General features: G+C 52.3%; 3 protein-coding genes and 1 non-coding gene across 5 annotated transcripts; 3 read left to right on the forward strand and 1 right to left on the reverse strand.

The window, feature by feature from the left end:
- The first annotated feature begins 5601 nt into the window (after positions 1 to 5601).
- On the forward strand, positions 5602 to 25889 carry GNA15 (G protein subunit alpha 15). Its single transcript, XM_040241907.1, has 7 exons — positions 5602 to 5877; positions 14013 to 14197; positions 16078 to 16232; positions 16967 to 17095; positions 19794 to 19923; positions 21491 to 21644; positions 24247 to 25889. Exons 1-7 carry the CDS (start codon positions 5733 to 5735, stop codon positions 24471 to 24473), a joined length of 1125 nt encoding a protein of 374 aa, XP_040097841.1. The 5' UTR covers positions 5602 to 5732; the 3' UTR covers positions 24474 to 25889.
- TRNAV-CAC lies at positions 11162 to 11234 on the reverse strand. Its single transcript has one exon. It is a non-coding gene; the product is annotated as a tRNA-Val (tRNA).
- An 8921-nt stretch (positions 25890 to 34810) lies between the features above and the next one.
- On the forward strand, positions 34811 to 39649 carry S1PR4 (sphingosine-1-phosphate receptor 4). Its single transcript, XM_040241909.1, has one exon. The coding sequence runs from the start codon at positions 37031 to 37033 to the stop codon at positions 38186 to 38188; it is 1158 nt and encodes a 385-aa protein (XP_040097843.1). The 5' UTR covers positions 34811 to 37030; the 3' UTR covers positions 38189 to 39649.
- Positions 39650 to 44779: 5130 nt separating this feature from the next.
- On the forward strand, positions 44780 to 58742 carry NCLN (nicalin). Of its 2 annotated transcripts, none has more exons than XM_040241910.1 (15): positions 44780 to 45087; positions 50394 to 50584; positions 50676 to 50820; positions 51668 to 51762; positions 52582 to 52662; positions 52959 to 53062; positions 53939 to 54027; positions 54112 to 54251; positions 54479 to 54657; positions 55578 to 55665; positions 55756 to 55794; positions 55881 to 56044; positions 56919 to 56972; positions 57064 to 57142; positions 57236 to 57384. In XM_040241910.1, the coding sequence occupies exons 1-15, from the start codon at positions 44904 to 44906 to the stop codon at positions 57290 to 57292; spliced, it is 1689 nt and encodes a 562-aa protein (XP_040097844.1). In that variant the 5' UTR covers positions 44780 to 44903; the 3' UTR covers positions 57293 to 57384. The 2 variants fall into 2 exon arrangements, with proteins under 2 accessions (XP_040097844.1, XP_040097845.1); XM_040241911.1 differs by having other exon boundaries at positions 44800 to 45087; positions 55884 to 56044; positions 57236 to 58742.
- Positions 58743 to 68780: the final 10038 nt, after the last annotated feature.

Consider the following 68780-nt stretch of genomic DNA (forward strand, 5'->3'; position numbering starts at 1 on the left):
TACAGCCCCAAATGCCCCAAATGCTCGTCGACACTAGAATAGATGACTAGCCCAGCATGGTGATGACAGTTAATAATGCTCTATTGGGACTCCCCTGGGGGTCCAGTGGTTAAGACTCTGAGCTCCCAAAGCAGGGAGCATGTGTTCGATCCCTAGCCTGGGAACTAGATCCCACGTGCCACACGGCAGGGTGGACAAAAACCCACACAAAACTGTAGTACTTTGAAAGTGTCTGAGAGAGTCGGTCTTAAAGGTTCTCATCACAAGAAAAATAACCACTCCATGTGCCAATGGATGCTAAGTACAGTTACTGTGGTGACCATTTCACAATATATACAAATGCAGAATAATTATGTTGTACAGCTGAAGCGCATATGTTATATATCAATTATAGCTCACTTTAAAATATATATATAGAAAATGCTGACTAAAAGGATATATACATGGATGATGGGATGTTCACTCAACGGTATAGTCTATAGAAGTGAGAATTAATGAATTTCAACCACAGGTAATCATATGATTTATGACACAAACAAAATGGTGAATGAGAGATAATTTGCAGAATGTTCAAAGATGACAGAAAAAGAACACAATTTTTAGAGTCACTTAATACGATTGTAAATAAAGAAAGCAAAGAAGTATAGAGGGACATTACAAAAGGGAATCACAAGACAATCAGCTCAGCAAGAGGACATAGTAATCCTAAATGTGTCTGCATGAAATAGATGAAGCAAAATATGATATGGCTGAAAGGAAAAGCAGAGAAAGTCGCAATTACACTTCAAAACTTCTACAGTCATCTCTTGGTGATCGGCAAAATAAGCAAGACAGGATATTAGCAAGAATAGAGATCTAAACAATACCGTCAACCAGACAGACACAAAAAATATGGTGAAATGATTTGGGGCAAAGATACAAGGGCAGTTCAACAGAGAAAGGACTGTCTTTTCAGCAAATGGTGCTGGAAAAACAGGATATCCTATGCAGAAACAAACAAAACAAATAAACAAAAAAAAACCCCTCTACCTAAACAAAAAGGAACACAAGATGGATCATAGGTCTAAATGTGAAATGTAAAACAATAAAACTCTTAGAAGAAAACAGAGAACTTCTTGGGACTCCCCTGGTGGTCCACTGGCTAAGACTGCGCTCCCAATGCAGGGTGCCCAGGTTCAAGCCCTAGTCAGGGAATTTGATTCCACATGCTACAACTAAGAGTTCACATACCACAACTAAAAACAGATTCAGTGTGTGCAACTAAGGCCCACCACAGCCGAATACATACATAAATAAATAATAGGGGTCCCAAGTTTCGGACACAACTGAGTGACTGAACACACACACACGAGAGAACTTCTTTGTGGCCTTGGGTCTGGCAAAGGGTTCTTCATGACAACAGTGAAAGCATGACCTATGAAGGGGGGAAAAGCTGATAAATTGAGCATCATCAAAATGAAGCCCCAAGGACACAGCTAAGCGAATGAAAAGCCAAACCGCAAGCTGAAAAAAAAATTTCAAACCCCAGACCCCATAAAATGACTTGTATCCAGAATATATAAAGAATTCTCAAGACATAATAATAGGAAAACAAGCCCACTAAAAGAAATGGCAAAATATTTGAACAGATGCTTCACCAAAAAAGATTCATGGATGGCACATAAATACATGCAAAGATGTTCAACATTGTTAGCTGATCGGGGAGACAGATTAAAATCCACAATGAGGTACCATTACATGCATCTTTGCTGTTGTTCAGTAGCTCAGTCGTGTCCGACTGTGACCCTATGGACTTCAGCATGCCAGGCTTCCCTGTTCTTCACTGTCTCCCGGAGCTTCCTCAAACTCATGTCCATTGAGTTGGTGATGCCATTCAACCATCTCATCCTCTGTCGTCCCCTTCTCCTCCTGCCTTCAATTTTTCCCAGCATCAAGGTCTTTTCTAATGAGTCGGCTCTTTGCATCAGGTGGCCAAAATATTGGAGCTTCAGTTTCAGCATCAATACTTCTAATGAATATTCAGGATTGATTTCCTTTAGGATTGACTGGTTTGATCTCCTTGCAGTCCAAGGGACTCTCAAGAGTCTTTTCCAACACCACACACAGCTCAAAAGCATAAATTCTTCGGTATTCAGCCTTCTTTATGGTCCAACTCTCACATCCATATGTGACTAGTGGAAAAACCATAGCTTTGACTATATGGACCTTTGTTGGCAAAGTAATGTCTCTGCTTTTTAATATGCTGTTGAGGTTGATCATAGCTTTTCTTCCAAGGAGCAAGGGTCTTTTAATTCTGTGGCTGCAGTCACTATCTGCAGTGATTTTGGAGTCTAAGAAAATAAAGCATCTTAGAATGCCTAAAATAAAAAATAAAAAAATAGGACAATACCCAGTGCTGATGAAGATGTGGAAAAATAAGAATTCTCAGGTATTGGCGGTGGGGATGAAAAACAGCACAGCCACATTGGAAAACCAGCCATTTCTTACAAAGTTACACCTACAATTACCCTATAACTCAAGCAGCCTGCTTCTAAGAATTTATCCTAGAGAAATGAACACTGGTGATATTTATATAATATGTTTATAGCAGCACTGTTCATGATCGCCCTAAACTGGGAGCAACTCAGATGGCCCTCTACAGGTGAATGGATAAAGGGTGATGAGCCCACACAAAGGGAAAATACTGGACAGTCCAAAGGAAAGGGCTCCTGACACACCCAACTGCATGGACAGGTCTCAGATGCTAAGTGAGAGAAGCCAATCTCAAAAGCTACACAATGTATGCTTCTGTTTATATGACGTTCTCAAAAAGATTTTTACAAAAATGGGGACTTCCCTGGTGGTCCAGTGGCTAAGACGCGCTCCCAATGCAGGGGACCTGGGTTTGATCCCTGGTCAGGGAAATAGATCCCACATTCTGCAACTATGACCCTGGTACAGCCAAATAAATAAAAATAAATAAAAAGGTTCAAAAAACCATAGCAACAAAAAAAGCAGATCCACGGTGTCCAGGGTTGAGGGCTTGGGTGAGGTTCTGCCTACAAAGCAGTATCTGGAGGAGGTTCTTCAGGTAGAAGAACCATGTTCTATCAACTGTACATTTGTTAAAACTTAGAACCCTGCACCAAAGAAAGTGCCTACCAAGCCACATAAATTTAAAAAATGAAAAACAAAATAAATCTTGTAACCAAAATGTACTCCCCAAACACATAGAAGTACCATAGAAATCGCTGTAGTGCTGATTACCTGGCCAGAGGAGGGGGTGGGAGGTTGTTCATGTTTGAAAGAGCATGTGGGGGCCCTCAGGGGGCTGATGACACCCTGAATCTTGGCCAGGGTGGGGATCACGTGCGTGTTGGTTTCACAGGAAATAATTAGATTAATATTTGTCGATGTTTTCTGTGTTTTCCATGTGTGTTTGCATTTAAAGAATTATTATTATTTATATTAGTATTATTTGGCAGCCCCGTGGTATCTTAGTTCCCTAACCAGGGACCAAAACCCACTGTCCTCTGCTTTGGAAATGTGAAGTCTTAACCACTGAACCACCAGGGAAGTCCATGTTTGTGTGTATGCACAGAGCTCACCCTGTTTTTCCTTCATCAACTAATAGGTGACAGGCGTCCCGCCTGGAAGGGAGGAAGCAACACTTTCCTGTCTGGGGAACTGAGAAGATGTTCTGTGAGGCTAGAGAAATTCACAGAGTCTGGGCCCTGGAGCAAAAGGAACCAAGGCACTGCTTGTTTTTTCTCAGGAGGCCAGCAGGAGCCAAGGAAAGTATTAGACCAGCACCTATCTCCCTGGCCCCATGTCACGTGCTGAAGGCCTGGTATCCTTTGGGAAATAGTCAGCAGGGTGGCCCCAGGGATTCCCCGCCTCACCCCACCATCTGCTTTTCATCCTGTGACTCAGCCTGGCTTCTCAATTTTGCCAAGCTGGTCATCTCTGTTCTCTCTGCCCAGCTCTGCACGGCCCAGACTTATTTCTGTTTTTCTTCACCTGCCTGGGAGCGGGAAGTTACCCAGACCTCGAGGCCGCAGGGAGCATCCCCTCCCCACAGCCATCCGGTCAGGGGGCGGGGACGGGGGTGGGCAGGGCAGCGCCTGCCGGGCCCCAGTGACCCAAGGGGGCCCCTATCGAACTTCCCATCTGCCAGTCGTTATGAATCAACAGCAAGAAAACCACACCGGTCGTGGCTAGGGCGTGGTGGAGGGAGACGGTTGCGGCTGAGTGTCCCAAGTGCAACACGTACCCTATCTGGGTCTCACCAGCACCTTTGGGAGGGGCCCGGAGGCTGCAGGATTCTGTGTATCTCTGGGGAGAGGGGTGTTTGGGAACTTTCTAGAAGTTTCTAGAACCTCTCCAAGAGCGTTCTGCTCCCAAACACAGCAAAGTTCTTACCGGATTGGAGGCAGTCAGTGGGGGACCAGCCACAATTCACCCTCTGGTCCCCCTCTACTTCTGGAGACCTGGCATGGTGACTTCTTGGCATTTTTGGGAGCAGCTTCCACTCCCGAGATTCTCATTATGGCCAGGCTCCCTGTCCAGCTTCTCGTCCTGGTCCCAAAGGTCCTCTCGTCAGAGTGACCTTCTTTGGCTCCCCCTACCCCACGTTTCAAGACACAAATGAGCCCCGCTACGTCTCCCATCCTCTCCTTGGGCTTTATTTTCCTCTCACACACACTTTATCACCATCTGATAGGCTTGGATATACATATATTTAAGGTATTTCTTTGTCTGTCAAGGGTATCACACAGGGAGGTAGGGGGGCGTTTGATGTTTCAGTCCCATCTTTGTGTAGACTGCCTGCCACATAGGAGGCGCCACATACAAGTTTGTGGGGAGAATGAATGGCCCTGGCTCTAAAGCTGCCTGCTCTGCATTGAAACCCTGGGGCCCCACGGGTGGGAGAGCCTCCCCCGGGAGTCAGGCCTGGTTGTGCCTCCATGTGCCCATCTGTGCAGGGGGCTGAAATGAACTTGGGGCGCTGTCTGCGTGAAACCCACTTCCCCTAATACACAAAAGTGTTTAAAGCAATATGTGCCCCTGGGCCTTGGATGTTCTTTTAAAAAAATATCAGGATGGGGGACTTCCCTTGGTGGTCCAGTGGTTAAGATGCCAGGCTTCCAATGCAGGGGGCGCTGGTTTGGTCCTTGGTGGGGGAACTAAAATTCCACATGTTTCTCAGGATGGCCAAAAAGTTATTAAAAAAAAAATTAATAAAGACGGTGATAGGTATTCTGAGGATTGCGTCTAATTGGCCTAGAGGAAGGGAAGAGGGGGCGTGGGCCAGGGCGGGCTTCAGAGGCTCAGGGATGACGGAGAACCGGGTCCACCCCTTCTCCAGAATGAGGAAGGAGGCCCAGCGTGCACCCAGACGTTTGGCCTTTCCTCCCCGGCCCGCCCTTCCCCGAGGCGCCCACCTCATCTCTGAGCTCTTCTGCCGTCAACCTGTCAGGCCGGGCCAGGCAGGTCTGGGGATGGGCGGGGAGCCCTGAGCCAGCATCTTTTCTCCTCCTCCACCCCGGAGCTGGCTGGCACACAGGCCTAGAGAAGCTGGGCCAGCTGGTAACCCAGGCCGGGAAGCCAGGGGGTCCCTGGGGGGGCGACCCCCACGACAAGGGAGGCCCTTCCTGCCCGCTGCCTGGAGCCCTCCCCAGAGTGGCCGGGCTGGGGTTCCTCCCTGGGCGAGGGCGGGGGCAATGCCGCCTCGTGGCCGCTGAGGCTCTGCCATGGCTCGCTCACTCACCTGGCACTGCTGCCCCTGGTGTCTGACGGAGGACGAGAAGTCGGCAGCCCGGATTGACCAGGAAATCAACAAGATCCTCCTGGAGCAGAAGAAGCGCGACCGAGGGGAGCTGAAACTGCTGCTTCTGGGTGAGTCGGAGGCCACCCAGGGCGGGGCAGCCTGGGAGCCCACTTTCAGGATGAATTGACTGAGGCTCGGTTCTTCCTCCCAGGGAGTGAGCTGTGGGCCCGTTCCCTTGGCCCAGCCACCTCCTGGGAATCTGCAGGGGTGGAGGTGGCTCAGTTGGGTGGCCCAACTCTGGCCAGGCTGGCCCAGCCCACCCTACGGGCTCCCGAGTCATGAGAAGGGAATGAGCTGCCCAGTGCTGGGACCTCCAGCCTAGCCCTGCGACCGTGGAGAGTCCAGGACCCTTCCGTCCCTCTGAGGGCTGGACCTGGGTTTGTTCTGGTGGTTTATCAGGACAAGTCCCATGGGGAAAGCGTGGCCAAGCACCTTTGATGGATTGATTAATTGATGGATCGGTTCATTCATTCAAGATGTACTGCATAATTCCTGGAGGGGGGTTACAATAGCAGAGGAGATGGAGTGTTGTGTGTCCCTGACTTTAGGGACCTCAGCTTCTGGTGATGGAGCCAGACACCATTAGCCTGTAAACTAACAAGTAGATAAAATAATTTCCGGCAGCAAGAAGAGGAGGTAAACAAAACCGTGTGAGGGAGCTGGGGTGACTCGGGTGTGACGGATTGGAAGGCTCTGAAGTTGTGACCTCTGAGACCTCACGTCTTATGGTCCACATGCGTCCACTCCGGAGAAGGCAATGGCACCCCACTCCAGTACTCTTGCCTGGAAAATCCCATGGATGGAGGAGCCTGGTAGGCTGCAGTCCGTGGGGTCGCTAAGAGTCAGACACAAGTGAGCGACTTCACTTTCACTTTTCACTTTTCACTTTTATGCATTGGAGAAGGAAATGGCAACCCATTCCAGTGTTCTTGCCTGGAGAATCCCAGGGACAGGGGAGCCTGGTGGGCTGCCGTCTATGGGGTCGCAGAGAGTCAGACACAACTGAAGTGACTTAGCAGCAGCAGCAGCAGCAGCATCCACTCCCCCAGCCACTTTGCCCTGTGTGTGGCCCCACAGGCCTAAACCCAGGGACCCCAACCTTGGAGGGTCTCCTGGGAATGCCTGAGCCCTGGACGAGGGCTGGGGAAGGCCCTGAGGTCCCCAAATCCCACCTGCCTGCCCTGGGACAAAGGGCAGGGCTTGGTCATCTGGATAGCCGCCCTGTCTCTTCTCTTGCTCAGTGGGAAGGGGCAGCCCTCAGGGGTGGAAAGAGAGGAGAAAGTGGGGCACAGCACCCCAGTGAAGCCGTCTGAGCCTGGAAGAGGTTTTTATTTTGTTTTGGTTTTTTGACCTCGCCATATATGGCATGTGGGCTCTTAGTTCTCTGGCCAGGGATCGAACCCATGGTCCCTTGCTGTGAATCTTCCTTTGGAAGTCACAGGAAAGTGTTAATTAAGACTTTAATAACTATCTCTATTCACTTTCTAAAATAACTAGGCTTTTATATATGATATGGTATTTACTATTTTTTAATAAACAGAGCTACGTAGGCTATTCTTTTGTGAGCTCTGGTTATTGGTAGCTTCCAAAGAATTTGTCTGTTTCCTTGAAGTTTTCAAGTATAGAGGTGTACAATTGTTTCTAACATTCCCTTGTCATCCTTTCGTGTCTGTAGGATTTGTAGTGATGTCTCTTTTTTCATTCTTTGTCTTCTCTTCCTTTTGGGGAAGCTAGGAGTTCAGTTGGGCTAGGGGTTTGTCAGTGTTAGCGATCCTTCCTTGCACATCTCAGGTTTCTCTAACCATACCTCAGGACCTCTGCACTTGCCGTTCTCCCTGCCGAGGGTTCTTAGCACCCCCACAAGCCTTTGCCTGGCTGGTGGGTCTCAGCTCAAGTGCTGCCTCCTCAGAGACGTCTTCCCTGATTTCCCTGGCTTCAAAATCAGACCCATCCTTCTTCCTCTGCCCAATTTTTCTTCATAGCACTCACTTCGTGACACTCTGTCTGGTATTTTCCTGTTTCCTTGTTCATCGTCTGTCTCTCCAGTTACACAACAAGCAACACAGAGGTAGAGACCATGTCCATCTTATTCACTCCTGTGTCCTCAGCATTTTTCAGGAGTACAGTGGCCTGGTCATGAAGGCATGCTTTATAAATGAGTGAATGAATGAATGAATCCAGTTTCTGGAGTGATTTTCCCCAGAGTTATACTGTATCTTCCTAGAGCTGGTAGAGTCCTTTGCTCCACTGACTCCTGGACAGCCAGCCCCAAATCAGGAAGCCACTTCTGCTTGTGGCGGGGGGAGGGGAGAAGGGAGGTTGTTCACATGTCCAAGCACTGATGTGGCCCTGTGGACAGCCTGCTGGACTGTGGTTTCAACCACCCCCATCCAAGCCCCAAGGGTTGCCTCCACACCTGCCCTCCTTCTTAAAAACAGGAATTGAATTTAAAAGTGTTTTTTTTTTTTTTTTTTTTCTGGGAGGTGGTTGATCCTTTTGAGGAAGAAGCCCAAGGGACCAGAGGTCTGTCCCTGGCAGGTAGTAGTCACCATGTTGAGAAGGGGGAACAGTCTGAAGCAAACAATTAAAGGAGCCATCTCTGGGACTTCCCTGGTGGTCCAGTGGTTAAGACTCCAAGCTTCCATGGCAGGGGGTGCAGGTTTGATCCCTTTTTGTGGAACTAAGATCTTGCATGCCATGCAGTGTGCCCCCCTCCAATAATAATAATAATAATAAAGAAGCCAGCTCTGTCTGTCCTATGTGAGGTGGGAACCATTTCTATCCCCAGGTGGGGAAACCAAGGCCCAGAGAGGTGAAGCAACTTGCCCAAAGTCACAGAGCCAGGACTGGAGCCTAGAATTCCGGTTCCAAAGTCCACACTGTTGACTGCCCTGCAAATGTGCCCCCACAGAACCCCAGTGACAGATGGGGAAACTGAGGCCCAGGGAGGTGGCAGGATTGGGCCTGGGGTCCGCAGCTGGTTTGGAGGCAGAGCTGGGCATGGAAGCTGGTCTGTGTGGTCTCCAGCTGCCCAGGCCTGACCCCCTTGGCCCCAGGAGCCCCGTTTTCCAGGAGTGGACGGTGGGGTGGGGACTGTGGTTCCCCATGGAAGGAGCCGCCTGGTGTCTTGTGATGCCTGGGACTTGGCGCAGCTCCTGGCCTCTGCATTTCCACTTCCTCTCCCGTGCCCAGGAGGAAGCGGCCACTTCCTGTCTGGGCTGCGAGGCTGTGCCAGGTGGAGACAGCTCTCCTACATCTTTCAGCGTCATTTGGGGAGCTTCCTGAACCATACCACGAGAGGCTCCTGAATCCTCAGTGGTTCTAGGAGTCACGGCTGCAAAGGTGAAGTGTTTCAGACTTCAGGTTGGGACTCACACGTGAGTCATGAAACCCAAATTGTGGGTGGCAACCAGGCTTTTTTTTTTTTCTTTAATGAAACAGTGCATCCCAACAAAATTAACTGTTGCTTGGTGAGATCTCTGTTTGTGCTTCCAAAGAAGCAGCTCACAGGAAGGTCAAAGAATGCAGTCCCCTGCCGTAGGTCTCACTGCCATTTTGGCAGCACCCAGAGGAGCCAATGAGCTTCCAAGTGTGTGGAGAAAAATCCTATTAACTGATATTTTGATGATGCCTGACTCAGCCTACCGGCCACATCCTATTTGTTGGTGAAGGATCCACAAGGGTTTGTTTTTACTCCTCTGCTTCTCCATTAGCTGTGTGACCTTGGGAAAGTCACTGCACCTCTCTGAGCCCCCACGTCTTCACTGTGAATGGGAACACAGCGGGAATGTTTGTGAGGATCCACCAAGGTCAGTCAGAGAGGACTTGGGCTCAGGGTCTGGCAGATACTAAGACTTAAATCATTGTCGCTGGGAAGACACGGATGATGACAATGATTCAAGCAGCACCTGGGGAACTTCCCAGAATGATCATGAAAGAGCCCAAGAACTCTGGACTCAAAACTGGGTTTTAGACCCAATCTGGCCACTCACCAACTGCAGGACCCAACCAATCTGGGGCTCAGTTTTTCCACCTGAAAAGTGGAGCCAAGGGCCATTCCTCTTGTGGACTTGGGGGAGCTGGTGCATGGACCCCCCACCGCACTGGGAGGGGGCGGTCAGGGGGGCAGAACTCACAGCCATCTCTACCATCTCCAAATCGCAGAAGCATCAGAGACCAGCCTATCTCAGACTTTCCAGGAAGTATAGTGGTTAGGGCTCCTCACTTCCATTGCAGGAGATGTAGGGTCAATCCCTGGTTGGAGAACTAAGGTCCCACATGCCACGTGATATGCCAAATAAATAAATAAATAGAGCTGTTAAAAAGCAGAGACCAGTCCATCTCCCTAGGTTTCCCAGTGGGAGGTGAGGTTGTGGGTTTATCTCACTGACTGTGATAGTCAGATGTCCCACTGCAGGAATATTTAGTGAGTTTGATGTATCTCTGTCCTGAAACCCAAGGAATTTCAGAATCTAAGACAGGTGGCTCCATATGGATGGTGTCTGTTTGTTATTAATTTGTTTATGGTAAACATTTTATTTATTTAATTGTTGGCCATGCTGCATGGCATGCAGGATCTTAGTTCTTCATCCAGGGATCAAACCCATGCTGCCTGCATTGGAAGCATGGAATCTTAACCACTGGACCACCAGGAAAGTCCTGGAAACTTTTTATTTTGGAATCACTTTCAATGGACAAAAACATGGCAAAGACTGCACAAAGAATTCCCAACTTCTGAACAGCTTCCTCTATGATGACTTCTTACATAAGTGCTATGGGCTGTCATAGCTGAGATATTAACGTGGGAACTGTGCCCTTAAGTTTCTGTGAACTCATATCCAAAGTTTAGATTTCACTGGTTTTTCCACAAATACCCTTTTCTCATTTCAGCCTCCAACGCAGTATCTCATCTGGCATTTGAGGGGTTTTCCCCCCTCCACTTTTTTTTTTTTTTTTAATTTTGGGCCCAGGGAGTTCAGGTCTCCACCTGCGAGAGGCCATCACCATGCCTTAACAGCAGAACTCACCCCCCAACTTTCTTAACTTTACATTTTGAAATGCTTTCAGAGTTCTAGAAAAGTTATACTTGATTCTTCTGAAAATGTTAATATTTTATCTCATGCCCTTTATTCCCTCTCCATACGCATACACATATACACTATATATATCTGTGTGTATATATTTGTAATTTACATAATGTATGTCTATAGCTTACTTGCTATATATTTATTTTTAAAAATGTAGTTGCATTTAAAAATATTTATTTATTTGGTTTGCTCTGGGTCTTAGTTTCAGCATACATAATCTTCAGTTGCAGCATCAGATCATTTAGTTTTGGCATGTGGGATCTAGTTCCCTGACCAGGGATTGAACCCAGGACCCCTGCATTGTGAGTGCAGAGTCTTAGCCACTGGACCACCAGAGAAGTCCCACTTTGCTATACATTTATATATTTAGTGGCAATGGCAACCCACTCCAGTACTCTTGCCTGGAAAATCCCATGGACGGAGGAACCTGGGTGGCTGCAGTCCACGGGGTCGCACAGAGGTGGACACGACTGAAGCGACTTAGCAGCAGCAGTATATATATATTTAAATTTTATTTATTTTTAATTGGAGGATAATTACTTTTCACCTTTTTATCCCCCAAATAATTCTGTGGGTTTGGGTCCCACTAAAAAGGAAAGACCCCCAGGACGATGATGAGCGGCTGATGCACGTGCTGCAGTCTTGTCTCCGTCAAGTCCCACCAGTGTTTCCAGTTTCCCCATCAATGTCCTTTCAGGTAACAGAAAAGTGATTCTTTTTCTTGGATCTCAAGTGCAGTAGTGCCGCCAGCCTACCGCTCACTGCCCTCAAATGTGCTGGGAGTAGGGAGGGCCTGGAGCCCCGCCATGAGTGATAGGAGAGAGCACTCTCTCTTCTGCCACTTTGCGCACTCCCTGCCTCCTCCCTACTATGTTCCCATTGCTCCCGGTTCCTCTTTCTGGCTCCAGCCAGGGTACCCCTTCCCTTTCTGTGGCTGGTCTCAGTTCCTCCTGCATGAGTGTCCCCCGCCCTTGGAGGGACCCCACGCCAGGGTCCCCCAGGGACTGGCAGGGTGATGGAGGTGTGGGAAGAGGCCTCCTGGCCATGTACCTCTCACCTGGCTGTCAAGCCCATTTCACAGATGGGAAAACAGAGGCTCCAAGAGGGAGATATCGGGGCTCAGACAGCAGCAAGCCAGGCCTCTCTCTTTGAGCTCCTGGTCCTGGGCTCTGGAAGGTTCTAGTGTTAATATCACAGACCCACTCCTGGCTTTTGGGCCATGCAACCCTGCACTCAGAAGGGCCCTGAAGGTTCATCCTGCACTTGGCCCTGGAAATTCTGTAGGTGAGCCTGCAAGGAGCCTCATCCCACTCTGTTCCACTGTGAGGTTGTGTGGGTTCTGTCTCACTCCATTTGGCCACCTGGGTCAGCCTGAACCATCTGGCTAGTGGGAAGTCCTCCCTGCAGTAACCAGAGGGCACCTGTGAGTACCTGAGTCAGGTCCTGCCCCTCCTCTGCCCAAGCTTCCACCTCCCTGAGGGTAAAAGCCCAAGTTCTCCTGTAGCCCACAAGCCTCTGCATGACCAGCCCCATCCCCTCCCTGCCCTTCCCTCCTCCCTCCCCCTTGCTCACTCTGCTCTAGTCACACGGGTCTCCCATCTGTTTATCAAACACATCAGGTACAGTCCTGCCCCAGGGTCTTTGCACATGCTGTGTCCGCTGCCTGGTGCTCCCTTTCCCCACACCTTGACACGGGAGCAACCTTCTCAGCCTTCAGATCTCAACCCCAATGTCACCTCCACTGAGAAGTGTTCCATGCACTTAGCAGTAGTCACTTAATCACTCTATTTGTCCTATTGTATTTCCTTCATAAAACTTCATCTACCTGAAATAATTATAGCAAATAATGATAACAGTAATTATAATTACAGTAAAGACTACTACTGCTAATGGTAGTGAACACGAATGTAACTCTTACTATATCAAAGCACATTCTAAGCCAGGGGTCCACAGACTTTTTCTGTAAAGGGCCAGATATAAAATCGTTTCGAGCTTCCCAGGTGGCTCAGTGGTAAAGAATCTTCCTGCCATGTGGGAGACTTGGGGTCAATCCCTGGGTCGGGAGGATCCTCTAGAGAAGGAAATGGCAACCGACTCCAGTATTCTTGCCGGGAGAATCCCATGGACGGAGGAGCCTGGTGGGCCGCAGTCCATGGGGTCTCTAAAGAGACAAGACTTAGCGACTAAACAGCACGCACAGTAAATCTTCTCAGCTTTGCAAGCTGGCAGGTCTCTGACTGCTCAACTGTGCTGCTATCCCCAGAAACCAGCTCTAGATAATTTCTATACAACCAGGTGTGGCCGTGTGCCAATTAAAACTTTATTTGCTGTGCTGTGCTTACTCATGTCCAACTCTTTGAGACCCCATGGATCGTAACGTAATTTTCAGGTGTCATCAAACAGCGTCTAGATTCCTCTCAGCCATGTAAAAAATGCAAAAACTAACCATTTAAAAACTGTAAAAATTGTAATCGTGAAAATAATTAGAAATGTAAAAACCATGCACACTGTAAAAATTTGCTGGCATGCAAAAACAGGTGGCTGTCAGGAATTCCTTGGAGGTCCAGCGGTTAGGACTCCACACTTTGACTGCTGATGGCCTGGTTCAATCCTTGGTTGCGGAACTGAGATCCCACAAGCCATGCGGCTCAGCCAAAAACAAAATGCAAACAAAACAAAAAACAGGGACTTCCCCAGGGGAGTCTAGTGGGTAAGACATCAAGCTCCCAATGTGGGGGACCTGGGTTTGACTCCTGGTTGGGGAAATAGATCCGTCATGCTGCCAAGAAGACCCAGCGTAGCCAAATAAGTAGTAATGATGAAACAGAAAATCAAATCAAACAAACAAAAATGAAACAAAAACAGGCACTGACAAGCTTTGTCCGAGGGCCAGTGGTTTGTCGACCCTCCAGGACTACGTTTTCATGAACCAGTTTAACCCTCACGCCCTCCAGCAAACCATGTTTTACAGGTGGAGACATAAAGGCTCAGAGCAGTGAAGGCGCTCGCCCAGGATCACGGAGCCAGGATTGGAGCCCCATTGCCCGGGGAGTGGCGGGTGCCAGGTGGCGGGAGCTCCCCGAGGGCTGAGCTGACCATGGCGGCCGTCTCTCCAGGTCCCGGCGAGAGTGGAAAGAGCACGTTTATCAAGCAAATGCGTATCATCCATGGGGCGGGCTACTCGGAGGAGGACCGCAAGAACTTCCGGCCCCTAGTCTACCAGAACATCTTCATATCCATGAGGTCCATGATCGAAGCTATGGAACGACTACAGATCCCCTTCAGCTGGCCCGAGAGCAAGGTGAGCCCCGTGGGGAGGGGGCTCCCTTAGGGCTTCCAGGTGGGACTGCATTTCCTCAGATCGCCTCAGTTCTTAAGAACCGCCCCCTCCAAGGTTTCTTGGGATCCTGGTGTGCACCTAGGGCAGCTTAGCACCAGCTGGTGGCTCAGTAGGTAAAGAATCCGCCTGCAATGCGGGAGACCTGGGTTCGATCCCTTGGTCATGAAGATTCCCTCAGAGAAGGGCATGGCAACCCATTCCAGTATTCTTGCCTGGGAAATCCCACAGACAGAGGAGCCTGGTGAGTTAACAGTCCATGGGGTCGCAAAGAGCTGGACAGGGCTGAGAGACTAAACAGTTTCACTTTCAGCACCAGCATGTACCCCCACCTCAAGGGTTCCCCCGTGGACCCCCAAGGCTCAGTCATCTCTCCCTTGGACCTTATGATGCCTGGTAGGAGTCCTGAGTGGGCAAGTGTTTTGTTCTAGAAGTATTATTATGGTGGACTGGTTCCCGAACCCTGCCCCACTCTGCTGAGGGAACAGTGCTATGCAGACCATGCGTCACCTCACCCTTCTTTTTATATTTCTTTATTTTATTTTTGGCTGCACCAGACTACATGTGGGATCCTAGTTCCCTGACCAGGGATCAAACTTGCACCTCCTCCATTGGAAGCAGGGAGTCTTAACCACTGGAGCACCAGGGAAGTCTCCACCCTTCTTTTTAAATATTTTATTGTATGAAGAACATTCCACACGAAATCTACTCTCTTAGCAAATTTTAAGTGCACAATACAGTATCAGTAACTGCAGATACAATGTCATAAAGAAAGAATTCTAGAAGGTGTTCCCCTTGACTAAGGGAAACTTTATTCATATCAACCCCAACCCGTTCCGTCAGCCCATTCTATTCCCTGTGTCCTTGCACTTGCTGCTTCCAGTTTCTTTGTGTAAGTAGAATCATGCAGGATCTGTCCTATGACTGGCTTATCTCACTTAAAATGATGTACTCAAGGTTTATCTGCCTTGTCCCCTTTTGCAGAATTTATTTCTTTTTAAAGGCTGCATAGTGGTCCCTATATCTACATCCTTATTCATTCATCCACCGATGGACCTTTAGGTTCTTTTCACATCTCGGCTACTGTAAATAACGCTGGGATAAACCTGAAAGTGCAGATATCTTTTTGAGATCCTGATTTCATACTCAGGAGTGGAATTGCTAGATCATATGGTAGCTCTATGTTTAAAAAACAAATTATTTGCTTATTTATTTTTTTGGCTGTTGCACACAGCCTGTGAGATCTTAGTTCCCTGACCAGAAATTGAGTCTGGACCCTCGGCAGTAAAAGTGTGGAATACTAACCACTGGGCTGCCCGGGAATTCCTGGTGGCTCTATTTTTAATTTGGGGGGAACTTCCAAACTGTTTTCCACAGTGGCTGTACCAGTTTACATTCTACCCAGCAGTGTATACGGGTCCTGACCCCTAAGACCTCGGGGCTGGTTCACTATGAGTCTTCTCTCCTTAGCCTGCAGACGGCTGTCCTCTCTGTATCCTCACACGGCCATCCTTCCGTTACGTTTGTGCCCCAATCTCTTCTTTTAGGGAACTCTGGACTAGGGCCACCTTCATGACCTCATGGTAGCTTAATTACTTCTATAAAAAGATAATTCAAACATAAACAAGAGCGCCTGCTTCCGGTGCAAAGCAAAGCGGACAGATAGAGCAGAGGTTGCTGCCCTGCGCAGGGTCACCCGAATTGGTGCTCCTTGCGTGCGCGCCACTGCTGCCCCTGCGGCCTGCAGACCCGCGCGCCAAGGGGGCGGAGACGGCAGGAGGGCAGCCCCGCCCCCCGCCCGCCCTGTCCTGCTGCTCTGACCCACCCCGTCCGTCCCTTCCCAGCACCACGCCAGCGTGATCATGAGCCAGGACCCCTACAAGGTGACCAAATTCGAGAAGCGCCACGCCGTGGCCATGAAGTGGCTGTGGGAGGACAACGGCATCCGCGCCTGCTATGAGCGCCGGCGAGAGTTCCACCTGCTTGACTCGGCTGTATAGTGAGTCTGGGGTCCGCGGGCCCGGTAAGGGACCGGTGTCTGGGGCGGGAGGCCGTGCCTGGACACAGTCCAAAGAGACCCATTCCCAGGGATCCAAGCAGGCAGAGGGGCCCCAAGGCTGGTCAGCTTCCACTGCGGGGGAGCTGTGGGTGGTCTTGACTCCCAGATGAGGGTGTTTCTGGGGTGACATTGCTCACAGGTGACTCAGTTCGTGGGGTGCACTGTTACCAGGGTTTCACAGCTCCTGGGGTGACAGAGCTCCTGGGGTGACGCTGTTTCTGGGATGTCATAGCTCTTGGGGTGATGTTTCTGGGGTGACACAGCTCCTGGGGTGACGCCGTTTCTGGAGTGATGGCACCTCGAAGGTGACTGTTCTAGGATGACATTGCCCTGGGGTGACACCGTTTCTGGTGTGAGACCATTTCTGGGGCGATGGTGTCCTGGGCTCAATGCTGGCTTCTAGTTCTCAAGGGTATCACTGCTCCTGCGGCAGTGACACCCCTGGGGTGACACCTTCCCAGAGAGACTCACTGCCCTGAGGATGAAGCTGCTTCTCCCTGAGGCTCCCGTGGCCTCAGGCTGTGCTCCTCAGCCACATGGGACCCACAGAAATGCCGGCCCCTCTCTGGGGGCTCTCCTCCCCCAGCAGGGTCCTCATGGGGCCCTGGGTCAGGGGAAATCTGAGAAGCAAAGGGAAGTTGCAAGGCCAGCGCTCAGGGCTTCCGGCTCCACAGCTACTTGTCGAATCTGGACCGTATCACGGAAGAGGGCTACATCCCTACCGCACAGGACGTGCTCCGCAGCCGCATGCCCACCACCGGGATCAACGAGTACTGCTTCTCCGTGCAGAAAACCAACCTGAGGTGAGCACAGAGCTTGGAAGCTCTTGTAGGAGGGGCAAAGGAGCTGCAGCACTTAGGGCTGAGTAGGAGTTGTCTGTTCCAGCCCACAAAAGGCCTGTCAGGCTGGAGGAGGCAAAGCTGTGTATAGACAACTCCATCCCCCCATGGAGTCAGGACTGGGACCTGGAAGGGCCCACCCATAGCCCCCAGAGTTCTGGGAGGGGAAGTCTTTCTGGAGAAGGAGGCATTGGTCTTAGGGCATTGAAGAATGATTAGGAGTTCACTAGAGCTATGGGCTGATGGGAAGGAGGAGGCAGAGACTGTGGGGTCAGGGCTAGATCAGAAGGATTGATTTGGGTCTGGGAAAGCTTAGAGGGTGATCCCTCTAGTGATCAATGAGGGATTCAGGCTGGGTGTCAGGAGACCCAGGAGGAGGCAGGAGCCATGATTCAGGGAGACAGGGTTGGGAAGAGTCTGGGCAGTGGCCTTGAGGATGGAAATGATGGAATGGTGCAAGAAATGTTTCTGATGTAGAATGGGAGAGTGTGGGAATTAGAGCAGGCAGTCAAAAATGACTCGCTGTGAGTTTCCCATCAAGATGATGGTGTAGATGGTAAAAACCACTGTGGTGGTGGTAGAGAGGGAGGTGTTAGAAAAGCCGATGGAGTTATTTGGGGGCAGGTTGGGTCTGAGGAGTCTGAGACATCTGGGAGATGGCTGGGTGCAAACAGGCCTGAGCTGGAAGACAGAGAGGTGTGGGGGTCCAGTGCAGCCAAGAATGGTCCATGCAGAGCCATGGCCAGTGTCAAAGACCGAGGAAAGGTCAGAGAGACAAGCAGCTTCTGGGATTGGCCTTTAAAGAATCTTCAATGGCAAGATGGTGGCAGAGAGCTGTGCAGGTGTGCCTGAAAACCTCGTGTTCAACCCACTCATGTTGATCTCTTGTTTCCTTGAGTGGCCCTCCCTCTTGGCTCCATGCTTTTGAAACAAGACGGTTCATAATTTACTGTTTGCATTTGGGTCTCCTCCACTAGATGGAGGGCCCCTTGAAGTTACAGCTTGAGACCGACTCTACTGCTTCTCTGAATGATATATTTATTATGTGACATTGAGTAAGCGTGTGTGATCAGTCACGTCAGTTGTGTCCAGCTCTTTGCGACTCCCTGAACTGTAGCCCGCCAGGCTCATCTGTCCATGGGATTTTTCTGGCAAGAATACAGGAGTGTGTTGCCATGCCCTCCTCTAGGTGATCTTTCCAATCCAGGGATTCAATCCACGTCTTCTTCGTCTCCTGCGTTGCAGGTGTATTCTTGACTATTGAGCCATCGGGGAAGCCACTGCTTCTCTAGTGATAATCAACTGAATGTCAGAGTGGAAGTTTGTAAATATGAGTGTATGGATGAGAAGATAGAAGACTGGACGGATGGATGGATGGGTAGATAGATGGGTGGGTAGACGGATGGAAGGCTGGATGGATGAAGGGATGAGTGAATGGATGAGTGGACTGTTGGGCAGATGGATGGAGAGATGGATAGGTAGGTGGATAGATGGATCAATGGGTGGCTGTATGAATGGAGAGATGGATAGGTAGGTGGATAAATGGATCAATGGGTGGCTGTATGAATGGATAGATGGATAGGTAGGTGGATGACTGCATGAATGGTTGGGTGAATATGTGGACAGGTGGGTGACTAGATGGGTGGGTGGAAAGATGGATAAATGAGTGGGTGGGTGGATGGATGAACAGGTGGATGGGTGAGTTGGTGAAAGTTTAGGAGTAGAAGTAGTGGTTGGGGAAGTTCAGAGGAAAGACTGGGTGGAGGAGGGGAATTTTCAGAAGGGGAAACTTGAGTCCATTCTCAAGGGAAAGGTGAGGGCTAAGAGGAAAGGGAGACTCTGAGCTGGGAGGCTGGAGAGTAAGTGAACCCCACAGCTGTCTCAGCCTCTGGAGCCCCACTCTAAGCCACTGCCTCCCCCATATGACTCTGGACACAGGGTCTGAGGGAATCTTGGGATCACCAGAAAGGCCGGTTTGGGTACTCAGGAGCCTCAGGCACCAGCCTGGATTTTCCTCCTGTACATCAGGTCAAGTCTTTTCTTGCTCTGAGGCTTCTGGCATTTCCTGCCTGCTGCCTGAGTAATGGTCGCATCCCCGGGTAAATGACGCAGGGTTTGTTATCAGCGACCCATATTTCTTAGAAGAGACTACAGGAAGGCGGGAGGGCTCAGGTTTTTGTTGCGGTGTGTCTGGGGGTGGAGGCGAACACTTGTCCTGGGACGCAAACAAAGGGGATGGCTCTTGCCCATCTGTGTGGCTGCTGGATGCTCCAGTGGTCACCCAGAGCACAGCCAATGGAAAACTGATTTCTGGAGACATTTTGCTACTTCCCCTGAGTCATCAATCAAAACAGGGCAAGCTGAGTGAGGATGTGTCCAATCAGCTGTCCTCTACTGTGGGGCAGAAGGCAGCCCAGTGCAACAGAAGTTCAGGATAGTCCCCTCTCCTCTCTGTACTTACAGTTTTCTCATCTGTAAAATGGGTATAATAGTGATGCCTACCCCATGGGGTGAAAGGCAGTCACACACAGGTGGCTAGCATCTATTCTTGCTGCTATTAATGTTGATTGTGGCATGTCCCAGCCATGACTGGGGACTGGGGTGCCGTGTCTCAGGGCCCCTGGTTGGGCCTGAGCTCTGACAGGAGATGGTTTCCCCACAGGATCGTGGACGTCGGGGGTCAAAAGTCAGAACGGAAGAAGTGGATCCACTGCTTTGAGAACGTGATTGCCCTCATCTACCTGGCCTCGCTGAGTGAATATGACCAGTGTTTGGAGGAAAACAACCAAGAGGTGAGGTGCCACTGGGGATGTGGGGGTGCCGTCTCCCCTGCCCTTCTTACTCCTTGGCCCTCCACTGAGCAGGAAAGCCTACTGCCACTCTTGAGGGAGTCTTTGTGTGTCTGGCGTGGCTTTGAGCTTCACTGTCCACTCTTTTGTGGCCAGACCATTGAACCCCAAGGCACAGATCCACAAGTATTTGTGAGACAAGGACCCTGGGGACACACACACACAGTTGGATACTCAAGCTTCAAGGCGCACCACCCTATTCCCATACCCTGAAGCATAGTGTGTGCTGTCCTGGGAGTACGGCTCATGCTGTGGGAATGGGGCTGTGTCCTGTTTGTATTCAGGATTCTTCTCCTTTTCATGAATTCTTCTCCTAATTCAGCTTCCCTAGTGGCTCAGTGGCAAAGAATCCACCTGCAAGGCAGGAGACGCAGGAGATGTGGGTTGAATTCCTGGGTGAGGAAGATCCCCTGGGGGAGGAAATGGCAACCCACTCCAGTATCCTTGCCTGGGAGATCCCATGGACAGAGGAGCCTGGCGGGCTACAGTCCATCGGGTCGCAAAGAGTCAGACACGACCAAAGCACAGTGGAGGTTGGGCACACTATTATCTCTGACATGTGCACTTTTCAGGGTTAAAGTTTCTCATAGACAGTTTCAGGATCCAAGGGTCAGGTGTTATAATTTGTACTTTTGGGCTGAGTCAGATAGAATCAAACTGAGTCAGATAGAATCAATTTGAGGTCATTCTGACACAGATCTTGCTTGAATCGAGCCACACACAACGTCCCACTTTGCTTGGGCTGCAGTGATGAAGTCCCACAAACTGGGAGGTAGGGCTGGTCGTGGGGAGTGGGTGGTGGAGCTGAAACCACAGAAATTTATTGTCTCCTGGTCCTGGAGGCCAGAAATTCGAGGTCAAGGTGTCAGTGGGGCTGTTTCTTTCTGACCCTGTGAAAGAGTCTGTCCCAGGCTCTCCCAGCTTCTGGTGTGCTGACACTCTTTGGGGCCCCTTGACTGGAGAAGACACCACACCATTCATGCCTCGGTCTTCACATGGTCATCTCCCTGTGTCCTATTTTAAAAAATAATTTAAAACCTTTTTTGGCCATGCTGCGTGGCATGTGAGATCTTAGTTCCCCAACCAGGGATGGAACCCTTGCCCCCTGCATTGTAAACACAGAGTCTTAACCACTGGGCCAACAAGGAAGTCCTTTGATTTCCCCTTTTTATAAGGACACTGGAGTCAGAGCCCACCCTACTCCAGTGTGACTGATTCTTAACTAATTACATTTTCAAAGACCCTATTTCCAAATCAGGTCTCATTCTGAATTTCCAGGTGGACATGAATTTTGGGGTGGGGTACACTAGCCCAACCAGTTCAGGCACAAAACAATCTTGGGCACACACAGGCAGCCGGCCCCACTGCCCTGAGTCCCAGCCTGGCGGGAACTGGGGAGCCTCAGGCTGCTGGATGGTGGGCTGCCACCCCATCTCCGCCTGTGGGGAGGGCTCCTGTTCAGGCCAAGCATCCATCTGGATCCATGACCAGCCTGTGCCTCCCAACCCAGAACCGAATGAAGGAGAGTCTGGCCCTGTTTGGGACCATCCTGGAACTGCCCTGGTTCAAAAGCACTTCCGTCATCCTCTTCCTCAACAAAACCGACATCCTGGAGGAGAAGATCCCCACCTCCCACCTGGCTACCTATTTCCCCAGTTTCCGGGGTGAGTGGTTCTAGAACTTTCTATATCCTTCACTTCCCAAAAGCAGCTCCCAAGAGAGACGCTGGTTCAGGCCACACCTCAGCCTGGAGTCACTGGGGTTCCAAGTGCAGTCGGACAGACCTGAGTTCCAGACCCATCTCTGATCTCTGCTAGAGACCTCTGAGTCTCAGCTTCCCCCTCGGTCGAATGGGGAGAAAGTAAAGAAGCCTTAATACTGGGTGCTGAAAGCAGCAGAAATTTCCTTTAGGAGGCCAGAAGTCTGAAGCAGGCCTCCCTCCTAATTTCTGGAGGCCACCTGTAATCCCTAGCATTCCTTGGCTTGTAGTTGCGTGTCTGCAGTCTCTACCTCTGTTACCACATGACTCTGTCTGCCTCTGGTTGTCTCTTCTCTTCTTTCTTTCTCTGTTTTTGGCTATGCTGGGTCTTGTTGCTGCATGTGGGCTTTCTCTAGTTGTGGGGAGTGGGGGATATTCTTCGTTGTGGAGCACAGGCTTCTTATTGCGGTGGCTTCTCTTGTTGTGGAGCACAGGCCAGAGGTGCATGGGCTTCAGTAATTATGGCTCACGGGCCCTAGAGCTCAGGCTTAGATGCCCTGTGGCACGTGGAATCTTCCCAGACCAGGGGTGGAACCCGTGTCCCTCTGCACTGGCAGGCGGATTCTTATCCACTGTGCCACCAGGGAAGTCCCACTTCTCTTCTTACAAGGACACCAGTCACTGGGTTTAGGACATGACCTAACCTAGTGTGATCTCATTTCAGCTTAACCAGTTACACGTGCAAAACCCACTATTTGTAAACAAGGTCATATTCTGAGATTCTGAGTGGACACGGATTTGGTGTATTCACCAAATTGTGAGTTTTGTGTATTCATCCTAATACACAATCAACCACAGTAAGTGAAACCCTTAGCATGAGCTTGGTGTGTAGGTCTTGATGATGTCACCACAGGTGTGCGGAGAAGGCAATGGCACCCCACTCCAGTTCTCTTGCCTGGAAAATCCCATGGATGGAGGAGCCTGGTAGGCTGCAGTCCATGGGGTTGCTAAGAGTCGAACACGACTGAGCGACTTCACTTTCACTTTTCACTTTTATGCATTGGAGAAGGAAATGGCAACCCACTCCAGTGTTCTTGCCTGGAGAATCCCAGGGATGGGGCAGCCTGGTGGGCTGCCGTCTACAGGGTCGCACAGAGTCGGACACAACTGAAGCGACTTAGCTGCAGTAGCAGTAGCAGCCAGAGGTGTGACCGCTGGTCTGTCAGAGCCTGTGTGGCCAGTCTCACCCAATCTTACCCACAAGACTTGAGGTCTGGGTGACAGATGTCAGCTTGTTCCAGTAAGGTGGCCTGGACACTCTTCTCCCTCTTCCTCGAGCATCCCCTGGGCAGTTCTGGAAGTGGGACCATGGCTTGGAGAGTTTGGAGACAGGGATAAAGTAGATTGTTTTGAGGATGGTTTGTTTTCCTTCATGTCGCAGGGAACCCCCATAACTCATCCTTTTCTCCCAGCCACAGAGGCTGGAGCACCCTTTGCTAACTTCTGACTCATGGTCTTCTCTCCTCTCTACTATATAATATTCATGACAATAATAATAAGCCAATAACAGGTAATACATCTAACACTGATGGAAGCACCCTCTGTACTGACTTGTTAAAAATGGTCATTAAAAAATCGCTGTTCAGTAGCACTCATGTTTCTCACCACTATAGAGATGGGGAAACTGAAGCACAGAGAGGTATAGTTATTTGCCAAAAGTCACACAGCAAGTGACTGGCAGAGGCAGGATTCCCACCCAAGTTTCCTGGATCCAAAGCTGGCAGGTGGTAACCACTATGGGAACCTGCCTTTCTGACAGAATGATGATAGTACAGATTCCTGAAAGCTTCTCTTATTGAACACGGAGCCCTTGACATGATTGTATTGAGTCTTCACACTTCAGGGAGGCCTAGGACTGTTATGATCCCGTTTTAAACAAATGAGGAAACAGACTCTCAGAGGTTAGGTGGATTAATAGATAAGGTAACCCAACTCGTAAGTAGTGGAGGCAGGTGTTGGGGGGTTCCAGAAGCCCTTGACTCACTCTTTCTCTTTATATATATATTTCATATATATGTGTGTCCGTGTGTATATGTATATATGTATATATGTAACCATATGTATGTATATATGTATACACACACACACACACACATAGGTATATGAATGAGAGATGAGGGGGGCTGGAAATACCATGTGTGCCTCACCAGGGCAGCCATCCCTTCCCTTCTCTTTCATCTCCCCAGGATTTCTTTCTCTGGACCTCCAGGCTCCAAGCCCAGCTAAGAGAGAGGGTCTTTAACACGGTTCCGTGCAGTCTCAGAGACCAGCCTCATTGGTCCATTCCAGGCCGTGTGACCCAAATGAGCCTACCCTTGAGACTCCTACCGGCTGGGCCTCAGTCTTGTGAATGGCTAGAAACACAAAAGATGGTGGAGGCTGGCAGGCACCCTGCCGGATGGTTCCTGCAGCCCCGATGTTGTCCAGAGTCTACTCTGGTCCCAGGAGGGAGGGGCTCTCACCTGCCACACGAGCCGCGTGCTCTGACTGCCCACCCCTGTCCCCAGGCCCCAAGCAGGACGCGGAGGCAGCCAAGAAGTTCATTCTGGACATGTACACCCGCATGTACGCCGGCTGCGTGGACAGTGCCGACGGGGGAAGGAAGGGCTCGCGCTCCCGCCGCCTCTTCAGCCACTACACGTGCGCCACGGACACACAGAACATCCGCAAGGTTTTCAAGGACGTACGGGACTCGGTCCTGGCCCGCTACCTGGACGAGATCAACCTGCTGTGACCCAGGCCTGCTGCTCCGAACTCGGACCCGCGAGGGGCAGGTGGAACCTGCGGGCAGTGGGCGCGGGGTGGGCCGGCTCTCAGCTAGTCCAGATGTCCCATGTTGCTCCAGCCCCAGACCCAGGTGGAGGAAGGACCACGAGTGAGCCGGCGTGGAAGGCCGGTCGCCAACCCCTCCCTTCTCCGCTCCTCGTCAGGACAGCCTCTGGATCCCCCTTCCCTCGACTCGGTTTACCTTCTCGGAGAGAAAATACAGTGGCCGTTTAGGAGGCCAAGGTCCAGGAAAGGGTGAAAAGAGTAAGGGATCCAGAACTTGGGTGGGTGGGGCTCTCTCAGGACCCCCACCTATAGGCATGTCCTCTCTTGGGCAGAGACCCTTTGGGGCTTCTGTGCCAGCCCCGGGATGGGGGGAGTGGTCCTCCATGCCGGGGACGCGGGATCTGGCGCCCCCTAGCGGACAGGAGCCGACATCCCAGCCTGAGGTCTGGGGAGCTCAGGGACTTCCGTTTTCTTAGGAGAAAGAGATGCCCTTTCAGAGCCTCTTGGCTCAAAGCGTGTCTTACCCCGGTTTGCAGATGAAGGAAACCGAGGTCCACAGGCATCCGCCTTCATTCCCAGGCTGGAAGCCAGGAGCACTGCATCCTACAACCTTCTGTATTTATTCCCTCACCTTCTGCATGGCCCCTTGCAGGGTGGACATTAAAGAAATGACATTCTGGAGACCTTTGGTTTCTTAGGGGCGTCCTGTTTAACACCCCACCCCCTAGCCCTGGCCCCCGCTGTCCTGTTGCAAGTCTCCTGTCCCGGACAGGGTAGCAACATGGCAAAGGAAGGAAGAAGTTCTACTTGTCCATCCGCTGTGCAGGGCACGGAACACAGAGCTGTGCGGGACTGTGTGCACTTTAAGCCAGGAAGTGAAGTCCAGCAGCTCTCTGTGACCATGGGGTCGTATTAGCGGGCCCTCTGTTGCTGCTCACCCAAAATTCCAGCAGCAGCCACCAGCCATCTCTGATGGAGACAATGATGACTGTACTCACCATATCCTGGTCTCAGGCCAGTCCCATGTGGCACAAATCCTATTGCCCCCATTTTACAGATGAGGAAACTGAGGCACATGAGAAACTGAATAATTTGACTGAGGCTACACACCTGATGATGGCTGAGCCAAGACTCTATTATTCATTCAACAGTTTTTTGGTTTCTTTTAAAAATTTTTTTCCTGCATTGCACAGTGTGGGTGATCTTAGGTCCCCAACCAGGGATTGAACCCGTGCTCCCTGCAGTAGATGCCCAGAATCTTAACCAAAGGACCACCAAGGAAGTCTGTTGTTTTTAAATTTTTTTAAAATTAACTATTTTTCAGAATAGTCTTAGGTTTATAGAAAAATTGTGAATGCAGAGTTGCCTTATAAAACCACATCTGATTTCCCATATTATTAATATATTAATATGGTATGTGGCTCAGACGGTAAAGAATCTACTGCAATGCTGGAGACATGGGTTCAATCTCCCGGTCAGGAAGATCCCCTGGAGAAGAGAATGGCAAGCCACTCCAGTATTCTTACCTGGAGAATCCCATAGACAGAGGAGCCTGGCGGGCTACAGTCCATGGGCTCACATGAGTGATTAACACACACAAACACTGAAACATTCTTGACTGAAGTCTGCTCTGTATTCAGATTTCCTGTTTTCCCCTAATGCCCCTTTTCTGTCCTGGGACACCACCCAGGATCCCTCATGACATTTTGTCATCGCATCTCTTTAAGGCCCTCTGTGCTGGGACGGGTTCTCAGACTCTCCTTGTCTCTGATGACCTTGACCATTTTGAAGAGTGCTGGTCAGCTCTCTGGCTTGTCCAGGGCTCCAGTAATGAAGTACCCCAGACAGAGGGACTTAAAACCACAGAAATGAAATCTCTCAGAGTTCTGGAGGCAGCGTCTGAGACTAAAGTGTCAGCAGGGCTGAGCTCCCTCCAGAGGCTCCAGGGGAAGCTCCTTCCTGTCTCTTCCCGCTCCTGGTGGCTCTGTGTGTCCCTTGGCTTGTGGCGGCATCCCTCTAGTCTCTGCCTCTGTCCTCACACGGCCGTTTCCTCTTGTGTGTGTCTGTGTCCAATTTTGCTTTTCTTACAGAGACACCTGGAGGAGGAAATGGCAACCACACAGTATTCTTGCCTGGAGATTTCCATGGACAGAGGAGCCTGGTGGGCTACTGTCCATGGGGTCACAAACAGTCAGACACAACTGAATGACTGACAACAGAGACACCAGTCATACTGAATTAGATGAACCTGACCTCATTCTAACTTGATTGTGCCTGCAATGATCCTATTTCCAAAGGTCATATTCCCGGATACCATACCTGGGTTAGGACCTCAGCCATCTCCCAGCAGGTGTTTTGTCAGACGTCCTTTAGTGGTTTTGTCCAGTGTTTTTTCTTGTGATTAGACTGAGGTTTAATTTTTTGATCAGGAGAGCAGAGAGAAGAAGATTTTGGCCCATTATAGCAAGAGTGCAGGCATGTGTGCTAAATCCCTTCTGTTGGGTCTGACTCTTTGTGACTGCAGGCTTCTCTGTCCATGAGATTTTCCAGGCAAGAATACTGGAGTGGGCTGCCATGCCCTCCTCCAGGGGATCCTCCTGACCCAGGGATGGAACCCTCATTTCTTACATCTCCTGCACTGGCAGGCAGGTTCTTTACCACTAATGTCAGCTGGGAAGCCATTATAGTCAGTACATGCTGTCAACGTGACCTTGGTTCCCTGTCTGAGTCAGGCACCCAACTCTTTAGAACCTTTCTAAGATGGAGGGACTTCTCAGTGGTTGACTCTGCATTCCAATGCATGAGGCCTCGGTTCAATCCCTGGCCAGGGAACTAAATCCCACATGCCACAACTAAGATTTGGTCCAGCCAAATAAGTAAACAAGTAAGTAAATAAATTAAAAAAAAATAAAACCTTTGTAAGACAGAAAATATCAAACCTCCTAAAGCAGGGAGACTAGCCATTAAGACTCTCATGAGTCTGAGGCACTTTTGCTTTCATGGGCTTCTTCCTTGATAAAACAATATTTAAAATTATTTTTTACAACCCTGTTGGTAGAAAGAAGGATGAAATCCAGACTGGGTTTGTTGTTATATATTCATGATTAGCCTATTCATTTTCCTCTTTAGATCTTAAAAGGGAATGGAAATTAACACATTTCATGGACCCCTGAAAGTGCTGTGAGCCCTAAGCCTGAAGGCTAAGTTGACCTTGAACCTAGTACACAAACCCCGTCATCCCACGAGTGATGGTTCTTCACGCCTGTTCCATGCAGATCTCTCCATCCTCCCTCCCTGCCCCTTCTGCCTCCTGAAAGTGAAAGTCAGGGTGGGTTGCCATTCCCTTCTGCAGGGCATCTTCCTGACCCAGGGATCGAACCCTCATGTCCTGCATCTCCTGCATTGCAGGCGAATCCTTTACTGTCTGAGTCACCAGAGAAATCTGCCTCTTGGTTGCTTTCATTTTCCCTGATATAGTACCATTTCATTCACATCTTTCTAGAATATAAAGCCTTTTCTAGGGACTCCGAGCTTCCAGTGCAGAGGGCTCGGGTTCCACCCACTGCGGGGGAAGTAAGATGGCGCATGCCTCCCATGGCACTGCCGAAAACCAGCAAAAAGACGATACCAGGAAAGCGTAAAGCACAGAAGAATTGTAAAAAGCAAAAGACAAAGCTCACTTCTAGAAAGAAAAAGTGTAATGCAACGTGAACACCTATAAAAAAAGTTAGAAATGATCCCCATGTATTTAATATCCACTGCTGCTGCTGAGTCCCTTTAGTCGTGTCCGACTCTGCGACCCCATAGACGGCAGCCCACCAGGCTCCCCCGTCCCTGGGATTCTTCGGGCAAGAACACTGGAGTGGGTTGCCATTTCCCTCTCCACTAGGTACTCACATTTCCCTATGTGTCTTGTAAATGTCTTTTCTAAAGGTTTTTTCTTTTTTTGGCCCCACTGTATGGCTTGTGGGATCTTAGTTTCCCCACCAGGGATTGAATGAGGGCCCTTGGTAGGGAAAGCTCGGAGTTCTAACCACTGGACAACCAAGGGATTCCCTGAAGCTTTTCATTTTGTAATCATTTTAGATTTACAGAAAAGTTGCAGCAATAGTGCAGAGTTCCAGAACACCCTTCACCCAGCTTCCTCTGATGTGAACCTCTTAGGTAACATGCTACAAACCAGTTTATAGAAGCCGAGGAATTCACATCAACCATCCTGCTATTACCTAACCTCTAGACTTGCTAGAATTTGGCCAGTTTTTCCCTCTTCTGCCCTCTGTCTGGGCCAGGATTCCGCACTGCACCTCCTGATCTTCGTTTCCTTCCTGGCTGATGGCTCCTTAGCCTTTTTCATGGCCTGTTTCAAGAATGCTGCCTGGTTATTTTGTAGAACAGTCCCACAATTTGGGTTTGTCTGAGGTTTGCTCACAATGTGATTAACGCCATGCATTTTGGGCAAGAGTCCCGCAGGGTCCCTCTCAGACGGGTGGGTCCCTGGTGGGGAAATGCCTCATCACAGATGAGGAAATGCTACCTGTGTTTTTTTCACAGTTGGTTCATTTGAGTCACGACCCAAACAAAGCCCACATGTGGCATCTGATTGCTGTTCAGTTCAGTCGCTCAGTCATGTACGACTCATTGGGACCCCATGGACTGTAGCCTGCCAGGCTCCTCTGTCCTGGAAATTTTCTAGGCAAGAACACTGGAGTGGGTTGCCATTTCCTTCTTCAGGGGATCTTCCGACTCAGGGATCGAGCCCATGTCTCTTGTATCTCCCGCCCTGGCAGGTGGATTCTTTATCACTGCATCACCTGGGAAGCCCCTTCGTTTTTCTATCTCTTAAGAAGCTTTTCACCTATAACTATCACCCAGCCTTTTTTGTGTGCCATTGATTTGTTGAATAAACGAGATCATTTGTCTGGTAGAGTTTCTCAGCTTCCTAACTGGTGGATTGCTTTCCAGGTGTGGATCAATGGGCTCCTCTATGCCCTGTAATCCCTGTGAATGATCTGCCTAGATACATGAACAGACTTTCTAGGTGGCGTGAGCTCCAGCAGATGACACATAACATCTAGTTGGTTCTCTCTCTGTGTATCTGTGTGTCTCTCTCCATGAGACATGTAGCAACACAACAGCCAGTTGGTTCTCTGTATGTGTGTGTTTCTCTCTCTTCTCATTAAAACTGACCAGTGGGTTCAGGGGGCATCGGTCTGACTCATCCATTGTGAACTTCCCAATGAGAAATTTCTCTCTCCTAACAATCTTAGTGGCCACTGATGAGCATCACTTTACATACATCATTTGGGGTTGCAAAAATGGTGACTTCGAATACTTGCATTTCTTCTGCATTTGTTGCCTGGAATTTTTCTATTCAACAACCCAGCTCACCCAAAAGAACTGAAAGCAGAGTCTTGAAGAGATATTTGTACACCCATGTTCACAGCAGCATTATTTCTAATAGCCAAGAGGAGGAAGCAATCCAAATGTCCCTTGAGAGATGGATGGTTAAACAAATATGGTCCATCCATACAATGAAATGTCATCCAGCCCCAGTGAGGAAGGAGACCCTGACACACACTACAACATGCATGAACCGTGGGGACCTTATGCTCAGTGAAGTAATCCAGACACAGAAGGACACACATTGTCTGATTCCACTCACAGGAGGTCCCTGGAGGAGTCAGATCCACAGAGACAGGAAGGAGATGGTGGGGCCAGAGACTGGGGGAGGAGGAGGGGGAATCACTATTTCATGGGGACAGAGTTTCCGTTTGGGAAGATGAGAAAGCTCTGGAGGTGATGGTGGTGGTGACTGCAACACAATGTGAATGTGCTTAAAGCCACTTTGGGCACTTAAAGATGGTTAGTGATAATTAATGCCGCATGTGTTTTACCACAATTAAAAAAAATTTTAATGTAGTATGATCAAAATATCTTTCCCCTATCAAGTAATTGGTTACCCAGAAATAAAGGCTGTGCAGGAAAGAAAAGCTTAATGCCTGATTCTTGATTTTCTTTAGCAGTTTTCATAATAATGAATTAGTTCCTAAATAGCCACAAAAGATCACCAAAGGGTTTTATTTTCTCCTTCGTGTCACTATGAACTCATGGATGTAATATTAGATGTGTTTCTACACACTGTACATCTTATTCTTCCCTTCGTTGTTCAGTTGCTCAGTCATGTCCGACTCTTTTCGACTCCATGGACTGCAGCACACCAGGCTTCCCTGTCCTTCACTATCTCCCAGAGTTTGCTCAAACTCATGTCCATTGAGTCAGTGATGCCATCCAACCATCTCATCCTCTGTTGCCCCCTTCTCCTCCTGCCCTCAATCTTTTCCAATATCAGGGTCTTTTCCAATGAGTTGGCTCCTCGCATCAGGTGGCTAAAGGATTGTAGCTTTAGTTTCAGCATCAGTCCTTCCAAAGAATATTCAGGGTTGATTTCCCTTTAGGATTAACTGGTTTGATTTCCTTGCTGTCCAAGATGCTCAAGAGTCTTCTCAAGCACCACAGTTCTAAAGCATCAATTCTTCGATGCTCGGCCTTCTTTATGGTCCACCTGTCACATCCATACATGACTACTGGAAAATCTATAGCTTTGACAATATGGACATTTTTCTGCAAGGTGATGTCTCTGCTATTTTCCTTCTCTGGCCAATGGAAGCCTCTTCAAGTTGGCCCCTAAGTCCTTGTGATATGACTCAGTGGTCTTAAGAGCTCATAGTTCTGGCATTGTGAGACGCTTTCTGATCATCTCATACTTCACAGCCCCAGCCTTGGATCCGGGTGTTTCCACAAGGAGCCCTGTTTCCTCTTTTTTTTTTTTAATTAACGTATTAATTTTGTTCATTTGGCTACACTGGGTCTTAGTTCGTTGCAGCACATGGGATCTAGTTCCCTGACCAAGGATTGAGCCTGGGCTCCCTGAGATAAGCACGGAGTCTTATCCACTGGACCACCAGGGAAGTCCCCCTGCTTTCTCTAGATATTTAGAGACCATCACCTGACCACAAAGTTAGGAAATCCACATTTTCTTCACTTATCTTTTGACTTTGAAAATATTTCAGGCCTACAGAAGTTGCAACATGATGATAATGAACCCCCATAAAGGCTTCCTCTAGGTCAGCAGGGCTCACTACCTGCTCTAAGCCTGCTTTGTAAAGTTTTATTGGCACATGACCACACCCATTCATTTACACATCGCAGGGGGTAGCTTTCTCCATGACAGCGGAGTCACTGTGACAGAGACTGTCTGGCCCTCAACACCAAAGACAGTCACTGGCTCTTTGCAGAAAAAATCTGCCCACCCCTGAGCTAGAGCTTCCCACAGTTAACCTTTTGCTTTACATTTCTCTATAATTATAATTTAAAAGTATATAATCTATTCCCTAAAGAATATGCACAAAATAATTTTGTTCTTTTTCTTAATCTTTTCTAAATAATTTGACAGTGAGCTGGCAACATCATGCACTTTGACCCAAAAACAAAGCAAATAAAAAACAAAAACCCATGTATTTCCTGCAAACAACAACAAAAAAACACCTCTTGTTAAGTAACCAGGATGGTCAAATTCAGGAAATCTAGCATTGAGACAATAATAGTAGCTAATATACAGCCTGTTTGAAAGTGTCACAAGTTGTTTTAATATTGTCTTATATCGCAAGGCTCCCCTCCCCACCCCCTCACTCTCCACCGGTGGTGTATTCAGTCGGGGATCACTCATTGCACATAATTTCATGTATCTGTGATCTCCTTTCTTCTGAGTCAGCTTCAGGCTTTTTGTTGTTGCTGTTGTTGTCTCTTAATACCTTTCAGGCTTCCCAGGTGGCTCAGTGGTGAAGAATCTACCTCCAATGCAGTAGATGCAGGAGATGTGAGTTTGATTCCTGGGTGGGGAAAATCCCCTGGAGGAGGAGATGGCAACCCACTCCGGTATTCTTGCCTGAGAAATCCCAGGGAGAGAGGAGCCTGGTGGGGTATGATCCATGGGGTCGCAAAAGAGTCAGACAGGACTGAAGTGACTTAGCACGTGCATACACACACACACACACTTAATAACTGTTATGACCATGTCCCTCAGTGTGGGTTTGTCTGATGGCTCCCATGATCAAGTGCAGGTGGTCTGTGTTTGGCAGGAATATCCCAGAAGCAATGTGTCCTCCTCGGTGCTTCCTATCAGGAGGCCCACAAAGACCATTTTGTCCTCATTCCCAGTGTGTTTACCTGGATGGCTTGGTTAAGAAGCTATTCACTAGGGTTCTAAGTAAGGCGTTTGTAACTGCTAAGTCATCTGTAGGAGCATACTTTGAGATTACTTCTCCCCTTCAAACTTTCACCCAATCACCTTAACATCCACTGATGAATTTATTTTTGACTGTGCTGGGTCTCTGTTGCTGAGCACAGGCTTTCTCTAGTTGCGGCAAGCGGGGGCTACTCTCTACTTGCGGCGAGCGGGGGCTACTCTCTACTTGCAGTGCCTGGCTTCTCATTGCAGTGACTTCTCTTATCGTGGAGCACAGGATCTGGGGCACTTGGGCCTCGACGGCTGTGGCTCCCTGGCTCTAGAGCCCAAATTCAATAGTAGTGGTGCATGGGCTTAGCTGCTCCTCAGCATATGGGATCCTCCCGGACCAGGGATCAAACTGGTGTCTCCTGTACTAGCAGGCAGAGTCCACTGAGCCACCAGGGAAGCCCTCCACTGATCAATCTTGTTTGGGTCCATTATTGCTGGGATAATTATCAAATGGTGATTTTTTTCTAATTCGTTTTGAGTAAATGCTTGGGAGTGGAATTACTGGATCATATGGAAAGTTCATTCATTTTTTTCTAATTTTTAAAAAAATATTTATTTATTCGGCTGCACCGGGTCTTAGTTGTGGCATGTGGGAATCTAGTTCGGGTTTGACCAAGGATCAAACCCGGGCCCTCTGCATTGGGAGTGTGGGGTCCTAGCTACTAGACCACCAGGGAAGTCCCTTCAAAATTGCTTCTTATTGTGGTAAAATAAATGTAACATAAATGAACTTGAGCATCCATTTCAGAGATAGGACTGAATGAATACATCCTTTATGTTTGCAAATGTCACCACCACATTCTATCTGCAGAACTCTTGCTTTTCACCTTATAAAACTGAAACTCTCTTCTCATTAAACACTAAATCTGAATTCTCCCTCCCCTGCCCCTGCATCCACCATCCTATTTTCTATCTATACGATTTTAAGATCATTCACGGATGCTTTCCAACTGTGATGCTGGAAAAGACTCTTGAATGTCCCTTGGACTGCACAGAGGACAAACCAGTCCATCCGAAAGGATCAACCCTGAATATTCATGGGAAGGACTGATGCTGAAGCTGAAGCTCCAATATTTTGGCCACCTGATGCAAAGAGCTGGCTCATTGGAAAAAGCCCTAATGCTGGCAAAAATTGAAGGCAGGAGGAGAAGGGGGCAACAGAGGATAAGATAGATAGCATCACTGACTCCACTGACATGAATTTGAGCAAATTCTGGGAGATAGTGAAGGACAGGGACGATTGGCATGCTTCAGTTCATGGTGACACGATTTAGTGACTGAACAACATTTGTTCACAATCAAATTGTCCCAGATTTGTCCAGCCTGTATCTCTCTGATGGGTCCCATCCTTCAGCGAGCCCTTCGTTACTCTTTGATGCACCAGGACATTCCAGCCCCACCTTGTATACACCTTGTATCCTGGACTCTGCCATTTCTCCCAAGAGTCCTGCATTCCCCTCCCCACCTTTCGGGGGATGATATTTAGAAGCCAAGATCTAGGTGCTAGGTGCACTCATTCCTATTGGGTTGTCTCAATGGACAGAGTTAGGAAGTAGATTTTTGTTTAACTATCAAGTCCACGTGGATACTTTAATCTCATTCTGTTCCCATTGGGTTCTTCCATTTCATCTTTGCACTTTCTTTTCCCCCCCAGGAAAGACCTGATTCTTAATAATATCAACACACTTGCTAGTTTGTTCAGTCCCATAATACACATGAGAGTTTCAGAATCACTATACCTATGCCACTCCGGAACACACAAATGTACTAAACCAAGTTAAAAATGTTTTTTGCAGCTCCTTTTGTCCTTAGAGTCAGTACCGTGTCCACAAGTTGCACAAGTTGGTTCTTTTCTATTTCTGGGGGCTTATGTTTTTCATTTGAAATATCATTCGGTTCATTTGTTTTCTACTTATATCCCACCTTTTTCTTCTTTTTTGGCTGCACTGCATGCATGTGGGATCTTTGTTCTCCACCAAGGGGTCAAACCCATGCCCCCTGCAGTGCAAGCGCAGAGTCTTAACCGCTGGACCCCCAGGGATGCCTCTGTATTCCATCTTAAAGCTTTTGTCCTCCACTGTTGTTGATTTAAACTTTTGTTAAATATAGAAAGCAATAACAGTTTAAAAATTATACAAAAAGGAAAATACAAAGGATGTTATCCCCTCCTTTATTAAATTTAAATCCCAGCCACCCTTGTAGGTAACCAATTTGACTGCTCTTTGCTTTACCTTTCATTTTGCAAAAACAAGCAGATATGTGGATTTTTTATTCCCTCTCCTTATTATACAAAAGGTAACATATTACCTATACTCTTGTACTTCCCCCTCAACTTAACAATATGTCCTGGAAATTTCCCCATTCTATCACAGAAATAGATCTTATTCTTTTTCATGGCTGTGTAGCACTCCACTCTGAAGTGCAATGTAATACATCAGTCTCTCTCCTGTATACAGACATGTGGGTTGCTTCCAATATTTTGCATTTACAAATGACAATTAATAACTTTCTCCATACTCACTTGGGTATTGTTAGAGCTGTGTCTTCAGGATTAATTTCTGAAGGGGGACTGCTCTTCTGTAACATAAGGATAATTGTAAGGTTAAATAAGTTATAATGCACATATGGCTTTTCACCTAAGCAGCGGGTAATCCATGGCATAAGGTCACCACAGTAGGACAGCTTGGCCTCAATCTAGTCAAACCCTGCTCTCTCATAACATTTCAGTCTAGTTCTCAATTTGCTCTTCTAGGCTGGGTCAGGGGCTCACCTGGGGATAGGGGTTAGTCAGGGTTGGGGTTCAATAGGATCAGGGCTTAGCTTGCAATCAGGGCTCAGTTCAGGGTCAAGTCTCAGCAAGGGTCAGGGGTCAGGGTTGGAGTCAGCCTATGGTCGTGGGCTCAACCAAGGTCAGGATTCAGCCTGGGGTTAAGGTTCAGTCCAGAGTCCAGGCTCAGACTATGCATGTGTCTCTCTCTGAGTGTGCCTGGGTCAGGGGTCCCTTGTGAGGCTGGGACTGGGGCTCAGTGGGCCTACTGCTCGTGCCCTCCTCACTCTCCCCACCTGCCTGCACAGCCCTTCCTCATACCCCCTTCCCACCTCAGATCTGTTTCTGCTTGGTCACCTCCAGTGAGTCTATGGGGCTGTCTCTCAGTGCAGCCCCCTCCCCTCCCTGTAACTGTCCTGCTCCAGGCTAAACAATGAATTCAGGGGAGGGCTGCAGGGCTGCCCCCCAGCCCCACGTCCTGCCTATCCTCCACTCAGGGGGGGCTAGGGAGCCCCGCAGATACCTGTGCCACTCCCCTCAGACACTGGCCAGGGCTGTGCCTCCCCCCTCAGACTCCCCCAGCACCCCTCCACATGTCACCCCCCACTTCCTCTCCCCACCACACACCTCGGTCCTCAACCTTCTCAGGCTGAGTCGGTCTGAGGGAGGCCCTCCTCCCTCCAGAGGTGAGGTGCCGCCCTGGGCAGGGGTCCCCTGCGGCTTTGCTGCTAGCAAGGTCAGCTCAGGGACTGGAAAGCAACAGAAGACCCAGGCTTGCAAGGAGGGTTCCCCCATCCAGACCCGCGTGGGTGTGTGCATGCCTGGGGTTCACCTCCCCACTGTGCTGTCTTCAGCAGGGTTCCCCAGGGACTGCCCCTCTCCAGGCCTGTTTCCCCTCTGAGAACTGTTTGGTCCTGGCCCTGTTGTGAGGATAAAATGAGGGTACAACTGCACCATCGATGAGGGAGCTGGCAGTGATTCTGTGTGTGCAGCCACTTGGCACACACTTATTAAGTACCTACTGTGTGCCAGGCGGGCCTAGAGAGGTTGAGGAGCAGGTGATGGAACAGTGGGGCCGGCCTGCAAGGAGTTGTTGGTGGGGGCGGGAGAGTCGCCCAGCCTGGGTGCCACAAAGAACCGGTTACCCACCCTCTAGAGGGAGTGCGGGGGTGGGGGTGGGGGCGGGGACCCCACCCTCAATGGGCTTTCGAGGACCGGCAGGGGGTGGCAGGGGGTGGCCGCAGCGCCCTGCCCTCTGGGAGTAAGGATGGGAGCCCACCGTTGGATGCCCCTCCCTGTTTCAGCCTCACCCCCACCCAGGGGGTACCTTGAAATAACAGGAAATTTCAAATAACAGGAAACCAAGGGCGGGCAAAACTCGCGGCTCCACCCTGCCTGGGGTAAACGAAACACCCCACCCCGGGGCCCCAGTCTGCCCTCGGGGAGGGGGACAGCAATGAACGCCACGGGGACCCCGACGGGGGACCCCGAGTCCTGCCAGCTGCTGGCGGCCGGCGGGCACAGCCGGCTCATCGTCCTGCACTACAACCACTCGGGGCGGCTGGCGGGGCGCGCTGGGGCGGAGGAGGTCGGCCTGGGGGTGCTGCGAGGGCTGTTCGTGGCCGTGAGCTGCCTGGTGGTGCTGGAGAACCTTCTGGTGCTGGTGGCCATCGCCAGCCGCATGCGCTCCCGGCGCTGGGTCTACTACTGCCTGGTGAACATCACGCTCAGCGACCTGCTCACCGGCGCCGCGTACCTGGCCAACGTGCTGCTGTCGGGGGCGCACACCTTCCGCCTGGCGCCGGCCCAGTGGTTCCTGCGCGAGGGCCTGCTCTTCATGGCGCTGGCCGCCTCCACTTTCAGCCTGCTCTTCACGGCCGGCGAGCGTTTCGCCACCATGGTGCGGCCGGTGGCCGAGAGTGGGGCCACCAAACGGGGCCGCGTGTGCAGCTTCATCGGGCTGTGCTGGCTGCTGGCGGCGCTCCTCGGCCTGCTGCCCCTGCTCGGCTGGAACTGCGTGTGCGCCTTCCAACGTTGCTCCAGTCTCCTCCCGCTCTACTCCAAGGACTACATCCTCTTCTGCGTAGTGGTCTTCGCTTTCATCCTGGCCACCATCATGGTGCTTTACGGGGCCATCTTCCGAGTGGTTCGCGCCAACGGGCAGAAGGCGCCCAGCACCCCGGCGCGCCGCAAGGCCCGCCGGCTGCTCAAGACGGTACTCATGATCCTGGTGGCCTTCGTGGTGTGCTGGGGCCCGCTTTTCGGCCTGCTGCTGGCCGACGTCTTCGGCTCCAACGTCTGGGCGCAGGAGTACCTGCGGGGCATGGACTGGATCCTGGCGCTGGCCGTGCTCAACTCGGCGGTCAACCCCATCATCTACTCCTTCCGCAGCCGGGAGGTGTGCCGGGCCGTGGTGGGCTTCCTGTGCGGCGCGTGTCTCCGGCTAGGGCTTCGAGGGCCTGGGGACTGCCTTGCTCAAGCCGTCGAGGCCCACTCTGCAGCCTCCAACACCGACAGCTCACTGAGGCCGAGGGACAGCTTTCGGGGTTCTCGATCGCACAGCTTCCGGATGCGGGAGCCCCTGACCAGTGTCTCTAGCGTGCGGAGTGTCTGAAGCCACGGTCGGGGTGGTGGTTCAGCAGCCTTGATCCCCGTGCAGGGATGCTGCAGTCGGGCCTGAAGAAGAGGAAGGAACCGGTTAGCCACCAGGGGCCTGCATCCCAGGGCCCCGCGGTGTTGGGGGGCATCCCGGAAGCCTCCAGGGGCTGCTGGCACCAAGTGGGTTTCCTATGGTTGTTGTGGAGCGGGAGGCAACGGCTGGTTGGAACCGAGAGCGTGCTGGACTGGAGATCAATGGGTTTGCTGTGTGCGGCCCCCTCCTGTGTGACTCGGAGGAAGTCCCAGCCCCTCTCTGGGCCTCGGTGGGGGTGGACTGGCGGGGAGTCGGTGGATGCCCTGGGAACACAGAAGTTCAGCGGTGGGATGAGATGGTGCGGTCCCTCATTCACAGCTGGTGTCAGGGTGAAAGCATGAGGGTTGTGGGTCTGCTGGAGCTGGGCCAGTGGCCAGGGAGCGACAAGGGTCTGTGTGCTGGGGGGTGTGGTTGTGACGCAAGGGCTGTGGTGTGGATGAGACTGTATGTGTGTGTTAGAGAGGGATAGAGAGGCCAAGGGCAGAGCAAGTTGTGTCGGTGAGCAGCGTGTGCTGGTGTGCAGATATCCTTGCGTGTAGCAGGTCTCTTGTCTGAGGGTGTGTGCTTGTGCACACATGTGTGTGACCGATCCACTCTGTTGAAGGTGTGTGTAAGCTTAGGGAGGCTACCAGAAGGGGGTGGGGGCAGGGGCGGTGACGCTGACACCCACCCCTTCCCGGTCACTTCCCCTTTGCCTGCCCTATCTCTCATCTTGGGTTCTGGGCAGCCTCCTCCCCCCACCTCTGGCTTCTGCATCCTTTGAGACTCAGTCTGGAGTCCAACAGAGAGAGAGATGCTTTAGCACTAACTGCCTCTCCCTTCCCCATCTGTGAAATGGGCTTATGGCAGACGGAACTCACCGCAGGAGGCTGTTGGTGCTCGCCCAGTGCTTTTGCTGTGGCGAGCAGGCATCAGTGTGTCAAAGAAACATCCGGCGATAGTGGAAATGTTCTACATCTGTGTTTCCCAGTGTGGGACCCCTCCCCCACACATGGCTACTGAGCCCTCAATAAGAGGTCAATGGGACTGAAGAAATCAACTTAGAATGCATGCGAATTTAAGCACTCCACAGGACTCGCAGCAATGGTACCAGACAGTGCTACAGGGGGACACCTTCTGAATGTAGCCACTTTTGGCTAGTGGGAAGTTCTGTCTCCATCCGCCCAGCCGAGACAGTGCCCACAGGTCTTTCTGCCTCTGTCTTGCCAAGTCGTTGGGGCAGCGTCCTGTCTGCCACTCCAGAAGGGACAGCTCTGTTCTGAGCCTCCATTTCTCCCCTGCAGGATAGGGGATGGTATGATGGATGTGTTGACTGTGCTGTCCAATAAAGCAGCCATTAGCCACACGTGGCTACTTAAAATTAAAATGAATTTTAAAAATTCAGTTTCTCGGTGCATTTCTCAGAGCTTCAGTGGCCAAGTATCACAGACTGGGGAGGGGGTGCTTGAGTAGCAGAAATGTATTTGCTCACAACTCTGGAGGCTGCAAGTCTGAGGTCAAGGTGCCAGCAGGCTTTGTTCCCCTGAGTCCTCTCTCATGGATCCTGGGGGTTTGCTGGCAGTCTTGCATCCCTTGGCTTGTAGACACATCAGCTGCATCTCTGCCTCCATCTTCACATGGGTTGTGTTTGCCTGCACGTCTGTGTCCAAATTCTCAAGTCTTTTTTTTTTTTTTTTTCCCTTGGCTACTCTGGGTCTTCATTGTGGCACGAGGGCTTTCTCTAGTTTTTGTGTTCTGGCTTAGTTGTCCTGCAGCATGTGAGATCTTAGTTCTCTGACCAGGGATCAAATACAGGTCCCCTGCATTGGAAGGTGGATTCTTTCAACTTTTTATTTTGTATTGGGGTACAAGCAAATAACAAGCAACTTTGCAATAGTTTCAGGTGAACAGGGAGGAGACTCAGCCATACATATATGTATCCATCCATTACATGTATCCATTCTCTCCCAAACTCCCCTCCCATCCAGGCTGCCACATAACATTGAACAGGATTCCATGTGCTATACAGTAGGTCCTTGTTGGTTATCCATTTTAAGTGTATCAGTGAATACAGTGTCAATCCCAAATTCCCTAACTATCCCTTCCCCCTATTCTTCTCAACCAGCAGCCATAAGTTTGTCCTTTATGAGTCTCTTTCTGTTTTGTAAGTTCATTTGTATCATTTCTCTTTAAAGTTCTCATGTAAGGGATGACATACAATATCTCTCCAGAAGGAGGATTCTTAACCACTGGGCCATCAGGGCAGTCCCTCCCCGTTTCATAAGGACACCAGTCCTGTTGGCTTAGGGCCACCCTATACAGTGTGATTCAGATTAACTAATTATACCTATAAAAATCCTATTTCCAAATAAGGACCACTTCTGAGGTGTTGGGAATTAGGATTTCGAGTCGTGAATTTTGGAGGAGACACAATTCGGCCCATGGCATTTGGTCATGCTAACACCATTTTGAGTGCTTGATGGGACATGTGGCTTGTGGCTACTATTCTGGATAATGTAGACAAAGAATCTATCCATCATCACAGAAAGTGCTATGGGACAGGGAGGGGAAAGTTCTAAGCGTATAGAAGCTAGGATTGCGTACTCAGTCATGCAGTCATGTCCGACTCTTTGTGACCCCATGGACTGTAGCTCACCAGGTTCCTCTGTCCAGGGCATTCTCCAACCAAAAATACTGGAGTGGGTTGCCGTTCCCTTCTCCAGGGAATCTTCCTGACCCAGGGAACAAACCCATGTCTCCTATGTCTCCTGCATTGGGCATTGGCAGGGGGGTTCTCCCTTCCCAGAGCACCCCCTGGGTAACTCATAACCTGAGATACTTCTTACGTTTTCCAGATTGCTCTGGAAGAGTGACAGGGTGGGTGGGGTCTTGGCGGAATTTGGGGCGAGTGAAGCCCGGGCTGCCTTAAAGCTCTTGACCTGCAACCCTGGGCTTGTGTGAGTTGGGCCTGTTGGCCCAACTCCACCCTGTGAGTGTCACACTTTGCTTTGACTGAACTGGACTATTTGCTGCCCCTTCCTATCTGGGACCTTTGCATCTCTTTGTTGACCCCACTAGAGTGGCCTATGCATCTTTCAAGTCTCAGCTTCAGCATCACCTCCTCCAGGAAATCTCCCTGATTTCTCCTCTTCCTTAGCCCTCTTCCAGGCTCACACATCTGCCTGTGCATCACTATCACAGCTTCAATCACACCTGGTCACACATCCACCTTCTCCCCTGGACTTTGAGCTCCATGAGAGTGGAGTTAGTGACAGTGTTTGGGTCATTGCTGTGTCCCAAACACAGCACAGGGCCCAGCAGATAGGAGGTGCTCCATGAACTAGAGCTCTGGTATAACTGGTCCCAGCAGCATGCCTTCCACTGAAACCTCTTCACCTCCTTGTTCCCCACCTCCTTGACTGAGGTGGAGCCATCCTCATGAATGCGGTCCTCTGCTCTTAGGTGGCTCAGGTGTCTGTAACATTGCTGTTCCCCAGCTCTGCCATGCACCACGGGCTTCAGTTTCCTCATCTGTAAAATGGAGATATCGATGTCTCCTGCCCTCCTGGGATGTTGATAAGGCAAGGGATATAAAGGCTCTCAAACTACATATGTTTGTGTAATGTGCTGTGCTCAGTTGCTCAGTCCTGTCGGACTCCTTGTGATCCCATGGACTGCAGCCCGTCAGGCTCCTCTATCCATGGAATTTTCCAGGGACGAATACTAGAGTGGGTTGTCATTTCCTCCTCCAGGGGATCTTCCAGACCCCAGGACTGAACCCGTGTATTCTATGTCTCCTGCATTTGGCAGGCAGATTCTTTACCACTGCACCACTTGGGAAGCGTGTTTTTGTAACAGGGAAGAACAAATCTGACTCCCTATTAGATCTGTTCCTTTTACTTTCACTTTTGTGCCCTGTTGCCTGTCATGCTGATTCTGCACCTTTTGTACAAGAATGTTGCATTATAGCCTGAAATATACAGGAGAGCCTGTCCTCAAGGCTCTGACACTTGAATCTATTCATACAGAAGTAAAAAGTTGCAGAACAGAGAATAACATTTGTCTCATTGGAGGTTTACAGGAACATCCTGTCCTTCGTGGCCAGCTGCAAGAACAAAGGATTCCAACACTAAGAAGTCTGCAACAATCAACCACGTCCCTCTCTTACCTTGCTTTGCTGAAACCCTTTGGGGAGTATGAGTTTATGAGACATGAGCCACTGGTTTACTTGCATGGCCCTGCAATAAACCTTTCTCTGCTCCAACTCCCAAAGTTTTGGTTTGTTTGTCCTTGCTTTTGGTAACATAGTTAAACGAATAATAACAACGAAGGCCACTCTGTGCTGTTCTAATCACCTGTGTGTTAATTTATTTAATCCTTGCAAAACCTCCAGGAGGCAGATACTGTCATTAACTTCATGTTACAGATGGAGAAACTGAGACCCAGAGAGTTTAGGTAACACACAAGTTCACACAGCTGGGAAGAAGCAGAACTGGGATTCAGACTCAGACAGGTGACTTCTTGATCCCTGTTCATTACTGCCTCTTTAATGAATGCATGAATGAATACCAGTTCCTTCCCTCTTTGGAAAACTAAGAATGAATGTTCCAAGTTATTCTTTGGGCTGCCCCAAGGTTTCACCTCCACAAAGCAGGATTAGTTGAAACTCCCCATTTTACAGACAGAAAAACTAAGGCTCAGGGGAGGAGGTGGCGCGGGCAGCCCTAAGATCCAAGCCTCGTTGTTTGAGCCAGGTTCAGGGCCCTTTCTTGCTCTATCTCTGGATGAGTGTAAGTGTGTGTGGTATGTGTGTGTGTGTGTGTGTTGCCTGTTCATAACCTGGCTGGGAGGAGCAAGGATAGATGGAGAAGCAGATAATAAATATTTGCTGATCAAGATCACACGGGCCAGAATGAGTTCTTACCCCTCTCCCTGCCCTGCCAAGCCACCCCTGACTCCTCCAGCCTGGGACCCCCCACCCGCTGAGAGACCTGGGGATGGCCAGAAGCAGGTGACATAGCTGGGAGGGATGGGGTGGTGTGTTAGGGTTTTCATGACTCATTTATTCACTCATTCGTTCACTTAACCACCGTGTGTCAGGCTCTATTCTGGGCACTGGGGTGGCAGCTATGAACAATCTGGCACCTGCTTGCACAAAGGTCACAGTTTGGTGCAGGTGACAAACACCAAACTAAGAGTCCAGTGTCATTTTCAGTAAGGAACTACCCATGCAGAAAGCAGGAGGGGTCCATGAGGGTTCTGCAGGAAGAGCAGATGCAGCAGCTCCAAGGCTGCATGAGCTTGGTGCATTCTCGTAATACCCGCATTTATTGAGCGCTTCATGTATGCCTCATCCTTTCAAAGTGCATTCACGTGAATTATCTTACTGAATCCTCACACACCTCTGAGGAGCATGGGAAGAGTGTTTGATTATTTATCATCGTATTCGGCAGGCAGTTGAGGAAATACAGGCTCAGATAGGTGAAGGGACTTGCCCAAAGTCACACAGCTGGGAAGTGGAGGAGCTGGGACTTGAACTCATGTTATTAATCAACACAACTGCCTCCTTTCACTTGGGACAGAAGGGAAGCTCAACTCTTTAGGCAATAGTACCGGAACCTAGGGGCCAGGGCCATTGTGTTCTGCACACTGTGGCCTCAGCCTTCTCATCCGTACAGAGGATATGAGTTACTGATGACCCTTAAGGCCTCTGACCCAGGGACAATTGGGTTCTTAGGGTGGGCAGATTAGAAAATATTAATTTAAGACACTCAGTAGAATTTGAATTTCTGGTTATCAACGAGTAACTTTTTTACTATGAGTATGCCCCAAATATAATTAAGCCTAAGTATAAATAATATATCATTAACCGCAGCACAACGCCAGGTTGCAGACTACAAGTCCCATAATCCATTGCGACACTCCCTTTTAGGAACCTGTCATGATTTTTTGATTCTTCTTTCATTCATTTATCCAAAAATTATATAACCCACCCGTTGTGTGCCCGGCCTTGGGTCAAGTTCTGAGGAATACATCAGTGAACAAAGAAAACACAAGTCTTTGCCCTCAGGCAATTTAACATCTATATTCTTTGGTACTTTTAAGTGATTTTTCTCAGACAGGGGAAGACTTCAGCTCCCATGACCCCTTATGCTTGCTCGAGACCACAATTCCCAGGAGTCCTAGCGCAACAGGTCCGCTCCTCTCTTCCTTATTTCCAACTTTCTTCCGGGTCGCAAGGTCACCTCCTGTACAACCTCTCTTCATCCTGTCCCTCGCCTTTCTCCCACAGCAAAGGCAGGGTTTCAGTAAGTTACACTGCTAATAGTTTGTTTTAAAGTCTCCGTATTTTCTGACTTGGAGTTAAAGCGAAACTTTAGCCAGACAGCCACCACAGCTTTCTCTATTAGGGAGTAACAGAATGGGCCCACAGCTCCCATGTGGCTCCACGCGCCGGGAAGACTACAACTCCCAGTAGGCAGCGCGGCGGACAGGTGGCCCTCGGCGGTGCCGGCAGGACCCCGGGCCGGGCGCGGGCTGCCCCGCGCGGCGCCCGCAGGACCCCGGCGCCTACCCATGCCGCGGTGAGTCCGCGGGAGCCACCGCCACCGCCGTCCCGACTCCGCCGCCGCCCCGCGCGGCCCCGCCGCTGGCCAGGATGCTGGAGGAAGCGGGCGAGGTGCTGGAGAATATGCTGAAGGCGTCGTGTCTGCCTCTCGGCTTCATCGTCTTCCTGCCCGCGGTGCTGCTGCTCGTCGCACCGCCGCTGCCCGCCGCCGATGCGGCGCACGAGTTCACCGTGTACCGCATGCAGCAGTACGACCTACAGGGGCAACCCTACGGTGCGTGGACCCGGGCCCCTGGCCTCCCCCGTGGGCCCAGCTCTTCTCCTGGGCTCTTGGTCTCCCCCAGCACAGCCTCCCCGCTGGGGCCCTGACCTCCCGCCCAGCCTCCCGCCTCCCTAGGGCCCCGGCCTATGCCGGCCGGGATGCACCTTCCCGCGGTTCGGTCTCTGCGCCCTGGGCCTCAGGACCTGCCTCTCCCACACGTCCAGCAGGAGTCCAGCTTGCAGACTTCACTTGGGCTGCCAGACCCTTTACCGGAGCTCCAGGCAAGTCCGAGCCTGGATACCTGGACCGCTGCTGGGCCCCTCGCTCTCTGTCCAGTGTCCCAGGGACCCACCGCACTGGCTCCCACAGCCCTCTGGCCCCGTCCCCAACAAGGGCTACCTGCTCCAGAACGCAGAACTCCTTCCCAGCCTCAGGCCACACTGTCGCTGCTCCTGACCTCCTGGGTCCCTTCTCTATCCCCAGTCCCCAGCTGGAACAGAACGCCCGCCTTGGGCCTCCTTGATTTGGAGTGGAGCCTCTCAGCGCCGTTCTTCCAGGCTAAGCTGGCCAACCCTACACAGCCCTTCAGCACCCGGGTGCACTTTATCTAGTGCTCACATTCTGCTCTGCTTTCAGGCTCAGAGCTCTGATCGCCCACTCCAGCCTGTCTCTATGTCGAGGCCCTCCCTACTCCCTGGTCCCAGCTCATGAATTCGGTTCCTCAGAAATTCTCCTGCCTTTGGGCTCCTGAAATCCGTTGGACCCCATGTCCTGCTCCCTGCTTGGGAGCGCACCCACCCCTCAGCTTCCTGGAAGCCCCCTTGCTGCTCCTTCTCCCCAGGATTGCAGGCCTCCAAGGCCTGGATCCTGCCTAGCTTCTGTTCCTCAGCCTTGCCCCCTCATCTGTTAAAGTCTTTCGAAAGTGTCCTCTCTTTTCCCGGCCTTGCTGTATCTGGTGTTCCAGAACCTTCTGGCCTCTGGTTTCTCTCCCAACTTGGTGTCTTAGGCCCCCGGCAAGCAAGGCCCGTCCACGCCATGAGGGCTTCCCCTCCCCAGTGCCCCTGTCCCCTCATCTCTGAGTCCTGGTTCTCTTGGACTGGCCTCTCTTGTTGGAACATCAGGCCCAACCTGAGTCCCCTGGACCCCTCGCCACTGCCAGGTCCTTGGGGAGCCCCGGTGTCTGGAGACGTCCCCCTCAGACCCCCTTTCACCCCAGTTACATCATTTCTGTTTAGTGCAGTGGTTGTCGATCCACAGGTCCCTGAGTGATGACTTTGGGTCGTCATGATTGACAGGCTCCTGGCATTTAGTGGAGCCGGGCCAGGGGTGCTGCCCCACACCTCACCGTGCCCAGGACAACCTCACTTATAAAATTATCTTGGCCAGATTGTCAGCAGTGCCAAGGGGGAGAACTCAGGGTTACAGTGTTGGCTGCAGACCCCAGACTCCTCTCTAGTGGGGTGGTAGGCCAGGAGTCCCTAAGGAGTGGGCAGTTTATATGTGTTGTTGGCATCCCCCTGGGAAGAGGGTCTATGCCAATGGTGTCACAGGTGGCCCTTTGGGATGACTTTGGCATTTCATCATCATAATTTTGAATAGCCACGTGTGACTGGTGGCTCTGTCCCGGTCTGGAGGATTCCGCCATCCCGTTGGCAGGATCCTAGCTCTCTCCAGATCAGCTCGCAGGTCCTTCCCTCACCGTGTCACTCCCCTGTCCTGTCTCACACTGGGAGCCTTGCTGCGAGCTCTCCTAGCACACCCAGCTCTGCCCCGGCCCCTTGGGCAGCTGTAATCTGCCGCCTGGATGCCCCGTGTCTCCTGCTGCCTGCCCAGTGCTGGCCTGCTTGCTGATATGGCCCCCTGTCCTTGCCCAGACGGGTGCTTCCTGACACTCCAACCCTGATCACAGAGCCATTTCTGCCTCGTCCTCCACATGGGCCCTCGGAACCTTCAATACTCTCTCCCTCTCCTCCTCCCCTCCTCTCTCTGAGTCCTTTGCCCCCAGTCCTTGATTCCTTCCTATTCTTTTTTCTGACCCCGTGACTCCCTCACCCCACACGCCCTCCTTCCTGGCCCCCATCTTTGCCAGACACTGAGTGGGCTCAGGGATGAGCAGAGGGGCCTGGCAGGGTGCCCACCCATCTTGGCTCACACATCTGTACCCCCACCCTGGTCCCACCTGGCAGTGTCCCCATTGGTGGGGATGTGGGGCGCCTGCCACTGCCTGGGGAGATGCTGTGGGATGGTCCGGTGGAGCAGGGAACCCCAGCTCCCTCCCAGTGGCGGGGCACCTGAGAGCTCCTCTGCTGGGTCATCGCTGATTGCAGGATCCCCAGCATCACACATGCCCCTCCTCTGAGTCTCATTTCCCAACTTCCTGTCCTCTCTCCACACCTCTTGAGAAACCGGCAGGAGAGGCTGTGTGCTCTTTGAGCTGGGGTGTGAGCTGGGCCCTGGGTGTGGCCTTCCTCCCTACCCTCCCACAACGGACTCCGGCCTCCCTGGGCTGGGCCGCTCATGCCCATCCCACTTGGCCCTTGGGGGCTCTGGTAGGCGGGGACATGGGCACTCGCGCCGGGCACCAGGATGGGCTCTCCGCCCCTGTTTGTAAATAAAGTTTTATTGGCACTCCTCCATGCCTACAGTCAGTGGCTTTGCACTGCGTAAGACTAGTGCCACTGCAGGGAGAGAGGATATGCCTTCGATTGAAGTCTGCGACCTCCGTTCAGATCTGGTCCCATCGTGGGGACCTGCAACTTCCCATCCAGGTGTCCAGAGCCCGTCGTGACGCAGGGGCAACAGGCCTCTCAGACTTCAGCCTCGCGCCAACCAAGGCGGTCTCTGCTTTTGGGGTGCTTGGCCTCTGACAGGGCACTTGGGCGTCTGGCGTCAGCCTGACTCTGCTCTCACCCCCTCCTTCCCCTCTCTGGCCGTCATCCTCCTTCTGGAAAGCGGGTCACAGTAGGCTCCACAGGTGGCCCTGTGTGTCCCCACACCGAGGTGACATCTGAGCCACCCCCGGGAGGCTGCGGCTGGGACAGGTGGGGCGAGTTTCAAGGGCTCCTGAAGGTCTCTACTGCCCTCCCCTACCAGGCCCTTGGGGGCTCCCCTGTCACCCTAAAGCAGAAGCGGGGCCCTGGAGGGGTGGGGAGAAGCATGGAGGCCCCTGGCTGGGCCGCACAGCCCAACTCCCTTGGTCACTGGCCCCTGCCCCGAGACAGCCCTGTCCTTTCCCACCTGGGACACCGTCCCTTCTGTGTCCTGCTGGTCCCCTCCCCAGGACGGGCCCTCAGGATGGGCTGTAGGAAGCGACCCTTCTGCTGGCCAGTGCATTCCTGCAGAGCAGTGGGGTGGGGGGACCCTGACCCCTGTCTGAGCCTGAGGCTCCGTGGGGCTTGGTATGTCCCCAAGGACGCCAGTGTCCCCTCACCCGGCGCCTCGTCCTCCAGGCAGCACGGTCCAGCTCCCGTGGGGAAACAGACCTGTTTGCATTGTTTTCTTGACACTTACTGTGAGGGGCTCAGGGTGGAGGCCCTGGGGCCACACCTGCCCCCAGTGTAGGAGGACTAGCGTGCTTGCTTTGTGTATCCCAGCTCAGCCGGGGCCTGTGAGACATTTTGGGCACTGTGTGCCTTTGTCATCTGGGAGGTCTGACTTAAGAATCTGGAGTTTCAGCAGCATCCTGCTGAGTGCTAGTGGCCCCAGCAGTTGAGGGGGCCTGCCCGAGCCCCCCCGTCCCCTCTGTCCAGGGAGGACAGAGGGCCCCGAGGGCTGGCCTCCAGGGGCTGTGCACCCAGGCAGTGCAACCACGGGAGTCCGTGTGCTGCATCAAACGTCTGCTCTGCTTCTTTCCCCTTCAGCTCTCAGGGCAGCAGTGCTCTGTGTGTGAGGGGCCCCACCAGCCTTAGAACAGTGGGCTTCCCTGGTGGCTCAGACAGTAAAGAATCTGCCTGTGATGCAGGAGACCTGGGTTCAATCCCTGGTTTGGGAAGATCCCCTGGAAGAGAAAATGACAACCCACTCCAGTATTCTTGCTTGGGAAATCCCATCAACAGAGGAGCCTGGTGGGCTACAGTCCATGGGGTCGCAAAGTCAAATACAACTGAGCGACTTTCACTTTGGCTACACAATCCTGGTTACAACCTGCCCCTTCCACTCTGGTGGGAAGGAATCAGTTGCCTGGAATAAGCTTGTGAGCAAGGCAGGGTCCACTCCAGGAGGCAGCTTCTCACTTCCTACCTGATTCTCTGGATCTTTCTTGAGAAAAATCTGGGTGGCCCTGCTTCCAGGGGACACGGGGCCATGTCTGGGGTCGTCTGTGGTTACCACATCTAAGGGGGTCCTGGCAACAAGGGTGTGGGGGCCAGGGAGGCTGCCCTGTACCCTATAGCGCCCAGGATGGCCCACAGGCTACAGTGTGGCCCTGACCTTGGAAGAAGGTGGACAAACCCTGGCGCTTGCCCTCCTGAGGGGCCTTGGGGAGACCAAGCATTCGTACATTCATTCCGCGTCCTGAGTGCACCAGGCTGGTAGTTGCTAGGTGATGCTGGGTTCGCACTGCAGTGAACAAGGTTCGTGCCCCTGGAACCCCAGGCTAGTTGCCTGGGGGCTGGGTGCGGGTCGGCCTGGAGAGGGCAGGGTTTGGGTTTTCCCCAGGACATTGGGAACCTGGGGGTGGGAAGGTGCAGCCTCTTAGCTTGGGGGCTCCCTCTGCTGGTGTCTGGACCCTGGAGTGGCGTGGGTGCTGGGGAAACTGCTGGGCATCTCAGGACAATCTGGGCAGGGCAGGAGGCTGGGGGTTGGGTTTGTTCAGCAGGCACCTGTCAGCCCTGCGGGTCCTGAAACCGTGGGGAAGCCAGTGGTGAAGGACTGGGGGAGCAAGACGAACTGAGTTCCAGTCCTAGTGCTCTTGCTGAGGGTCTGGCCTGAGGGTGGGGGCAGGTGGCTGCCTCAGTCGGGTGGGTTGAGGGCACCAGCCCCCTGAGCTGCTTCAGGAACATGGGGTGGAGACTCATTGCCCTGCCCAGTGGGCAACCTGCACGTGGTTGCAGGGTGGCTGAGTGGACAGGGACATCACTTTCTGGGGGATGACTGCAGCAGGGGTGTAGTGCGGAGAAGCGAGTGCGAGAGCAGGGACAGCCGGTAGGGCCGTGGTCTAGGAATGTGGGTGTGGAGGGGAGGTTGGCCCAGGGAGAAGGTTCTCGGAAGGCCCCGTGAGTCCCCGGAAGGCCTCGCGAGTCCCCGGGGTTGGGGTGGGTGTGCGGCGGGCTGGTGGCCGGCGGGGGTCCGGCACCCCACTCAGGGTCCCGTCCCCACAGGCACGCGGAACGCGGTGCTCAACACAGAGGCGCGCACCATCGACGCGGACGTGCTGAGCCGGCGCTGCGTGCTCGTGCGGCTGCTGGACTTCTCGTACGAGCGCTACCAGCGCGCCCTGCACCAGTCTGCCGGCGCTGTGGTCATCATCCTACCGCGGACCATGGCCGCTGTGCCGCAGGACGTCGTCCGGGTGAGCCCTGCCTCGCCCTGTGGTCCCCTCTCTCCCTCCGGGCCCCCTTCCCCCACACACACCGCAGAGCGAACACGTGCCTCTCTCGCAGCAATTCATGGAGATTGAGCCTGAGATGCTGGCCATGGAGACCATCGTCCCCGTGTACTTTGCCGTGGAGGACGATGCCTTGCTGTCCATCTATGAGCAGACGCAGGCTGCCTCCGCCTCCCAGGGCTCCGCCTCCGCCGCTGAAGGTGGGCTGGTGGGGGTTGCTGCAGGGCGGAGGGCGCGTGGATGGGCTGCGCTGTGCTGTTTCTAGGGCTCCCCTTTGCAAGCCAACACATGCTTAACCGTGGGGGCACCGGGCATCACAGATCGCATCTTGCAGCCGCCACCCGCAGGGAGGAATCTTCCCGGACCAGGGATTGAATCCTCCCGGACCAGGGATTGAATCCTCGTCCTTAGCACTGGCGGGTGTGATCATTACCAGTGAGCCACCAGAGAATCCCTACAGTTGTGTTTTTAAATGTTTAAATGTATAAAGAACAGAAGGATTCGAGGCAGGGTGAGCTCCTGGGCGTTTTAAGGGAGCCCCTGCCCTCAGGTGAAGTGGACCATTAGCTCACACCGTGGAAAGTGGGCACACTCTCTCCTGATTCTGGAGAGAACAAAACTTTATGAATCTCTGGGTTCTCACACCATCTCCACTTCTGGGGCTGGGCTGGAGGGTCATGAGCTGTCTGATGGGAAACTCATGTTTTGGCATCCCTGCTCAAGTGATCCTTAGAAAGCTGGGTCAGAGGCAGTGTGCACCCCTCTGTGATTTAGGAAGGGGCCCTGCAGAGCAGAGCAAGGGCACACATGGGCTTCCGCGTGGGAAGCAGGAGATTGTTTCCCCAGCCCTTGTCCTGGATGCCCAGACTCGCTCCCATGTCCAGTTATCACATTGTGTTCTGTCCATGTGATCAGTCCCGCTTTTGCTCAGACCAAACGCTTAGAGTCTGGGGTGACGAGGACCCAGATTTTGGTCTGGGACCTCCCCCCCAGCTGCTGCAGGGCAGTCACGGGGCTCAGGCTGACCCTCCCTGGCCCTGTATCCAGTGCTGCTCCACACCGCCACCGCCAACGGCTTCCAGATGGTCACCAGTGGGGTCCAGAGCAAGGCCGTGAGTGACTGGCTCATCACCAGCGTGGAGGTAAGTGCCTGGTGCCTAATTTCCTGTCCCCACTGGAGGGGCTGCTTCTTAGGTGACGGGATCAGGTCACCGCCTCTGGGTAGGTGGGGTTCCTCCAGCTCCTGCTTCCCTGACCCCTGCCTCCTGGAGTGGCCACTCCTTTCCCTTCATGGAACATTCTCTAAGCTGGTAGAGAGGAGAGCTCAGGGCAGCAATTAAAGCAGAATGCAGAAAAATCCAGACACCCATCTCCCATCAGGAGGTGTCCAGGCCAGAGCAAGCTCCCAAGTCCTCCCCCACTTCCATTCTCTCCATGGGCAAATGTGGGGTTTTATCACTGCTCCCCCAGCAAAAAGCTCCGAGCAGTTTTGTTCCCACTCCCCGCACCAGGAGGCCTCTGCTGTCTCCTTGCAGGGTAGCCCTCCATCCAGAGAGTAAAGGCCGCAGGGCCTTAGCGCCTGATGCCCTTAAGGCAATGCTCTGGACAGGCTGTCTCCCCAACTGCTCCTCGTTGTATTTGACGGAGGGCCGGTTTACACAAGAGGGCTCTTCCTGTGCTGTCCTTACGGCCAGGGTCTTACGGACGGGCAGGGTCTCCATCAGTGGAGCTCAGCCTGTGAAGGGTAGGTCTGGTTTCCAGGTGGAGAAACAGCTGGCATCTTGGCCCCCAGCAGAGCCTGACCCGCCTGTTTCTGTAAATAAAGTTTTACTGGAAAGTGACCGTGCCCACTGGACCACTGGTACCCACAGTGTAGCCTGCAGAGCCTAGAACCCTGCCCCCCAAGGTGAGGGTGGCTGTTGCTTCCTATGGGCAGGCCCTTCACACCCATGTCTCTACAGGGGCGACTGACTGGGCTGGGTGGAGAGGACCTGCCCACCATCGTCATCGTGGCCCACTACGATGCTTTCGGGGTGGCCCCGGTATGTCCATGCCCTTCCTGCCCAGCTGGGGAGTCTAGCTTCAGGCTGCAGGGTAGCAGGGTTGGGGGAGCTTCCCACGTGTGCAGGGGTTGGGCCACACCAAGGGTGCATCAGTCAGGTTTGGGCAGAGCTGGGGGTTAGGGGGGAGAGGAAGCAATCCCAGCTGGACTGGAAAAGAGGACTGAAGGTAAGATTGTGGGGTGGGGTGGGGTTCAGAGCCGGCCACAGGCTGGGGTGGAGGTGGGTGGTGATGCACATGGAGGTGGGGTGAGCGTGCCCTTTGTCCCTGCCTGCAGTGGCTGTCTCATGGCGCGGACTCCAATGGGAGTGGTATCTCGGTGCTGCTGGAGCTCGCCCGCCTCTTCTCCAGGCTGTATACCTACAAGCGCACCCACGCGGCGTGAGTGACAGGGCCCGGGGCTGGGGTCGTCCTGACCTGGGATCTCAGAGTTGGTTCAGTCAGGCCCCGCCCCTCCAGGTCCATCCACCTACCCTTTCCCCAGGAGTGCCCCCAGGGGCTGGGCTGCTTCCAGATGCAAGAGACAGAAACCCCTGCAAATTCGTCATCATCACTTAGACAAGCATCTCCCCATCTTGGTGCCGGACACTGCGGTCCTTCACAGGGGCACTTGTCCACACAGCACAGTGCCCTGGGAGAGCAGGGCCCTAGTAGCCAGCGGGTCTCCCCAAACTTCACACCCCAGGCCCCACGCCTGCTCTCAGGCAGCTGGCTTGAGAAGCACTGTGCTCACAGTCCATTGGGGGGTGGGGGGGCGCGGTGGGTGTTGAGATCAAGGTGTTGGCAGGGTCACACTTGTGTGTTTCTTTTATAAGCACTGCCGTGGTTGTGGTGAGGTGGGTGCAGCTGGGGTGGGGGCCCGGTTATATGGTCCTTCACCACCCCACTGGCTTCACTCCTACTCAGGGAGGTGGTGCTGAGTTTCCATCACTTCCTGTTTCCTGATTGGTCTGCCCAGTCTGATTGGTCCGCCCACTCTGAGTGGTCCACCTCTCCACTCAGAGGTCTCTGGAGCGTCCCTTCTCACCCTGGAGACACTGGGTGAAGTTGGGATGTCTGTGGTTGTCTGGACTAGGGGGCTCCTGGCACACATTTGTGGGGGCCAGGGATGTGCCCAGCGCCCGCAGCGCTCAGGATGCCCCGATGTCAGCAGTGCCAGGACAGGGTGGGACTGGGTACTCAGCAGGGAGACCACCCCCTCCTTGTTGGGAGTCTGGACTCCCACCTGTCAACTCTGGCCCCACTCCTCCCTGCCAGGTACAACCTCCTGTTCTTTGCTTCCGGAGGAGGAAAGTTTAACTACCAGGGCACCAAGCGCTGGCTGGAAGACAACCTGGACCACACAGGTGAGCAGCCCCCACTGCCAGGGTGGGCTCTGGGCCGCCGGTGCTCCCCCACAGCCCCCGCCCACCAGCCCTCACTGTCTGCAGATTCCAGCCTGCTCCAGGACAACGTGGCCTTCGTCCTCTGCCTGGACACTGTGGGCCGGGGGGACAGCCTCCACCTGCACGTGTCCAAGCCGCCCAGGGAGGGGACGCTGCAGCATGCCTTCCTGCGGGAACTCGAGACGGTGGGCGCCCCGTGGGGGCTGGGCAGGGACATGGGAGCTGCCCGTGTGAACCCTGGGGCCTCGGTTGGGTTTCCGGTGGGCAGGTGGGCTTCTCCTCAAGCTCCAGAAGCAGGAGGTTGGGGAGGGACTGGGGATCCATCGGGCGGCAGGGGCCACCTCTACAGAGGCCAGTGAAGCCAGGGCGTGGTGCATGGGCACCGGGCAGAGGCTCATGGCTCCCCTCGCAGGTGGCCGCCCACCAGTTCCCCGAGGTGCGGTTCTCCATGGTGCACAAGAAGATCAACCTGGCCGAGGACATGCTGGCCTGGGAACACGAGCGCTTCGCCGTCCGCCGGCTGCCCGCCTTCACCCTGTCCCACCTGCAGAGCCACCGCGACGGCCAGCGCAGCAGCATCATGGACGTGAGGTGAGAGCCCCCCTGTCCCCATCAGACCGAGCCAGCGGGGCCCGTCAGTCTTCCTGGAGGAGGGGGCACCAGAACCGAGGGCATGAGCCAGGAGAAGAGAGGGAAGAATTGATTGGGCAGGGCGCCGGGAGAGCCAGCGGCCGCCACCTCACCCTGCCCCCCCAGCAGCCTGCACCCCACGCCCACTCGGGTCAGGATGTGTCGCCTCTGAAGCTCCCCACTTCTGGTCCTGTGTGGCCTCAGCCCTCGCTGCCCCTGGGCTTGTGGCTGTGCTGCCGCCCTCGTCTCCGTTGTCATGGCTCCCCTCCTTATGAGGACAGAGCCATGGACTTCGGGACCCCCTGCTCCACTGTGACTGCATATTAACCAGTCATGTCTGCAGACACCCTGCCTCCAGCTTAGGTCCCATCCCAGGGTTTGGGCGGCCGTGGGTGTGGGGGACACCATAGCCCCTCCACAGGGCATTACCTCAGCTCTGTCCTCAGCAGCCGGCGGAGGCAGATGTCCTGACCGCCCCCCATACCCCCAGGTTCTGGAGGAGCACACGGGCCCAGAGCCGTCTGGTCACTGAGGCCCACGGCATCCTCAGGGCTCAGCTGGGCACCCGGGCAGCCCTGTAGGGGGTGGGCCTGACCGAGGTGGGGGGTGGAGGACCATCCGCTGGGAAGGCTGTTGTTTTTTCTGTCTTTTCATCATCAGATACATATGTGATCATTCTTGGTTTTGGGTGATTGATGCCACTTCCAAATAAGTATGTTTGTAAAATCTGCCCTCTAAGGCAGGTGGGAGGGGAGTTCAGGATGAGAGGGGGGACACATGTACAGCCGTGGCTGATTCATGTCATTGTATTGTAAAGTAATTAGCCTCTAATTAAATAAATAAAGTAAAAATAAATAAAGAAATAAAATCCATCCTCGAAGGTCCCGGGTTGACTCGAAAACCCTTACCCGAAACACAAGGCTCATCGCTGAGGCCCTGACCCGCGTCATCTACAACCTGACAGAGAAGGTGAGCCCCGGCCACCTGCTAGCCGCCTTCTCTGCCCCCGCAAGCCCTGAAGGGGGTCTGAACTCAGCCCCGCCCCGCCTCTCTCTGCAGGGAACGCCCCCGGACATGCCGGTCTTCACAGAGCAGATGGTAATGGCCTGGCTGGCGGGTGGGTGGGCTCGGGGGCATGGTGGGAGTGTGTGGGGGGTCCTTTGACCACCGCCGCGTCCCCGCAGCAGATCCAGCAGGAGCAGCTGGACTCGGTGATGGACTGGCTGACCACCCAACCACGGGCCGCCCAGCTAGTGGACAAGGACGGCACGTTCCTCAGCACGCTGGAGCACTACCTCAGTCGCTACCTGAAGGAGGTCAAACCGCACCACGTTAAGGCCGACAAGCGGTGAGACCAGGCGCAGCCCCTGCCCCCAGCTGGCAGAGGGCCCTTCCAGGGTCTCCCTGCCACACCCTGGAACCAGATGGAGCAAATGGAAACTCAGGGCAAAATGTCACAGGAGGAGTGAGCAGTGCAGGCGCCCTATGAAATCTGAGCTCCAGGTGGACGAACTATCCCAGCATAAGTGCCTCTCACGCGGTGTCTGGGACACACTTAGACTGAAAGCCGTGTCGTCTTTATCTTCAGTCCTCACAGAACTGAAGCCCCATGTTTTATCTGGCAGCCCTGTACCCCTGCCCACCCTCTGTGATCCTTCTGTGCCCTGGCCCCCTCCTGCCCTCGGAATGCTCCTGCCCACTGCAGGCCTCCTGGGTTTTGTCTTCTTTCTGTTTGATTCTTCCACGTTCCCTGGTTGGGATGAATTAGGACTGAGGAAGGGTGTGGGTGACCCTCAGGCAGGAGACACCCCTCTTCCTCCACAGACAGCTCAGTGCCACTCACTGGCTCTCCATCTTCCCCCCAATTTGTGGCACTCCAGGGAGACAGAGCTCTTGAACAGAAGAAGAAGAAACTGAGGGTCACAGTGGACCCACAGCTATGCAGCTGCTGGGGCTTCAGAGTCCTCAGCTGTGATCATTCTCCCTCTATAGAAACGAGACCAGAGAATTTCCACAGTCACCACACTTTGTTCTTAGAGAGTTGTTGGCCCAGAAAGCCATAGAAAAGATGTTAGTTCAGAAAAAAGGATGTCCTTCCCTAGGACAGACAACCCCCCATAGACACACCCAGCGTCCTCCCCGCTGCTGTGTTCCTGGCCTAGTGGGACTTCGGGTGGCTCCAATGTCGGGGTGAGCCTGCTGAGCAAGTGCTCTCTTGCCAGGGACCCCGAGTTTGTCTTCTACGACCAGCTGAAGCAGGTGATGAACGCCTACAGGTGAGCGCCCTGTCACCGCCCAGGGGCCTGGGTCCTCGGGACAGCTGGGAGCAGCTGGCTGACCGCCTCCACCGCCCCCTCCCATCCCCAGGGTCAAGCCAGCCATCTTCGACCTGCTCCTAGCCGTCTGCATTGGTGCCTACCTCGGGATGGCCTACACGGCAGTCCAGGTAAGCAGGGGGCGGCAGGAGGAGGGTCCTTGTGGGAGCCCACCGGGTGGCCCTTTTCCCCTGGTCTCACTGGAGTCCTCCCACTGCCCCCAGCACTTCGACCTCTTATACAAAACAGTTCAGAGACTGCTGAAGGCCAAGACGCAGTGACCAGGCTGACATCCCCGCCTCACCTGGAGGGCAGGGCCTCCCCCTCGGTGGCCGAAACCCTGAATTACAGAGCTTTTCTGTGTTGCTCTTGAGGACTTGGGGGCTTCTTTCTCTTTTTTGTCCTTTGCGCTCCCCTGGAGGAGTGTCAGTGGAGGTCTGGGGCCAGGCCACAGACTCGGGGACAAATGTGTGGATGAGCCCCCCACCCTGGAGTCAGCCCCATGGCCCTGGGGCATAAGCCATGGCCAGGAAAGAGGAGAGGCGCCCAGCGTGGCCTTGGGCATCACCCTCGCCTAAGACGCTGACCCTGGACCTGGCAGTCGCAGGCCAAGGAAGCCCCCAAACCTCCAGCCCTCCACCACGCTGGCTCTGTTCTGACCTCGAGGCTGCCCTCCGCATTCCCAGACCACCCCCCAACCCCCACCCCCGCGTGCTCCAGTAACCCGGGCTCTCCCTTCTTTCCTGTCTGGAGAGTGTGCCACAGGGCCTCTGGGTCTCTGGGTTCCGGCCCCTCCCTCGTAGCCTTGTGCACCGCCTCCACACCCCCCATCCCAGCTCAGGGGAGCCAGCTCAGGGGGTGGCCTCTGGACTGTCTGAAGCCCCTGGTCAGCTGGGGCCCTGGACACCTGGCACCCTCCCTGTCGGCCCTCTCACCCTGCCTCTGGGTTCCTCTGCCCCTCCCCCTGCCCGGGAGCCCCGCCCACCTCTCCTTGGGGCTCCTGCTCAGCCTGTTCTCCTGAGGAGCCCTGGGGGTGGAGGCAGGCCCTCTGCCCCTGTCCCAGGGCCTCGGTTTCCTCATCTGCAAGGAGGAGGTCGCCTTCAAGGGGAGCGTGTTCCCCCATATCCCCAGAGGGGACGTGACCACAGGGGAGCTCATCCTGGGACCTGGAGGGGCAGGTCCAGGCCTGAGCCCCTGGGAAGGGGTGAGGCAGGGGAGGCAAGCAGGGCTGGGAGTGACCTCAGGGAGACCCAGGTGTACCCATTCATTAGCAATATAATCAATGACTTGTCAAGTGCTGGGGACTCAGAGTCCAGGAGGAGGGACTCCAGGGGCCTACTGGCCACCAGGGAACGCCCGCCAGCCTTCCGATTCAGAGGGGCCGGGGACTGGCTCCCTCCCGAAGCCACCTACCACCCACTGGAGGGAACAAGTGACTATCTGGCAGGCCTGGGAGGGGCAGGCGTGGGGGCTGCAGGTTCCTTGCCCCTCCCTGTCCGGTGGCCCGTCTGCCCCAGACCGTTTACCCAGTGCCCGGCCCTCTCTAGGGTGATGCGGTGCTGGCGGCCCACCCTTCCCCGGGTGTGAATGTGTGAGCCAGGGACCGGTTGGGGATGCCGAGTGAGTGTCCTTCCTCCCCGGGTGGCATGGTCAGGGCCACTGACTGGGTGGAGCTCAGGCTGCTTGTGGGATGCGGCCAGACGATGAGAAATAAAGCCATAACAAACCACAGCATCGCGTGTCCTGTTGGGGCTGGGGCCTCAGGGTCTGGACAGACCCCCTGAGGGTCGTATGCATTTCTTGCGGGGGGGGGGGCCTCATGTCTGTATAAAGAGCAGAGTCGGTGTCCTTCCTGCCCCTGGCTGGGACCATCACTCGCCCCATGGCAACACGACGGTGACAGCCAGCTCAGGGCTGATAGATCATGGTGGGGGGTGGGGGTGGCGTACCACAATACAGCTGGGGTCCATTACCCCCCAGCCCTGGAGGCAGTGTGTGTCCCGTGTGTCCCCCAGCTCCCGGCCTCAGGGTCGCGTGGCCATCTCTTCTGACGTCTCATAAGCACGCGTCCGTCTTTGGGTTTAGGGCGCATCCTGTTTCAGTCAGCATGCCAACTCCACCTGCAGATGCCGTTTCCACATAAGGACATGTTCCGAAGTTCTGCATGGCTGTGAATTTGGAAGGACACCATTCAACCTGATATGGGGGGAAAGGGTGATGGCTGTATGAAGGTCAAGCCCACTGGCCAGCCCAAGCCCAGGCTTTGGGGAGGCCCTGGCCAGACATCGGGGTGCCTGGTGCAGCTCCACACTGGGGTTCCAGCAGCGGGCTCCCTGCTCTGGGCCTGGGAGCTCCCGAGGGGTCCACCTGCTTCCTGGGCTCCACTGGAGGAGACCCCTGATCCAGGGCCTGTCCACACCGTTCTCAGTGCCTTTGTGTCAGGGTCCCTGCATCGGGGGCTTTGGTTTTGGGGAGCAGAGAACAAAGTACAGAGACATGTGCAGCTGGGAGAGGAAGCCTGGGGGAGGCAGGCAGTACAGGGGGTATGGCTTGAACTCCACGGCTTCAGCCAAGAAAGAGGGCTGTGAGATCCTTGACCCCAGGAAGGTGGGAGCCTCTGGGGAGCTGTGGGCAGAGGAGGGGTTGGACTCAGGTGCTCGTGGGCGCCCTCTGGTGGCAGCTTTGGGGAAGGCAGACTGGGAGTGCATACCCCCAGCAGGTCAGGGGGCTATGCTTGTCCAGGTGGGGGACACATGAGGGGAGAAGGAGGCTGGGTTCCCTGGACCCAGAGGAGAGGCTCAAAGGCTGTTTCTGGACCATGTGTGGGCCTGACCACAGAGCTGCTCAAGTCTCCATAGTGACTCCCATCTTCAAGGTCAACGTCACTGCCGCCTCTTCTCAGACCCTCATATCCCCGACACCTACCCCGAGGCTGGAGGGTGGCTCTGGCCCCAGCTCGGACTCAGGTAAAACTCCCCACGATTCAGGGGAAAAGCCAGCCCTTCCCCTTATTTCAACACAGGCTGTTAACTTCCTCTTCCTTTTCTACAAAACTGTGCCCATTTTAACCAAAAACATGAAAACCACAACACCACCGGCAGGCAGACACAGCTGCCGTTATGTGTGTGCTGGTGTCTCCCCGTCCTGTCCACCCTGGGTATGTGGCGTGCGCACATGGGTGTACACCAGGCCACATTCTGGAAATGAGATCCACGTGTGAAAAACAGTATTTCTGTCCATAGGCATGTTAGGCGGTGAGAGGTGCATGTTCCACCCACGGAACCATTGCCACATGGAAGGCGTGGTGTATGCATTGTCCTCAGAGCTCCTCCTGGCTTCCATCTGTGACCCCTCCCTGTGGCCTTGTTCCCAGGTGCCCTCTGGTCCCGCCACTGCAGATCAGTCTCATTCAACTGTGGAGTCAGCCAGTATTTTCCCAGCATGTGCCAGGTGCCCTGCTGGGCATACAGGCGCAGCTGCCAAGCAGAGACCCTGGGCCCTGCGGTCCACTGGAGTAAAAATAAACCTCCCAGGTGGACATGAGTGGGCTTTTGAGTGAAATCAGGATGACAGGAGGGACTAAGCCATATGGAAATCCAGGACAGTGGTCCAAGCAGCGTGCACAGCCTGTGCAAAGGCCCTGGGGCAGGACCAGGCCTGGCGAGTTGCAGGAGCAGTGAGGAGGGGGCCTGTGTGGGTGGGGCAGTGATAGAGGGGGAGAGAGGAAGGAGGCGAGGCACAAGAGGCCCCTGGGGAATTGGTGGGCATTTGCTTCCTGCTGTCAAGAGTGATGGGAAGCTGTGGGGAGGGAAGGGCAGAGGAGAGGAGGGCTGCAGCAAGGCCACTGACTCCCAGGGGACAGTTGTGCAGATGACCCTGTTCTGTGGGCTCCCTCAGCACCAGTGAGCATGATCCCAGGTCTCCATCAACCCTGGGCAGCAGCAAACGATTTGGGCAAAGGTGCAATCCCCTATTGGGACCCCAGTGGCATCGATCTCTTTCCAGGGTCTGTGTTTTAAGGCTATAAAACAGGAAGAACATCTGGTGAGACCACCTTGGTCTCTCCTCTTTTTGCACAGAGGTGTCTCCCGCTGTCTGTAACTCTCACTCTTAAAAACGTCTGTGTGTGTTTATGGTTATGTTGTTGTTCAGTCGCTCAGTCACGTCCAAGTCTGCAACCCCATGGACTGCAGCACACCAGCCTCCTCTGTCCTCCACTATCTCCCAGAGTTTCCTCAAATTCATGTCCATTGAATTGAATCAATGACGCTATCTAACCATCTCATCCTCTGTTGTCCCCTTCTCCTTCTGCCTTTAACCTTTCCCAGTATCAGAGTCTTTTCCAATGAGGTGGCCTTTCATATCAGGTGGCTAAACTATTGGAGCTTCAGCATCAATCCTTCCAATGAATATTCAGGGCTGATTTCCTTTTGGATTGGCTGGTTTGATCTCCTTGCAGTCCAAATAACTCTCAAAAGTCTTCTCCAGCACCACAGTTCGAAAGCATCAATTCTTCGGCATTCAGCCTTCTTTATGGTCCAGCTCTCACACCTGTACATGACTACTGGAAAAACCATAGCTTTGACTAGACGGACCTTTATTGGCAAAGTGATGCCTCTGCTTTTTAATACGCTGTCTAGGTTTGTCATAGCTTTCCTTACAAGGAGCAAACGTCTTGTTTATGGATATATACACAATATTCAGCTTCGCTTGTGTGTGGCCTGCACATCTGTGGGTCACACTGTACTGTTCTTCTCTTGCATTAACTCTTGCTTTGGTATCTCTCACACTCCATGCTCTTTTTCCCTGCTGTGTGGTATTCTGAACTCAGAAGGTACAACGGCTTATCTACTGGCGCCCTGCTGATGTTCATACCATCACAAGCCTTCACAGGTGCCTCTCAGGAGGGAGTGTATTTAACCAAATGCCAGAGAACTGTGGCCCTTGACTGTGTATGGCCCACTGCCTGTCTTTGTAAATAAAGCTTTGTTGGCACACGGCCACAACCAGATGCACCTCGCTGTGAATCACCCTCAGCTGTTTTCTCACTGCAGGGGCCGCAAACCCTCAAATGCTTACCGTTCCGGCTCTTTCTGGGGAAAGTCCACAGCCTCCCAAAGTCTGACCTCTGGTTTCTCCCCTTTCTTACCATGGGACATATCTGGCAGCTACCAGAGCAGGCTGGCAGTGCAGTCCTTTTGCAAGGGACACATGTCCTGGGCTTCTTTGGACATTTCAGCCTCAGTTCAGGAGCTTCCCGAGTGGCTCAGACGATAAAGAGTCTGACTGCAATGTAGGAGACCCGGGTTCGATCCCTGGCTCAGGAAGATCCCCTGTAGAATGGAATGGCTACCCACTCCAGTAGTCTTGCCTGGAGAATTCCATGGATAGAAAAGCCTGGCGGGCTGCAGTCCATGGGGCTGCAAAGAGTTGGGCACGACTGAGTGACTAACACACACACACCCTTGGCTTCTCTTGACATTTCAGCCTCAGTTCTAAGAGTTATTGATAATTTTAATCAGTATTTGACCTATAGAAGGTCCAGAAAAAAATTAAGGGAGAGGAGGAGTGGGGTTGCAGGGGGCGCTGGTACAGGAACCAGGAATGAAGTGGGGGTATCATTCCCGAGCTCAGGGTGATGTGTCTGCTGGGTGTCTCACAAGAGAGTCGCTGTTCCCCCTTTGTGATTGATTAATGAGCAAGTTGTGGGTTGATCCTTTAGTCCCAGGGTCAGCGACCACTGACAGTTCCTGCTTGAAACCACCGGGACCTGGTGCCCAGCGGGGACCCTCCTGCCATTCCTCTCCTAAAGACACGGGTCAGGATCACATACCTGCTTCTTTGTCCAGTTTGCAGGGGACAAAAGGGTATCTGGGCAGGAGAGGTATCTTGCCTTAAGGTCCCTTGGCAACAGGGACGCTGCTGGCAGTCACTTTTAAATATATATATATATTTTTATTATTTGGCTGCGTCCTGCAGCATGTGGGATCCTAGTTCCCCAGCTGGGGAATGAACCCATGCCCCCACAGTGGGAATGCAGAATCTTAACCCCTGGCCAACCAGGGAGGTCTCCCTCCATTTTTATTTTTTTTTTTATTTTTTTTAAATCTTATTGATACATTCACACACCATAACATTTGCCATTTCAATGTGTATAGTTCAGTGGGTTTTAGTCCATTCACAGAGCTGTGTATCTGTCAGCTCTATCTAATTCCAGAACGTCCTATCCCACTCCGGAAGGGAAACCCTGCTCTCATGAGCAGTCACCTCCCCCCCCCCCCCGCAGCCTCTATCCCAGCCCCTGGCAACCACAAACCCACTGTATGTCTCTGTGGATTCTGCCTGTTCTGAACATTTCACAGAAATGGAATCCTGCAATATAGACTCTCATGCCGTTTTGATGGCGAGTTACAGAAACACAATGAGGCTAGCTCATTCAGAAAAGAGCATTTATTCATCTCTTTCTCATTCTAACTTGGGGAGGGGGAAGATCCTCTGACAACCTCCCTAGTTCAACACCCAGGCCCTCTTGTTCCCAGGCTCAGATTCCCACAGGAAGAAGCCCTGAGGGGCAGGTGTCCACTCCTAGGGCCAAAGGGGCGGGGCCACAGCAGAGGAGGGATGGGGGAAGGGACCATGACCACCAAGGGGTGCTTGGCTGGGTCCCTACTCCTATCTCCAGCCCCTCCTTTCCTTCCCCCACCTCCCCACGGGGGAGAGACTTGCTCAGGGGGTGACGGAGTTGTGTTTCAGATTCTCCTCCCCTTGGCTGGGTCCAGGGAGTGCGGTTTGCTGAGAGAGAGGGCAGCGAGGGGTTGGCTCAATGAAAAACCTTTTCCCATCCCTGAAGCCAAATGGCGAGGGTCAGGGAGGATCCGGGGGTCCCTGCAGGAAGGCTGACGGGCAGTTCCCTCCCAGCAGAGGGAGGGCAGTGGGAGCGCTGAGCGCTGGACAGCCCCGGGTGCCTTGTGTCCTTAGGTGCGTGAAGGCGGGAGGCATCTGGGGCAGGTGGGGACTGCGGTACAGTGTTTCTGGGGGACACATCCTGAGCCCCTAAGCCCTGTCGGATGGGGACATTTCAATCCCTGAAAGGATGAGGCCGAAGGACACAGGGTCCAAGGGCACGGGGCACGGCTGACTTTCACCCAGGAGGACACTTGGGCTGGCAGTGCAGAGACCACCGACACTGGTGCTCCAGGCTGGGCACCCAGTCCTACTAGCTGACCCTGCCACCACCACCGGAGGAACTCCCAAACCAAGGACGGCGAGACCAGGCCCCAGAAGGGGCGTTTCCCTTCATGGGCCCAGTCCTCGTCACACCCACGCCCTGTGAAATGAACCCACGCCCTATGAAATGAGAGTCTTGCCTGTAGACATCAAGACGGGGACACCGCGGATGTCTCCTCACACCTTTGCTGCCCCTCACTTGGAGGCTGGTTCAAAATAGAGTCCCATGCCCCTCATCAGACCCAGGGGTTTGGGGCGGTTCTGCGTTTTCAAGAGAATGCCCACCCAGGTAGTCTGCACGTCTGAGGGGTGGTGCAGCCTGGACATTGCCCTCCTGATCCCAGTCTGGCCCCTCTGCCGAGGTAAGCCAAGGTAAGCACCTTACCTGTTCACATCAGCAGTTCTCACCTTGGACCCTGGGCCACGTCTAGGGACAACTGTCACAACTGGGGGGTGCTCTTGGCACCAAGAGGGTGGGGCAGGGAAGCTGCTCAACACCCCGCCCCCGCCCCTGCACAGAGAATGACCTGATCCCAATTGTAGAGAGTTTTCCTTTAAGATAAGTCTGTGTAATTATTTTGAGAAACTCTATTCTGGGAGACTGTGCAAAGGTCCTGGGGCAGGTTTTTGACAGCAGATGCTGAGAGCCAGTCAACCGGCTGGGAAGTATCTCAGCCCCAGACTCCCCATCAGGCTCTGTTCCCACCCTCACTGTCTTTTAAGTAACAGCCCAGACCAAGGACCTTCTGCCACGAAGCCGAAGTGACCAGCTTTCCTCTGCTGACGATAAAATCAGTCAGCCTCAAGTGTCCCAGGTACCCTCAGGCACACAGTCTTGGTTTTCTCTGCCATGACCTGTTCCCTGATACGGCTGATGTGTGTCAGGGAATAAACGCCAGGGGTAAAGATTGCTTAGGAGGTGGGAGGCTAGTGGTAAAGAATTCTCCTGCCAGTGCGGGAGATGCAATAGATGAGGGTTTGATCCTTGGATCAGAAAGATTCCCCTGGAGAAGGAAATGGCAACCCACTCCACTAGTCTTGCCTGGAGAATTCCGTGGACAGAGGAACCTGGTGGGCTACAGTCCATGGGGGTCACTAAGAGTTGGACACGACTGATCACACACACTGTCACTGAATTTTAGGTCGTGGAGGTCAGACTCAAGTTAGACTGGGCTCTTCCCCACTCTTTGTCCCCAGTGGGAGAAAGAGGCTGAGGAAAATGCCTCTTTGACTCGCAAGAGAGCTGGTGGGGTTTTATTTTTATTCTTTTAAATGACTCTCCCAGCACATCAGAGGGCCACAGGGCTTCAGCATCCTGTCTCCATGGAGACAGAGCCTGTTTCCAGCCCAGCTCCACCAGCTCAGCCTGAGGCTGAGCCGAGAACCAGGGGCTGTGCAGGGCCAAGGGGTGGGTGTTCTAGGAGGACACTGGATCCCTGACCCAGGTTCTGCTCCTCCTTCAATCCTATCTTGGGGTGGCTGCTGTTATCAGGCAGGGTAACAGCCATTTATTGAATGCTAAAGGTGCTCCCGGTTTTATGCTGAGCCTTACCTATTAGCATCACTGAATCCATGCCAGGGGCTTCCCCCCTCTTTAGTCCTAACTTGGCAAATAAGGAAACTGGAGTTTGGCCGTCTAAAGCGTAAGGAAGACACTGTGGGCTTGTGGGAAGCATGTAGGTTCATATCCCAGCAGTCTCAGTGTGTGACCTTGCCCAAGTGACTCGACCTATCTGGGCCTCAGTTTCCCCCTCTGTAAAGTGGGTATAGTAACAGTACCCACCTCTAATGCTTGCTATGAGGGTGACTTCTTCTGAGGAGCAAATTTTAAGGATAGAGAAAAATAGAGAATATTTTAAAACAATAGTTTTCAAAAACTAAAAATAATGCTGAAAAAAATCCATGATGAACAAAAAGGTCAACATTTTAAATAGAATCAGAATTACTGATTTTTCCTTTGGCTCATCACAGCACTATGACTGATCCTTTTTGTTTCAAAATAAAGAAAAAGAAAATAGGGACTTCGCTGGTGGTCCAGTGGTTAAGACTCCATGCTTCCACTGCAGGGGCATGAGTTTGATCCTAGATCAGGGGACTAAGATCCCCCATGCTATGTGACCAAAAAATAAATTGTAAAAAAAAAAAGAGAGAAAAGAAGCCTTCTGTATTAAGAAAAAACACACACAAAAAACAAAGGAAATACACTTAAAATAAAGTCAGGGTCAGTAGACTGACCCCTAGTGGCTGTGTGGTGCTTTTTATCTTACAACCTGTGACCCCAGTTCCTCCAACCCTGCCTCAGGGCCTTTGCATCTGCCTTTTCTTTCTTAAAGGCCATCCTCTCTAAGCCTTCCCTGAATTTGCCTCCTAAAGCCATTTCTCCATTTCTGTTGCCTCCATTGCATTGAACACAGTCTAAAGTATCTGGTTTAGGGGCTTCCCTGGTGGTCCAGTGGTTAAGACTCTGCAGAGGGCTATCCCTGGTTGGGAAACTAAGAGCCCACATGCCTTGCAGCATGGCTAATAATTATAAAGTATCTGGTTTATTTGTCTGTACTCATCCCAGGCATTGTGCTGTGGGTTGAGTCAAGCACTTAGCACAGAGCCTGGTGTTGGAGAGAGAGCAAAGTGACTTATCAATCAATCAATAAATATATAATGATATGAAGAACTGACTCATTTGAAAAGACCCTGATGCTGGGAAAGATTGAAGGCAGGAGGAGAAGGGGATGACAGAGGATGAGATGGTTGGGTGGCACCCCCAATTCAATGGACGTGAGTTTGAGCAAGCTCCAGGAGTTGGTGGTGGACAGGGAAGCATGGCGTGCTGCAGTCCATGTTGTCACAAAGAGTCAGACACGAGTGAGTGACTGAACTGAACCGAACATAACATATTAGAATTAATTAAATTATCATGAGTATAAATGCTATGGAAGAAAAAGGAAGCCTGAGAAAAGAAGTAATGGTGGCTAAATGATCTTAGATCAGGTAGACACAGAAAGTGATGGGAGATTGAAGGAGTGGACCATGTACCATTTGGGTGAAGGGCATTCCAGGCACAGTTGTGCAAAGGCCCTGAGGCAGCACCACATCTCATGTGTTGGAGGAACAGTGAAGTGGTACGTGTGTCTGGAGCAGACTGAGGAAGGGAGAGAGAAGGTGGAGGGGAGGGCAGGGAGGTGCTGCAGGAAAGACTCAGGCTTTAATTTGGAGACATCTTTGGATATTAAAAAAAATTGAATTGTAGTTGATTTACAATGCTGTGTTAGTTCCAGGTGTACAGCAAAGTGGCTGTGTACATATGTATATGTATGTATTCTTTTTCACATTCTCTTCCATTATAAATTTTTACAAAATATTGAATATATATAGTTCCCTGTACTATAGAGTAGGTTCTTGTTGTTATCTATTTTATATATCTACTAATTATATATATATATATATAATATATATCTATATAGATATATAGCTACTAATATAAATAATATAATACTAATATAATATATCTACTAATATAGATAATATAATTTATTGTATCTACTAATCCCAAACTCCTAACTTATACCCGCCTTCCCATTTGGTAACCATAAATTTGTTTCCTATATCTGTGAGTCTATTTGTTTTGTAAATAAGTTCATTTGCCTCATTTTGTTTTGATTCCACATTTAAGTGATATCATATGATATTCATCTTTCTCTGCCTGACTTACTTCACTTAGTATGATAATCTCTACGTCCATCCATGTTGCTGCAAGTGGCATTATTTCATTCTTTTTTTATGGCTGAGTAGTATTCTGGTGTGTGTGTGTGTGTACACGCAGACATACATATCACATATTCTTTATCCATTCATCTGTTGATGGACATCTAGCTTGCTTCCATTTCTTGGCTATTGTAAATAGTGCTGCTATGTATCTTTGGAATGCATGTATCTTTTCAAATTCAAGTTTTCTCCAAATATATGCCCAAGAATGGGATTGCTGGATCATATGATAGATCTATTTTCAGCTTCTTGAGGAACCTCCATACTGTTCTCCATAGTGACTGCTCCAATTTACATTCCCACCAACAGTGTAGGAGGGGTCCCTTCTTTCCACACCTTCTCTAGCATTTATTATTTGTAGGCTCTTTGATGATGGCCAGTGTGAGGTGACAACCTCCTTGTGGTTTTGATGGAGAGTTTTAGCAGGGGTGGCGTGATGCCCATAGAGAACTTGGCCCAAATGCATCATTTCTTTCTAAATATTTTGAACAGTATGTGCCCATGGCAAGTGTGACCAAAAGTGTTGCTGAGGATATAACACAATGATCGCTGTTTCTATTCCATAAGTTACAAACTTAAAAGTGCTGAGCATAGTATTGTCAAAATGCTCTTTCTTGTTGCTGTTATTTTTATTATTATTAATGTTATTATTCTGTCTGCTTAAACATTCCATGGACAGTCCTGCAAAAGCCAAGTGAGCGCCCTATAGAACTGTGTGCTACTTTTTGTGTTTTTCCTGGTGTTATCAGTGGGAAGACTTCGAGCCACCTCGAAGCCCGG

Source organism: Oryx dammah, unplaced genomic scaffold (assembly GCF_014754425.2).
Source record: "Oryx dammah isolate SB20612 unplaced genomic scaffold, SCBI_Odam_1.1 HiC_scaffold_5, whole genome shotgun sequence".
NCBI lineage: Eukaryota > Metazoa > Chordata > Mammalia > Artiodactyla > Bovidae > Oryx > Oryx dammah.

Coding starts and splice junctions, on each gene's coding strand:
- NCLN (XM_040241910.1), top strand. CDS start 44,904: ATGCTGGAGGAAGCGGGCGAGGTGCTGGAGAATATGCTGAAGGCGTCG. Junction 50,585..50,675: donor TGCCGCAGGACGTCGTCCGG/GTGAGCCCTGCC, acceptor CCTCTCTCGCAG/CAATTCATGGAGATTGAGCC. Junction 50,821..51,667: donor CTCCGCCTCCGCCGCTGAAG/GTGGGCTGGTGG, acceptor CCCTGTATCCAG/TGCTGCTCCACACCGCCACC.
- GNA15 (XM_040241907.1), top strand. CDS start 5,733: ATGGCTCGCTCACTCACCTGGCACTGCTGCCCCTGGTGTCTGACGGAG. Junction 16,233..16,966: donor CTGCTTGACTCGGCTGTATA/GTGAGTCTGGGG, acceptor CCGGCTCCACAG/CTACTTGTCGAATCTGGACC. Junction 17,096..19,793: donor GTGCAGAAAACCAACCTGAG/GTGAGCACAGAG, acceptor GTTTCCCCACAG/GATCGTGGACGTCGGGGGTC.
- S1PR4 (XM_040241909.1), top strand. CDS start 37,031: ATGAACGCCACGGGGACCCCGACGGGGGACCCCGAGTCCTGCCAGCTG.